The sequence below is a fragment of the Lycium ferocissimum genome, chromosome 5 (genome assembly GCF_029784015.1).
Source record: "Lycium ferocissimum isolate CSIRO_LF1 chromosome 5, AGI_CSIRO_Lferr_CH_V1, whole genome shotgun sequence".
NCBI classification, from domain to species: domain Eukaryota; kingdom Viridiplantae; phylum Streptophyta; class Magnoliopsida; order Solanales; family Solanaceae; genus Lycium; species Lycium ferocissimum.
The window spans coordinates 4,602,661-4,674,749 of record NC_081346.1 but is presented as its reverse complement, the minus strand read 5'-3'; the positions used below and the strand labels follow the sequence as shown (position 1 = coordinate 4,674,749).

At 35.4% G+C, this 72,089-nt stretch overlaps 4 protein-coding genes, 1 long non-coding RNA gene and 1 other non-coding gene across 7 annotated transcripts; 1 reads left to right on the top strand and 5 right to left on the bottom strand.

Moving 5' to 3' along the window:
* Positions 1 to 17,070: 17,070 nt before the first annotated feature.
* LOC132055552 (pre-mRNA-splicing factor SPF27 homolog) lies at positions 17,071 to 22,394 on the bottom strand. The gene is made up of 7 exons (XM_059447433.1): positions 22,153 to 22,394; positions 20,072 to 20,247; positions 19,531 to 19,614; positions 18,507 to 18,576; positions 18,290 to 18,423; positions 18,149 to 18,207; positions 17,071 to 17,452 (listed from the first exon to the last, which is right to left on the bottom strand). The coding sequence occupies exons 1-6, from the start codon at positions 22,384 to 22,386 to the stop codon at positions 18,150 to 18,152; spliced, it is 756 nt and encodes a 251-aa protein (XP_059303416.1). The 5' UTR covers positions 22,387 to 22,394; the 3' UTR covers positions 17,071 to 17,452; position 18,149.
* Positions 22,395 to 28,840: 6,446 nt separating this feature from the next.
* LOC132055551 (peroxisome biogenesis protein 3-2-like) lies at positions 28,841 to 37,623 on the bottom strand. Its single transcript, XM_059447432.1, has 7 exons — positions 37,415 to 37,623; positions 36,417 to 36,578; positions 36,102 to 36,301; positions 35,887 to 36,017; positions 31,633 to 31,760; positions 29,811 to 30,038; positions 28,841 to 29,345 (listed from the first exon to the last, which is right to left on the bottom strand). The coding sequence occupies exons 1-7, from the start codon at positions 37,417 to 37,419 to the stop codon at positions 29,090 to 29,092; spliced, it is 1,110 nt and encodes a 369-aa protein (XP_059303415.1). The 5' UTR covers positions 37,420 to 37,623; the 3' UTR covers positions 28,841 to 29,089.
* Positions 37,624 to 50,966: 13,343 nt separating this feature from the next.
* Positions 50,967 to 53,574, bottom strand: LOC132055550 (small ribosomal subunit protein RACK1). Its single transcript, XM_059447431.1, has 2 exons — positions 52,636 to 53,574; positions 50,967 to 51,285 (listed from the first exon to the last, which is right to left on the bottom strand). Exons 1-2 carry the CDS (start codon positions 53,518 to 53,520, stop codon positions 51,184 to 51,186), a joined length of 987 nt encoding a protein of 328 aa, XP_059303414.1. The 5' UTR covers positions 53,521 to 53,574; the 3' UTR covers positions 50,967 to 51,183.
* On the bottom strand, positions 51,557 to 51,660 carry LOC132058682 (small nucleolar RNA snoR100). Its single transcript, XR_009415399.1, has one exon. It is a non-coding gene; the product is annotated as a small nucleolar RNA snoR100 (small nucleolar RNA).
* A 1,872-nt stretch (positions 53,575 to 55,446) lies between the features above and the next one.
* LOC132055548 (transcription factor MYB3R-2) lies at positions 55,447 to 66,307 on the bottom strand. 2 transcript variants are annotated; one of them, XM_059447430.1, is made up of 10 exons: positions 65,840 to 65,933; positions 65,535 to 65,581; positions 65,100 to 65,440; positions 63,773 to 63,966; positions 62,694 to 62,864; positions 61,414 to 61,728; positions 59,364 to 59,564; positions 59,128 to 59,277; positions 58,758 to 58,958; positions 55,447 to 57,254 (listed from the first exon to the last, which is right to left on the bottom strand). In XM_059447430.1, the coding sequence occupies exons 3-10, from the start codon at positions 65,268 to 65,270 to the stop codon at positions 56,048 to 56,050; spliced, it is 2,610 nt and encodes an 869-aa protein (XP_059303413.1). In that variant the 5' UTR covers positions 65,271 to 65,440; positions 65,535 to 65,581; positions 65,840 to 65,933; the 3' UTR covers positions 55,447 to 56,047. The 2 variants fall into 2 exon arrangements, with proteins under 2 accessions (XP_059303413.1, XP_059303412.1); XM_059447429.1 differs by having other exon boundaries at positions 65,100 to 65,581; positions 65,840 to 66,307.
* LOC132055549 (uncharacterized) lies at positions 59,571 to 60,343 on the top strand. The gene is made up of 2 exons (XR_009414601.1): positions 59,571 to 59,883; positions 60,074 to 60,343. It is a non-coding gene; the product is annotated as an uncharacterized LOC132055549 (long non-coding RNA).
* Positions 66,308 to 72,089: the final 5,782 nt, after the last annotated feature.

Sequence of the window (72,089 nt, the reverse complement as noted above, 5' to 3'; positions counted from 1 at the left end):
GGATTAGCTCTTCCACCTTCTATAGATGATACCTAATCCCATCATTTTAGTACTAAGGGTGGAATAAAATGATCCTGAGTTTTAATTATTATCTATAACCAAACACAAGATAAAATAATCTTACATTTTATTTCGAGATTATTATTCTTATTCTTATCCCATCAATCTAGCGAGCCCTAGATGGTAACTTTCTACTCACTTCCACGCCTATAATGACTCGATCGGTTGTAGCTAGCAGCACTCCCAAGCTAAAGCTTTAAAGTAGAAAAATGTTTTTGAAAAAATAACCTAAACAACAAAAACATCTTCAATAAGAAAATTAGGTTACAACGCAAAACGCATACTACGAATTCTAAACCAACCGTAGAACTAAATGAAAGGACTTTAATTTTCAAACTTGATTCTTTAGTTTGATCTCTTAATACTCTTGATTGTTTGATCCTACTTGCAAATTATCTTCGTGTAAGTGTATATTTTACACGAAAGCGACTAATGCAATATATCATCAGCGTTAGCAGAATTAGGAAACAAGCACAAACCAAATCATATCTTTTAACTTTAGTGAATAAAGAAAGTATGATAAACCACGCAACTTTCCTCAAATAATTCCTGTCACGATTCACCTTTCTTGTAATACAAATCAAATCATATTTTTAACCATATTGAATAAAGAAAACACCATAAAATCACACAACTTTCCTTAAACAATTCATATTACAATTCGACTTCCCTAACAATTAGATTCCTAAATAAACAAGATCTTCCCAGATTTTCATTTATTTTGGTGGCTATTAGCCTATTAGGTCAAAAGTTATTTGATAGAACTATTACACGTAAAAGTGACTCTTAGTCCAACTAAAATTAGATACCAGACTTGCTAACCTTACATATAAGGCTAGGTCCTTCGGTTAGTCACCAATCAAAATACGATTAGTATTAATCATCAAAAACCAAAATTCACACTTGGCATTTGGCAATCTCATGTTATGCATAAAAGGAAAGGAAATGACTGGAACAAGATTTGACACTAATTAACACAGGATTATCACTTATATATATAATTGATATAGAATTGTATTTCTTAGCTTCAATAAGCGTGACAGAGCAAACCATTTAATCATTTATTTTATGTCAATGCATGCGGTATTAATGTTGCAAAATTTGATGATTGCTCAGAGAAACTATAGTTAGCTAGTGGGTCTTTTTTTTGACGTATACTTCCATGTAATCAACAATATAAAGGAAAATAAATACGCGCCAACCCCGCTTCTTCTGTCTTGTTCATAAACTGACAATGACAATTGGAGTAACTTTTTATATTTTTACAATCAAAACAATTAGCGGTTTAAGAAATTTATATGTTTTCAACTGTAGCATCATTAATTATAGGGAAAAGGGTCAAATATACCCCTCTACTTTAGTTTATTAGCTAACTTTGCCCTCCGTTAGCCAAAGTAGTCAAATATACCCCTTCCGTTACAAGTTGCCTAAATATACCCCTCTGGATAAGAAAGTTTCAAAAATATCCTCATTTCTAACATATTCCCACATAAAGTAAGTTCAGCCTACTAATTAAACGGGTGATATTGGGCCGCCACGCATTAACTTATTCTATGTGGTGCCTATGTGGCAATTTAAAAAAATCAATCTAGAAAATTATTTTTTTTAAAACAAATCTGAAAAAATGGCTTTTATTAAAAATCTGAAACTTTTTTGTTTTAATAAAACCCATTTTTTTAAAAATATATTCTTGAAAATTGGATATTTTAGATTTTTTAACTTAATTATATATGTGTGTGTATGAGATATTGATGTCTTCTCTCTCTTAGCTTGACCTGATTCCACCTTGCTAATTACAATAGACAACGTAAATGACACAATTTAAATTCCAGCAATTTGTTGATCGTGCTAATTTTCTACAAATGCTGATGATACTATTAATAATAATAGAAGTTAAGAAGTATGAACAATGCACCTTTTCTACGATGGGCATGGATACTTTCACGGTGATAGAATTATTATTGAAGTTATGGGTTCGATAAAATTCAATTTTGACCTAAATTTTATATTTATGTTGAAAATGTATTTTATTTGAATCCTAAGGTATCTAATAAATTGTGACTATTGCATTATAATTAGGGCTGGAATTGTTACAACGGGATCAAGCCCAAGCAGATCTAACACTAGATTTTGTCCGATTCATCTACCAGTAGAGATGAGGTCACACGCGTAATATGGCACAAAGAAGAAAAAGAGAAGACGCCTTCGTTTTCCTCGGAGTATTTTAATCAGAAAATATAGATTACTAGTAAATTTGTTTATGTCAAGCGAAAATTTAATAGCTTTTGCTTAAATCATGTATATATAAGTAAGAAATAAGAACTTTACTAAATTAATCACTACTAAAAAATGGCAAAAACCAACGGAAAAAAAACCGACGGAAAAATCCGTCGACTTTTCCATAATTTTTTTAAATCTTTTTTTGTAAGAAAACCGACGGACTGCGTAGGTTATTTTGCAAAGATGGGCGAAAAATATAATTATTTTTTATATTATTTTCTAAAATAAACTGACGGACTTCGCCGGTTTTTTTTTTTTTTTTTAATAAAAAACCCGACAAAGTCCGTCCATTTTTAGAGCGAAAAACAATATAAATCAAATCAACGTAAGTATTTGATCAAAGAATATGAGTGGTCTAATGGTAGAGCCCTTCAATGCCACGGGACATACCCGGGTTCGATTTCAAGTTGCTACATTCATTATTTTATTTTAAAAAAAAAAAAAAAAAAAACTGAAGGAGTCCGTCGGTTTTCGAAAAGCGACAGACCATGTGCGTTGATTTTCTCGGTTTTTCATAAAAAACCGACGCATCAAAATCGATTTTGCCGTCGTTTTTTTTATGAATATTTATGAATATTTGACTTTGAAATCAACTATTATTGTAAATTAATTTGAAATCGTTACAGAAACTCATAAATTTCAAATACTGAATCTGCCGCTGGCATAATGAATCATGTTCTTATACAATTTTGCAAATCTTAACTCATGAACTACTTTTAAGTTGAGTCAAACTCAGAGTTGAATTTTCTTTCTTAACAAATAATCATTAGTAATTAATATGAGAACGACAGATAATATGATTTTAAAATATTACGTAGTTGAATTCCTTGCTTTCAAAATGTGCTGACAGGTGAACATTATTATTTGTGTGTGAGGGGATCCTCACGTATGTACTTATTTTATTTATCCATGAATTTAGCATTACTACCATCCAGAAAATAAAGCATCAATCTGTTTAAACGGATATCTATATTTCTTGAAATGTACAAACATAAAATGCTATATTCATACGATGTTTCACCGGGATGCTAGCTGATTTTGTAAATGTTTTGAATTACACAGGTCTACTAAACTAATTGCTCAATTATATACTAATACAGTCAGATTTGAACACGTCTATTCGGCAACAACAAAATTGCTGAAAAATCAATTGAGTGGTTCTAAAACTAAAAGAGACGTGGATGTGATAATTCAACACATGTAAAAATTTGTGACAAAAAACACCTGTAGATTCAACAATGACACATATTTATTCAGTCCATCTGTTAGACTTATTATTCATGCCAAACATGAGAATTGATCAAGTGAGTTCTCCTTTTATTGTTGCCATTTTCATTGATATAGACAAATCAGTAAATTCGTCCTCTTACTCGTGCCTTAGTATAAAGTAAATGACACATGAAGCATTTTAGAAGAACACATTTTTATTTACTTAATTATATTCTCAATACGTTTTTTACATGCGGATCTAATTCTTTTTGCCATGGCTAGACGTGAAAATTCTTTTCGATAGGTGGCGGTGAAACTCGATATAAAGACCTTTGCCTGCTCCAATATCATGTTGAAGTGTGTCACTATGTCTTTTCTTTTAAAACACAAAAAAAAAAAAAAAAATTAGGTATAGACCCCAACCTGTTGATTTTACAGCAAAATTTGAGATTACAAGAGGTGTCTTCCGATCCTCCTTGAGACACATTTAAGATGAAAAGTTCATCGGAGTGACCTATGATAGAGAGTAAAGCATAAGAGAACATTGAAAGATTTACAAAAATCATGGACAGATTTAAGCAAAAGTGTATTGTCCTTTAACATGTCTAATTCTATCCTTTAACATGTCTAATTCTAAGACATGGAAATCCACCTTTATCATTCTTCAAGCGAGCTCTGACTTGAGTTGGCAAAAATACAGCTTGATTGAAAAACATGTTTCTCCCGTTAATTTCTCCCCAGTTGGCCAGCTTGTCAGCAATCATGTTTCCTTCTTTGAAGCAATGATGAAAGTGAAAGTTTCCATTTCTACAAATTAAGTGACCAAATCTGCTGGATAATGTCCCTTACTTGTCAAGAGGTGTGAATTTCTTTCTGATCATTCGAATTATCACGAGAGAGTCTGATTTAAGAATGACATATTAGTAGTTGTTCCAGCTACATGAATGCACCCCTGAAAGTGGCTTTAGCTTCTGCATAATTGTTGGTATTTTGCCCGTAGAATTCAGAATACGTCATGACCATGTTGCCCATATGATCTCTAAGAGTTCCACAAGTGTGTCACTATGTCATATAAAAGCTTAAACTACGAGAGATAAATCTTTTATTTACTTAAGTATTTTTTTCAACAAAAGCTATCTCAAATTTATTACAAAAAATGGATTTCATTATGATATGATTTTATGACTCTTGATCTGGGCACAAATTCTCCACTATGATGATAATCACTAGGTTTTAAATGTAAATTAAAAAGGATAATCTATTGTCCCGCGTGCTCTTGTATCTGTATTGTACTCGACGATTTGCAATTTTTGGCAATTAAACCCGTAAAGGTATTCACTATCGATATTGCCTTCACATAGTTTCCATTCTTATTATATTTGTCAGGACTGATTTCAGCCCATTATGATCTTAATAACATTTTGGTGAAAGTATATATAATTAAATGACCATCATAATTAAGAACTTGACAGAAGATGTGATCTATTCGACCATTTTTATCAAAGTTAAATCAAAAAAAGGTAATACTAATACTTTATTTCACACATTACTGTCATGGAAAATGAGAGGGAAACATGTACCGAGAAAATAATGAGGGAAAGGGATGGCTTTTATTATGGTTTGGTGTTGAAGGGTAAATAGAAAAGAGAGGAAATCTTTTACTACGTGCCTTACACAATTAATATTGGGAAAAATTTTTAAATGACTAACTTAGGAAGGCTTTATTTGTGAGACAAAAACGTGAACTACTTTTGATCTACAAATAATAGGTTCATTTTTTGATAAGTTGGCATTTGAAAATAGATTTAGTTGAAACTTGAAAAAAAAAAAGAGTATTGTTAAAGTTGAAAAATACTAATGAGTATTTGAAAGTTAAGTTGTACTTAAAACATGCATTTCATTTGAAACAAAATTAAGTACATTACACACATATTTTATTTAAGACTACAAGATTCAAAAGTCTTGTTTTTTATTTCTTAAACTTTGATCCTTGTCAAATTAAGACACTTAAATTGGAAAGAAGTAATATTTTTAACAAAGTGTAAGGCTATATCCCTTCGTTCCAAAATAAGTGTCGCCTTAGTAGGTGTTTGGCCATGCAATATAAAATCATGATTTCATATTTTGATTTCAAATCAGGGTTTGTTTATGCAATTTGCACAAAAATTTTATGCAATTTGCACAAATTTTTTAACTAAACTTCATATCATGATTCAAAATCCCAAATTCTCCAAAAATGTATGATTTGGGTTCCAAATCACCATTTCAATTTTTTTAAAATGTAAAACTTGACCCATAAGTTTATATTTTGTAAAACATAAATCATAAATTGGTAGATATATTTACCAACCATGTTTATCAACTATTTATATCAAATATTAAAAGATCTGCAAGTTGATAGTATATTTATAGTAAATTTACTCTTACCAATCATTTACCAACTATCCATACCATGTGGGGGGTTATATTAAAGAGTATTCATGTTCAATTTTATTTTTATTGAACTAAAGTTCGATCAATTGATGTTATATTCTTTATAAAGATCTTCTAGTAGCGTATTAATTTTGTTATGAACTGAGATTTACTCATTTGGTAAGATTGTATAAGAATTGAGAAAGTTTTAATGGTTTTCACAACCGGGGGGGTTTTATGGCTATGAGAAAAAATACAACTTAAGAAATTTAAATTGCATGTCGAAACAAAACTTCAACTTCAAATCATCATGAATTTAAATCACTAATTTCATATCATGTTCAAATGGCACCTTAGAAAAAAAAAAATTACCCCAAAATTAATGTCACCTATAAGAAATTCAGATAAAAATTGACAAGTGTTTTCAATTATACCCTTAACAGTATGGAAGTAGTCCTTTTTAATATTGATCAATTCTAAAAAAAATATCTAATAAATGGAGTAATATTTATTGATTTTTTTCTTTAGTTATCGTGTTCTTGTTAAAGTGTACCACTTAGTTTGAAATGAAGGGAGTAGTATTAGAAAAGTAACTAGTCGTACAATAATATCAAATATCAAATATTAAATCATATATATAAAATTTAAATTTAGAATCTAGTTTGCTTGTGGGTACAAGATGAGGAAGCATACATGAATGATGATTCTTCCCAAACCCTAAAACAGCTTTAACGGTGAGGACAGGGAAACACAGTTGGAAAGGCAATGACACCAAATTTACTTTACTCATTCCATAATGGTGGACAGACACTTAAATGGTACTCTAAATATTATTTTCTGCCCTACTCACCTACTCTTACTATAGATACTGTTCATAGTCAAAGTCACGTCAAAATTACAAACAAAAGAATTTAAAAATATGAGAAAGAAGTACCATCCCCTACGAGTGCTGGACAGTTTAACAGGACAAGAGGGAGCTGCAAATTTGTTGGTTACTTTGGGTGACAAGTGCATGTGATAATGGAGCATTCAAATGCTAAGAGAATCTAATCAATTATAAAATCCAAAGGACTATACATTGCCCGAGACTCTTTTGCAGTGATTATATTGATATGGGTGGAAGCAAGAAGGTAAAATCAGTACAACTTCAATAAGTGTGGTAAAGTGAATAATATTCTTTCTTTTTTTTCTTAATTCAAAATCTTGAATTTAAGCTGTACAAAGGAGTAAAGGTAGCCTTCAGTAATAGGTATGGCATAAATTACCGAAAATTGAATTATAGAATCGCATTGGATTTATTGTTTCGGGCCGAATTTTGAAAGTTCGGTATATTTTTAATTATAGATTATCGAATTACCGAAATCAAATTTTGAAAATACCGAACTGAATTGAGAACGTTCACCCTTGTTTACCATATATTTAAACTACTAGTCCTAGGAAGTCTGTGTTGAACCCGGGCTCAAGATCAAGGTAATAAAGTACTCCCCTAATTAGTTCCAATTTATGTGGCACAATTCAAATTTCGAGAGCGAAACGGTGTAACACTGACAATGACTCGGGCATAAAATCTTTAAGTCTTTTAAAAAATTTACACATTTGAAAAAGTATTATAAATGTCAATACTAGACAATTCAAAATTAAAGGATATATGAAATAATTAATGATTTTTCTTAATCAAATTTTTTCTTTTCCTTTCAAAAACTGCATGTGAGGAAATGATATTTTTTTTCTTTTTTTTTTCTTAATCTAAGTGGAATATTTTCTAGATTTAAGTTATAATAATATTATAACTATGATATAGCCACAAATAAATTAGAATTGGCTAATTTAAATAATTAAATCATGTCTCAGTGCAACGACATATTTAATAATTTTGTTCCTTCTCGTTTTAGAGTATCTTTGTGCATAACTATTTCTATTAGAAGACATCATCACCATGCATAACTTTTCAGGCATTTTCAAAAGACTCAAAGTTTATTATATTTAGTATCATATTGGATGTGGCAACCTAAGTAAAAAAAAAAAAAAAAAGTATGGGCAAAAATAAGATATAGAAAAAAGCCATGATACATACGTCACTTCCAAAAAGTTAGTCTAAGGGATCACGTATTACCAAAAAGTGTTTGAAAATATCTTCAGTTATTGAAAACATATAGCAAATACAAGGACAAATATTTGAAAGACACATACCCAATTTGGTTGGCAAGCTAACCAAATAGTTACAATGTAACTAAGGACCCGTTTGACCATAAGAATTTTTCACTTTTTTTTTTCGGAAAACGTTTTCACTCTATTTGAAAATCAGCGTTTTTGGCCATGAAAATTTTAAATACAACTTCAAGTTGAAATATACCTAAAATTTGAAATATACCTAAAAGCATATTTTTACTTTTTTCACTTTTAGTACATTCAAACAACCAAATATTCTTTGCAAAAACTACAACCAAATAGAACTCCAACTTGAAAATATTTTGTTTTCATGGCCAAATGCCTACTAAGTAATACAAAACTCTTTTGATTGTCTCTTATAATAATATAATAATACATAGGAGTAAAGGTAGCCTTCAGAACTAAGTATGACATAAATCACTGAAAATCGAATTATCAAATCAATTGGATTTATTGCTTCGGACCGAATTTTGAAAGTTCGCTATACTTAATTACCGATTAATGAATTGTCGAAATCAAACTTTGAAAATACCGAACGCTCACTCTTAATAAATGATTTACCATATATATATATGAATAATATTAACGAGTGATTTGGATATCTTGGTTGACATGTTACGTCAAATTCATAATACTAGGGCTTGAGAGTGGAGATCTGTATATCTGAACAAATTATGAAATATGTTTTCCTTCAATATGTAATTACCGAAAACCGTACCAAAGTTTGATTAATGGAGCTAACTGTGCAAACTTTCTAATTACTTTGATATTTAGTGTCTACTTTCACATTAACTATTATCGCCGAAATTGAATTTTAGAAATACCGAACGCCCACCCCTATTTAGAACATGAATTCAACATAATTTAAATAATATATGTATTAATAAATTAATCAAATAGATAATAAGAAGTTAAATTTAAAATCTAATTACTAACACTAGAGGTCAACCTTCTAGAATCAAGAATTATAAGATTTAAATTTTGAATTTATCTCTAAAAATAAAAAGACATTAATAGGGCCAGTTTTTTCTTTAATTGGATTACGAAAATCATACTGTAATAAAAAAAAACTTGAATTTGCCCCAATCCCCAATGCAATTCACACTCTCACCAAACAAGAAAAATGCTTAGCTACCATATCTCCTCCTTCTAGACCACTATATATACTCCCCTTCTCCTTCAACATTTCTCACTTCTCTCTTTCTTTTGTGAGTCTCATATAAAGTTCCTTTTATTCCTTTGGTAGTTCTTTCATCATATATATACTTCAGTATATGTAGATCAATCCAGAACTCTTGGGGGTTTCTGGGTTTCAATTTTTTTTTTTATTATAGTCATTTACTTGCTGAGTTGATTTAACTTTTCTTTATCGATTTTATCAAAATCTTCTTGTTGGTGTTTTTTTTTTTTTTTTTTCCCCTATGGTTTTTTAGATGGAAGTTTTAGACAGTTTTCGGGCAGTTTTAGGACAGGATTAGGGTTAGGACAAATGTATGCTTTACTTTTTTGTCCTTCTTATTATATTTATGTGAGGTAAGATGTTTTTATGTTTAGGGTTTTGAGAGAGGAGCTCCTTGAAGTCCAACAGAGGATCTAACAGGAAAGATTGAGCTGCTGACCTATGGATTCCTCAGCCCTATCTAATTATCTGTTAGATAGATAGGTGTTGTGGGTTGCATATGTCAGGAGCTTCATTGCCCTTTGTTCGATCCCTTTTTGGATTGAAGGGAGCTCTACATTCATCTCCCCTCTTTTAATCTTTTCCAGATTTGTACTTTTAATGTCTTTTTTTTCTTTTATGTACATATATATATCTTCTGATTATTATAGATCTAGCTTCAGATTTAATATCCAGGTCTGTAGATCTTGTTTTCTATTTTTAGATACTTTTTAACATTATTTTCTTGTTTGATATGCAAAATAAACTAAAATCTTGTTTAGTTTTTGACTGTGATGATTTTCAGGTCTGTAGATCTTGTTTCCTATTTCAGGGTTCTGAAGAAATTAGAAGTGAGCTCGTTGGATTTGCTTGTCTGTACAAGTCATTCCAGGCGCAGCTTTTCTATTTGTCCAGATTTGAGAAGCGGAAGAAAACATTTTAGAATCTGAGTTTTTGCAGTTGAGTAAATAGGGAAATAGTTTGTTTTACTTGTAATTAATAGCAAAGTACATTTACATTTGTTGTCAAGTTATACATTTGCTAATTACAGTTGTGATTTTGTAAATTACTTGCTTGTTTTGTTTTGAATAAAAATGAACTTCAACTACCAGGTACAAAATTTTTTTCTTTAGGGTTCAGTCCAGGGTATTGCTCGCTGCCTTGGATATTTCTTTTCTTCATGAGGCAGTGTGTAAATAAAAGCTTTGTCACATTAATTATTATTGGGACCAGTGTTGTCTGGCAAGTGGAGTGCCTTTAATTTCTTGTGGACCTTATCTGGACGATATTTAAGTTTCTTATAACTTCTGAATGCAGTCTTGAAAATTGTAATATTAGGAACGTATGTTGTGTTTTGTGTGTTGGACGGTGTTAGTGGCCTTTCCTGGAATAGCTTCATTTAGTTCAAGCAGTTGTATAAACTTGGATTTATGTTTTTGTAGCAATAATTATTATAAGCGTTATTAACTGTAGCGGCATTTATCATTACATCAGCCAAGTAACTAGGGTTTGAAATGAATGTAGCTTCAGTTTAAAGTTTGAGCTGCTAAGGACCCAATTGGCCATGAGAATATTTCACCTTTCGGGATTTTTTTCCACTTCATTTGAAAATCGGCTTTGGCTGTGAAAATTTCAAATACAAATACAACCAAATATTTTTTGAAAAATCTATATCTAAACACTCCATCTTCATCTCCTACTTTAAAATTTCAAATAAAGTAAAAAATATTTGGTTTTCACGGCCGAACACCAAGACTTTCACAGTAACGTATATCAAGCCGATAATCAGGTTTTCCAAAGGAAAGATTATGTGAACTTGTATCTTTTGCCCTCCTAATTATATGATTGATATGTTTTGCAAGTTATTTTATTGTAGAATTACTAGCAATGAACGGGCAAGTTGTAATTACACGGTGGATGCTTTTTTCAAGTTATTATTTTTAGTAGTAACAAAGCTGAAGGCTGCAAGTATCACCAATGCACACTTTAGATCGATGTAGCTGGTTTTTCTTTTCTCAGAAATTCTATAAGTCATTTTATTGTTGTAAGAAAAAATCGAATTAGCCTAGTTTTTCCTTTTTGTAAAGTGCTCTATCCATTCACATAATCGAACTAACTAGTCTAGCGTTTTCTTTTCTGTGAAGTGCTTTATCCGTTTAATTTGTTGTAAGAAAAAAATATGCAGAAATAATTTACTGACTTTTAAATGTATTCATTGTTACTGATGAATTTAAGCACCTGATATGAGTTCTGGTGAAATTGTAGCAAATATTTTACAAAGTTAAACGGTGACACTTGAATTTCCACCTTGTGAATTGTTGAGAGCTGTAAAACAGGAGATGAGAATTGTGGTGCCTTTTTTTGTTTTTGGAGAAGAAACATGTCTTGGATAATACCCTTAAACGTAGGTTAGGATTAGCGAACTTGCATCTGTAAACAGACACTTTTTTAATTCAAAAACTATTTAAATAAATAAAGTTTATAGTTAACAAAAATTGTTACTAATTATAAGACGACTGAAAAATGTTACTAGTATATTATTTTTGAGCTATGCATTAGGCTTACATAGCTAACAATTTTTAAGAGGAGCTTAGTATGCAAACATCAATCTAAGGTTGTATACATAGCTAGATAAAAACTAAGCTCCCACACGATCCATATAACAAGTTAAAGTAAGAAGTGAAGAACAACTGGTTTATAAGGACCATCGATAATAATTCATAGAGAAATGCTGCTAATTAAATGTCCCTTTTTGATTAATTATATATATTAAACTTTCATCATCTAATTCAAGTCTAATTAAGACAAGCTTCATGTTCACAAAAACTTGCCCTATCAAACAGTAACTACATTACTAACAATTATATGTCTTACTATCCCTCTTTTTTCAAAAAAATAAAAAAATAAAATAGAAATGGTGATCTATATTCTCATATTTTTGTAAGAGGACACAACCCTTTTTCTCTTTCTCATATGAAGAGAGGAATCTCCAAAATCAACAGGAAGTTACTATTACTACTATGTAGAAGCATGGGTTTCCCCATGCTTCGTCGTCAGTCTTCTTTAAAAAAAAAATAAAAAATAAGGTGGGCCTCATACTAAAAATACCAAGAAATATTAAAAAAAAAAAAAAGGATCTCATATTAAAAAAATCAAGCAATATTAAAAAAATAAAATTGGACCCCATATTAAAAAAACAAGTAATGTCAAAAAAAAAAAAAACATGCACCTCATTAAAAAATCACACAATATTCATGTAATTTTCAAAGTATCTCATTAAGTCAATAATGGTGGATTCATTACCACATGCGTATCAATCCATTAGTGGGAAAGAAATGAAATTATTGTACAGCAAAAAATATGGACTCCATATTATTGCTTTTCTTCAAAAGGTTAAGTAGCCAAACCATACAATTTTCTTTCTTCTTTTCTTATATTAGCTTGAGATCTAATCAAGATATTTAACTGTTGTATTTGTTATTCCGCCATGTGATTTATTTGTTATGTTTACTAAATAAATATACTTAAAATAACTATATTTCTAAAATAAGATAGAATTTAATTACTTTTTCATTTTTATTCTTACTCTAATAAATGTGAAAAGAGATTAATGTCATAAAAGAAAAAATAATATTAAATGGAGATCAAATAATTAATAAGGTAAATTAGTCAAATTATAATTCTAATTGACGTTTCCTTAAAAAACCGTGTAAAAGACAACATGACAAGTAAAATGAGCTAAACCAAGAATATTTACCAAAAATTAAAAAATAGAAGTTTTTCGTTTAAATAGAAAATCAAATTTCTACTTTGTTTCGTTTTAAACATGAAAAATTAATTTAATAATTTGAATTAGAATTATCCAAATCAAAATTTGATAAAAAATAATAAGTATTGTTTAGGTCCAATCTACATACATCAACAATAGAATATTTTACACCTTTAAATTAATCGAATTAAAATTCAAAGTATTAATTGATGCTTAAATATTGTTATTGTTTTATCTCAAAGAGAGGAAAATAGTTTTCTTTTAAATAAGTCTTCTCTTTTAAAAAGTATTAATAAATTTTTGTCAACTTTGTATTTGTAGCAAACGCTAATATAATAAAGTTTTAGATACGAAGCACAAACTATAATGTTATATTAATAGTGTTTTGAACATAATATATATATATTATGTTATATGGATAAAAACAGTGCAAACTTATGTATGTTTATTAGCAACATAATATATATATATTATCACTACCCAAACACAACTATATCCATATAGATACACTATAATCTAAAGTGTTGATCCCATGCGCATGAGCATACGCCCTCTAGTAGCAACTATATTGGACCCTCGGTTCATAGTTTCATAGTTCATTATTAGTAATTAATGAATACAAAACACGTCTTTTTCAGTGCTACCTTGTGAGTCTCACCAATTCCAAGGGCATGGGAACCATATATTCTCAATCTCAAGGTTAAAAATCTTAGGCTACTTTTGTCCACATTACTAAATATATTTGTCTCAAAATACTTATCTATTTATAAAATTAAGATAAAATTAATAATTATTTTCTTATTGTTACCTTAGCATTGATTATTTTTTTAGATAACTAATATTGATTAGCATGCAATTTATTGGAGAGATAGGGGTAATGTAGAAAAAATACACTTTTATTTATGATTTCTTCAACGGCGTGTAAAAGAAAAAGTGAACAACTAATATGGGATAGAGGAAGTACTTCAATAAGGATACTTTTGTCCTTTCGCTTCATATGTTTCTCACTATTTTTCTTTTTAATATGGAAGACTTAAAAGAGGCTTTTTTTTTTTTTTTTTTTTTTTTTTTTTTTTTTGTAAATATTTGAGTACCTTACTTGTGCCTAACAGCTGTAATTAGGTTCCTCTGAGGTGCTCCACCAGTTATGTAACTATGTTCATTCTGTAATATACAGGTCCAGGTCATGCATAAGCTTTCACCATAAAGATCACGTTAAGTTAAAAAGAAATAAGACGTTAAAATAGGTATGAAATGTTTCGTGCCTAAACTTTCATGTTTAATTGACCCTAAAATCATGCTTAAACTTTTAGTGAAGTTCCAGTTCCATTTGAAATAGCAAGCGCACTGAGATACCGATGTTCATTTTTATTTTGGACCCATGCTTATAAATTGATATTTATCCTTACAATTTGGAACAAGAGGTTCCTAATTAAACATACAGATTGAGTAGATGGTCTGTGTCTAGTATTAACAATGCAGGTTAGATAATTTGAAAAGGATTTAATATATTCTCTCGTAGTTAAATTTTGTTTACACTATTGATATAGTTTTACCAATTGTAACGGCGTAACATGCCATTCACCATGTTTTTCAAGTGACGAATCCATACTTGTTACAAAAAGTTGCATGTTATTGACTTTTACGTTCGTGACCTGACAGTATAATTGTATAAATTCTTTAGATCATCAGTTCAATAAATTAAAGTCATTTAAAGAATCTGTTAACTAAAGTTATTACGTAATTTCTAATACTAACTTTCTTTCCACTTACGAAATTAAGCTGGCGAGTGTCAATCTGAGTTTAAAGTTTGACGCGTATCTCACCCAGTGTCCCATAAATTCGAGTTAACGTGAATGACCCAGCTATGCTCTTGTATTTTTCACTTGCAATCGGCTATTATAATATAAACATCATTATGTTGTATGTACGTGATTTCTTTCAACATTTGCCAAGAAAATTTTATCTATAAGGACAAGCCTAGTGCTCATACTTCATCGATTGCCCTAAAATAGTATGATTAACCCGTTATAACAGGACTCAAAAGGGTGAAACGCCGAAGAGAAAACAAGGACTAAGATGGTTTGGGTACAATCAATAACCTGGCAATATAGTAATTTTAGCAGCGGTAGTGCAGTAATTTAGTTCATTTTTTTATGTTGTGTTCGTAATGGTCATCTTACGATGTGATCCAATAACGGATCCAAGATTTAAATTTTATGGGTTCAATCCTGCGAATCTTAGCATTAAACTCATTATATTTTTAAAGTTATGGGTTAAATATCTACTTATGTATAACAATTTTAGTAATTTTTGCGTAAATTTATCTTAATTAATAGTTAGGGGTTCAATTAAACCCCCATCTGACAAGCTAGATACGCCTCTTATTATTATTCCAATTGATACAGATGAAAGAATCCTAATTTCCTGCCTATGATGGAGATAGAAGTGAACAATGGCAGTTGTTTGGCTGTATCAATGGACAAGGTGAAACTCAAGACCTTTTTTCCGTTTACATAAGGTGAAACTTAAGACTTTCAATCATCAGAGTCGCTGATTTTAATAATTCTATTCATTAAGTACCAAAATCCATGATCGTTCATTTCTCGCTTCATCCAATAGCTCATACTTGGGGTGATCGTTCTCTTTGGAGAGACGGCATTAATAACTTCATCAAGCTTGGAATTTTACTGGTTGAATTTGAAATTCTAAGACAAGTCACTATATTTCAATTACTAGGCTGAAAATTAGCCACCCGTGCTGCTACTACGTGTCAAATGAGCTAATTGGGAAGAATTTGAACGCGCGCGATGAGCTAGTAAATCGGCGAGTCATTAACCTACTCAAATGTTACTTGAGCTACGTAATTATGAGCTAAGACATTGGACGTAGTCCAATCAACTCAAGTTTCATTTTTTTTTGCTTGTGAAGTTTTACCTTTTCTTTGCGTCAATACTTTCGCATTTGTGGTCTTTAAATTATCATTCGTATTCTTTGATGCTTTAATTTTTGCCGCTTCGCGTTTGCATTTATTTGGGTTTGAGTCGCGTGTATGCTGGGACATTTGCTCTTGGCATAAGTGTCCCTTTTAATATTGTGCTGGTCTTCAATTTTTACCCTTCATAACAGATCTTGGGACCGTAACTTTGTGAAGGAATTTTTATCTTGGGACCGGCTAGGCGTTTTTTTTAAAATTTTATTTTGCGCGTGGGTTCGAAATTTATTTTCAAATATGAGGGGCAAAATTCGAAGAGCAATTCTGCGAATTGCCCCTCAAGTTTTACCAATCTCATTTATTTGGGTCATTTGCACTTTGTCCCTATTTTGTGCTGGTCTTCAATTTTTACCCTTCATAACAGATAACTTTTTCGTGAGGCATAAGTTTATATTTTCATATCATAATACCTCATAATTTATACTCCGTGTCCTTAAAGAACTTATTACCTGACACATAAGTTTGATTATTAAAGACCATCCCAATTGAAGGGCAAAATTAAAGAGCAGCAGAGGGCACGCTGTGCAATTAAATGATTTATTTTCTTATAATATGTTTAATTAGCAAACAAAAGTAACGAAATATTTTTCCTTTATCATGGCTATATATAATGTATTTAAACATTTTTTTTTAAAAAAAGATTTTATATCGGGGCTCAAATCAACCCAACATTCGGGCTGAATTGGGAAGGTCAAAATGAGCCGAGTTAATAAATAAGTAGGTTATTAGCCACCAGAACTTCACGAGACAAATTTTCATGAACTAATTTTACCACCCCTAGTTATATATGGTCAGATAGTGAACTCACTTTGCTTTCAGGCAAAATAACTTTCAAAGCATCTGTCCTCACCAGTATTCTCATATTTGCCATTAAGAGACTGTTAACAACCAGAGAATGTAGTTAGACATACACCCCTGAAATGCTCCCAGCATAGGAGTCTAATTTCATTCTTGTCTACACATCCCGAAAGCATATTGGAGTCCAAAGAAAAGCAATGACGAAGCTTGTAGTAGTAGTAGTAGTAAAGATTCAAGGAACAGAGAGGGCCTTCTTTGTCTCCTTTTTTCTTTTAACAAAAAGGAATACAAGGGGGAAAAAACTACTGTATTAAAATCACATTGACTGGCAAAAATTAGCTATTCATAATATAACTGTTACCATGATAAGAAATGAACACGTCCACATAGAAACTGGGAGCTACAGAAGCAGGGAGTGAGTTTTTCCACATTGGACACATTCCTCGCCAAAATTGGAAAACAATGGCCAACAGAGAATATTTCCAACAAAAAACACGGTCAAACCTTGTCACACCGACCTAAAGCAAGGGCTTAGGATCGTTGACCAACTTCTTCATCTAAGTCAAGCAGCAGCAAATCTTCGTGATTACGTGACCTACACCTACATATTCCCTTCAATATTAGTTCCGACATTTCTCACACATCTTTGAAATCGACAAGAGAAAGCGGGAAAACATTGCCTACACCCTTTATGATTCAACATAAAAATACCCAGCCAAACCCAATCAAATAGAATTGCCTTCCTCCACAAGGTTTTATAAGACCCAGTATGCAATCTGAATTTTGCTAAGGAAACACAATTCCAGGAAATTTGTTTTTCATGTTTGGAAACGGAAGAATAATGACGGGAATTTCTGTTTGGAAAACTAGTTACATATTTTGAGGAAATTAAGAAAATTGAAGATCACATTTTTTCTTTTTGACAAGTGAAAATTGGAGATCACAGTATACTATTATCACTTTTTCTTTCACTTCAGACAATTAGTATTTTAAAGCTTAGAGAGTTGAACATCTCTTTTTCTTCTTCACTCCTTTTCTTTATTTTCCTTTCATCAAACACAATTGGTTCTTAAAAGAAGTGTGTAATTTTTTATTTCTATTCTGCACTGCCTGTATTGTACTTTCCATTCTTTTCAATCCTCTAATTCATTTTGCATTTCCTTCTACCTAATTCATCCTTGCACCTCCCAAACTTTCGTCATTTTATGTTCTTATCTGATTTTCCCCTACATGCTAATATCATTGATAACTAATCCAACCAATGGATAGAAACTAAGCATAATAGCAAAATCAATACCTCATGATTCTGCATACAACATAGTGCCATTCTCAACATTAGCCTCCAAATTCCAGCCCCTGCCATAAAAGAGGTTAATATCTTATAAACTAGCCTATCAAAACTAGAAAACACATAAATGATACACAATACAAAACAGACCTCTCTTCAGCCTCCTTCTTCAGTTGTGCTATGTGATCTTCTGGTTCCGCACATGCAGATTGGATTTCAATATTTTTCAGACAGAGCTCTCTCCATTGCATGGACAATGCATTGAGCTCATATGCGGTAGTTTGCTGTTATGCAATGACGAACAGAACAATAAGAACAATGTAGGCCAGTACAGAAATAGATCAGTAGTAACAGAAGATACGCATACCTGATGATATTTCCTTTCCCTGTTTACTGTTTCTATCATTTCATTCAGTTCAACACCTTGTGATTGCATTCTGCAGCAAATTAGTTTGATATTCAGCCCTGGAAGGGATGCAGCAATACCAGAGAAAAAGGACGAGCTAGAATCATGCTCTCTTTGTAAGAGAGATATTAATACTGTACAGAACTGGTTCCAGATGTGTAAATACAGTGATAAATACTCCTCCCAGCTCCTCCTTACTGGTATAGAGTATCAAAAGACACACAGCTTCTCCCTTTTGAATCACAGATGGACCAGCAGCGGAGAAGGGAAATTGTTTGACCATATCAATTTTTTTTTTTTTTTTTTTTTTTTTTTGAAAAAAGAGCATGTCCCTGCTTGATGCAAAAGTATTTACTCTAGAGACCAAGTCCAAATAGTCACCAATGCCTTCAAAGTCATATTGTCCAAAGCCTGAAAACTTCTTTTATGATGTGCAGTCTAATATCTATTACTCCTTTTGTTCCATTTTTATGGCATCCATTCCTTTTTAGTTTGTTCCAAAAAATTAACACCATTCTGTAGTTGGAAACTCTTTAACTTTAAACTTATCATTTTATATCGACATGTTCTTGTAGCCAAAATGCCATGACATGTTTAGGATAACAAGTTCTAAGGGTATTTTCGTATGTGCCAATATTTTCTTTCTTTGACGCCGTCCAATCACACACCGCCATACAAAATGAACAGAAAGAGCATGTAAAATCTACCAAGAAAGAAGCAGGCAAGCAGCAGTAAATATTTAAGTAAGGATGAAATAGCAGAACAATGACAAGTACGCCCTAGTCCCAAACAAGTTGGGGTCGGCAGCAGTAAATTGTTAAGGACGAGATATCAGAGTACCAACAACAACATACCCAGCGAAATCCCACAATGTGGGGTCTGGGGAGGGTAAAGTGTACGCAAACCATACCCCTATCTCGGAAGATAGGGAGGCTGTTTCCGAAAGACCCTCGGCTAAATATAAAATTTGTAAAAGAAAAAGAACCTGGCTAAAAATGCCTCCAGTCGTTGATTGTACAGCTTCCAAACATCAGGACCATGCTTTGACATTAGATCCAGATTTTCTAGCCTATAAAATATCGAGGCTAACTTTTGGTTACAGAAGCAACAAGCATTACAGTACACAGTAAAAAGGGAGGAAAATTAACCATAATATGTTAAACGTATGATTACTATCAAAGTACTTGATGCCTCACATACAGGTAGGACATTTTGATGCAAAAGGAACTTTCTTGATAAACTACAGCAGAAAAAGGAAAACACTTTGGCAATAAAGTGACAAAATATTCATATTTCTTCTGTTAGGATATGACCTGCTGCTAGTATACAAGTCTCCAGAATCAACTATCATGCGCCATGACTAGATTTTACACACATATATATTAATTATTGGACAAATACTGGTCTTTTGTATAATCCATATAGAAAAAAGAGCTTAAACTGAGAACCATGATTATATACTTTACAAAAGAGGACACTCTCAAATATACTACCTCTAGTTTCATTACTGATTACAAATAGTCTACCTGATCACTTGATGCTGCAGTAAACGCTGAGCTTTTTGAAGCGCTTGCTTCCATGCAGTTTCGTCATTGCGTTTGTTCACAGGCGGAACTTCAAGTCCATATCGTGAAGTATCTATCTGTACCGGAGGCTTTCCAGCTCTCACTCGCTCATATTCCCTCGCAAGCATCGGGTGATTCTAAAACCAATTCATTCATTAAACAAGCAAAACCATGTCCTCATCAAGCAGTTATCAAATCAACAAGAAAAATTCACATTTTTTTTTAATTTATCCTACTTGTCACAAGCATATGTATTTTAGAAATTATCACAAAGCCAAGTTAGTAATGTTTTCTATTTATACGGCTGGAATTCAGATAGAATTGAAGGAAAATGACTGTGACAAGACAAAACAAAATTCTATTTGATTTCCAGTTTTAATAGAATTTTTTAATTGACTAGCTACAGCAATTGCACCTATTTAAGCAACTAAAAGGATTATTGAAATCAGTTCAAATCAACACAATTTAAGACAAAGTAGCAAAGCAATTTTTTTCCTCCAATAAAGCTAATACTTATAGCAACTGATAAGTATTTCAAACGGAGCCCTAGAAATTCGAACTAATTCATTCATTAGACAAGCAAAACCACGGCCTCATCAACCAGTTATCAAACCAACACAATTCAAAACAAAGTAACAATTTTTTTCCTCCAATAAAGCGAATAGTCATAGCAATTGATGAGTATGTCAAATGGAACCCTAGAAATTCACATAAAAAAGTGCTGAAGAGCAGAAGAATTGGCAAGTATATATTGAAAGCATTAGTTGACTCTAAAAACAATTCATTTATTAGACAAGCAAAAAACCAACCATGGCCTCATCAACATCACCAAATCAACACAATTCAAGATAAATCAGCATTTTTTCTCTCCAATAAAACTAATACTTATAGCAATTGATGAATATTTCAAATGGAACCCTAGAAATTCAGGAGAAAAAAAAAAGAGTTGAAGAGCAAAAGAATTAGCAAGTATAGATTGAAAGCACTGGGTGATTCTAATACCAATTCATTTACTCCCTCCGTATCAATTTGTTTCTCTTCCTTTCCTTTTTACTCTGTTTGAGAAAGAATGTCTCTTTCCTTTTTTGACAACTCTTTAATTCCAGCTTTCCACATGACATGTTTAAGACCACAAGATTAAAGGACATGTTGGTAAATTCTACATATCTTTATATACAACCACAAGATTCAAAACTCTTCTTTACTTTCTTAAACTCCGTGCCAAGTCAAAACCATACAAATAAATTGAAACGGAGCAAGTATTAGACAAGTAAAAACCATGGCCTCATGAAGCAGTTATCAAATCAACACAGTTCAAGACAAAGTAGCAATTTTTTTCCTCTAGTAAAGCTAATGTATACAGCAATTGATGAATATTTCAAATGGAACCCTAGAAATTCAGGAAAAAAAAAAAAGAGTTGAAGAGCAAAAGAATTAGCAAGTATAGATTGAAAGCACTGGGTGATTCTAATACCAATTCATTTACTCCCTCCGTATCAATTTGTTTCTCTTCCTTTCCTTTTTACTCTGTTTGAGAAAGAATGTCTCTTTCCTTTTTTGACAACTCTTTAATTCAAATTTTCCACGCATTGATGTTTAAGACCACAAGATTAAAGGACATGGTGGTAAATTCTACATATCTTTATATCGACCACAAATTCAAAACTTTCTTTACTTTCTAAACTCCTGCCAAGTCAAAACCATACAAATAAATCGAAACGGAGCAAGTATTAGACAAGAAAAAACCATGGCCACATGAAGCAGTTATCAAATCAACAAAGTTCAAGACAAAGTAGCAATTTTTTTCCTCCAGTAAAGCTAATGTATACAGCAATTGATGAATATTTCAAATGGAACCCAAGAAATCCACAATAATCATGACCTCATTAAGCAGTTATCAAATCAACACAAGTCAAGACAAAGTAGCAATTTTTTTCCTCCAATAAAGCTAATACTCACAGCAATTGATGAATATTTAAAACGGAACCCTAGAAATTTCAGATAAAAAAAAGTACTGAAGAACTGGAAACTATAAATTTCACCTGGAAGTTGAATTTACGAAGAGGAGGTAAGTTTTTGAGGAAATCAGAAGGTTTTTTGGAGCTACGGCGCATCTCCTCTTCAACCAAACGGTCAACCTCATCTTTAACGTTGGGATGACCGTAGTCTTCATCAATGTACGGTAAAGCATCTATCACTTCAGCACTACTACACACTGCCGGTCGAGATTCCGGTGGCGCTTCTAGCATTAAAACGTCGCCGTCTGTTGTCGCCATTGTTTGCAGTGGAGTACGAGGGAGATAATTATGTTTCATTAAGTTTTCTTTTTATACGGTATAATTCATACTTTTCCCATTTTACCTGCGTAACTAAGGGAAAATAACACTCCATGGCATTTTGAGTAAAATATTTACCCAAAATGGCCATAGTTTTTTCTCTTACATTTTTAAGCCTTCATCCCATTTTTTAAAAAAAGTTATTACCCGAGATAGCCACCCCCTTTCCCCCCATATCAAACTCCAAGATGCTATTTTTTCCTTCCAAATCTCTTTCTAATGTTGTGTTTTTTTAAGGATAAAGTGTGTATAAAACACATACACTATGTTACACTTTTAAAACTGTATAAACACTATATAATACTGCATAACACTGTAGAAGTGTGTATAAACGATAACACTTATACGTTATTATACATTTTTATATAAGGTTTATATATTGTGTACAATAGGTGTATAAAGTTGTATATTGTTGTACAAAGTTGTACATTATTGTATAATGCTGTATATACAAGCTGCGGCCATAATTTGTTGGGTCATAGGTTTGTAATTTAAAAATATGACTACCCAAATGTAATTTTGTGTGCTAAATTGTACATTACTGAAATTTCCCCCGTAACTAATCAGTGTTTCCTCTTTTTTCATTTTAAAAAAGGCGCGTTTGGTTGAATATTTTATTGCGAAATTAGCAACTTTAGGATGAATTATGCACTGCAATTCTGATATTACCACTTCAATGCGGAATAACATAATACATTATCAAATGACCAAGATACCATTTTTAAGGGATACAATTTTCAGAGATCGTCACTTCTTCTTCCATTTGAAACAACTTCAGCGGTCATTCCTATTCCACTTAGACACTTTTTGTACTATTATTAGAGCAAAACCAACACCAAAGGGTACGCGAACCTTATCAGACACATCCAACCGACCCAAAAGCCAATTTTTAATGGGTCAAAACTCCACGAATTTACAAATTAGTGAATTTACAATTAAAATAAGTTGGCATAATTTAATTGAGTTAGGCACAATTTAAATGAAATACACAATTTAATTGATTAATCTACGTGAGATTTATGTTTGGTTTTGCTACGATAACCGGTGCAAAAAGTATCTAAGTGGAATAGGAATGGCCCACCCGAGTTGCTAATGGAACAGCGCCACTATTTGTGAAAGAAATGGACGAAGGGTGTCATTTTAATACTTTAGCGTCTTCTAAAGGATGTTTTTTTTTGGCCAAACTTCTAAAATTAACTTATTTTGAAAAGTATTTTTAGAAAAAGTATTTTTGATGAGAAACAGTTTATGTTTGGCCAATTAACTTAAAAAGCACTTTTGAGCAGCAAAATATTTGACCAAGCTTTTAAACTCGCTTTTAAGTATATTTTTTTTCAAAAGTGCTTTTGGGGAAAAAATATTTTCTTAGCTTTTGAAAAACATCTTCTTCTACTCCCCAAGACTTTATTTTTTTAAATAATTTTTTAAATAAACACTTTTTTAAAATAAAATAAAATAAACACTTTTGGCCTCTCAAAAGCTTGGCCAAACTGGCTAGTAAAACATTTAAGGTTAAAATTGAAAATAAAGGTTTGTACCAACTTATCTAGTGCAAAATCAAGTGCTGATTTATATATATCCTGTATATCCTATTTTTAATCCAATAAACCGAAATAAAAATATATTCTCTAAATAACTTTGTTATTATCTAAGTAATCTATTATAAAATTTAGTCATTCTAATCCCGACATAACTTATACACATGACAAGCTCAACCCTCAAACAAGTGAAGCACTTTGTTTAGGCCGAGCAAATTTTTAGGCCTTAATAGTTATTGTTTATATATAAATTTTAATTTTTTATTTATAATATTAATAGTTAATGAATTTATTTCTCTCTCATCCGTTAGTATAAACTAATTACTTCTTGACAGATTCTACTTTTCCACTACTGAGATAATCTATCACCTCTACCTAATTATTTTTTTCTATTCATTTAATCAATTTATTAGCATATCTAACATATAAGCCAACCTCCTCTGGTTTATAATTGATCTATCTTCATAAGGTTAGGCAATGTCCAATAATTTTGAATTAACTATCAAATTGCTAAAATACGAACATTATTTGTCATTTTGAGCTTGCACTTATTTTGTTTTAATTCTGTTATATGCCTCAAACACATATATGTGTGTTTGAGGCATATAACAGAATTAAAACAAAATAAGCCCCTAAATTTTGAATCCAAACAAAAGTAGCTTTACAATTGATCACAAAAGAAACTAGGACATCACATTTTGCCTCCTCAAATACCACAAATCCCTTTCACAAAGAACTTCCATCAAACAGCCGGAGACTTCTCTTTAGAAGGTTCTTGTGTTCTAATTAAAAACTGCAACATTTTCTGCTTCCACGACTTCAAAACAACATCCTTGAACGTTTCTTCAGGTTTGCAGGTTTAGCAACTTTAGCTTCATTCAGGAATCTTTTCCAATCCGTAGGGTATTCGTAAACAATTATATCCTCTAGGTAAATGACTTCGAATACATACAACTTCTGATTCTACCCTACTCGAGATTTTTTTAATGTCCGTTATATTCTCCGAATATTCTTTTTTCTCTTCCCCAAAATATGTTACTTCAGTTTCAGAAAACAATATGGTTATTAAAACGATCAAGAATTATCATATGAAGACATTGGATAAACTTTAATAGATGGGCAAAAAGTCTTAGTTTTCACCACATATCTCGATTCAAGGTATGGATAAATTTAACGTTTCATCTGCTTAGACGTCAGAAATTAGAGCGTCAATGTCAAGATCCTCTTGAATATGTTGACTGTTTTATCTCTTAAAAGAAGTAAAAACATATCAGATATGTTAGAGCAGAAGGCGTCTTTACTATTTTAATTGATTTTGTAATGATATTGTTCTTTAATATTGTAGGGGATGAGTACTCCTAAGACATAAAATTTAAATGTGGAGTGCCTCCTACCCACTTTTCAGGAGACAAAAAAAGTTACAATATTTTTCATAAAATACTCGTAATTGATCCTACTCACTCATTAGAGATTAGCTCCCAAGATGAAATATTATATGGAGCATAACTTAGCTCCTTAATTCATTTTTTTTTTATATTTAAAGCATGTTAAAGAATATTTTGACATCCTCTAATAAATTTTTCACGCGTAGGAGTATTAAAAATTGACTTATAAATAGAAACTAAACTATCTCCAATTCTCCACAAGAATGATAATTTTAAGTAATTACATTTGTTATAATAATAATAATAATAATAATAATAATAATAATAATAAGGATATAAACTGGGTATGATAATTTTTTATGATTAATTTCATTTGATACCCGCCGCACATCGCGCGTGTACGAAAACTAATTTCAGCTAAAACGAAAATAAAAGAAGTAGGAAGTAAGAACGTTTGATCTACTTATTAATCCTTATAAACAAAATGAGAAACTACATCTAACCTTGAAAAAGTGAGGCATGTCGGGTCATCAACTTCTTCCACTAGAATCATGGCGAGAATTATATAGCCCATTCCATTTAGCTTTAGATCAATTTATTAGTGTGGTTTTTATACAAAATCAAGAGAAGATATGGATATTTAATTGAATCAATGTCTGGAATCGAATTCGTGCACTAAATTTATAGTATTATTTTGTACTATTATAATTTCTTTGTAGTTTTTTTGGTACAATAATATGTTTGAAGTTTTATAGTTATGTAAGTGAATAAAATTGGTGGCCATTGTTATCCTTAAAAGTAGTAAAAGAATGCAATGACAATTTAACAGACTTTGGTTGATGGTAAAGTTACTTGAAACAAAATTAATTGTGTATAAATCACTTCCCCCAAATGAAAGTATTGATAAGCTGAATACGGCTTCTATTCTAGAAGTATCCGATGCAAACCAATATAATTACACCTCTTAGTAGTTATACATTGCTTGTTTAATTAATTATACATGACGAATTTCTTGGCAACAATTCGTCTAAGATTTTTGAATAATAAAACTAAAATAAATTTCACTTACCCTCTGCATTCATTATTCGTCTTAGATTTTGAATAATAAAACTAAACAATAAATTTCACTTTAATAACATTTGTATTGTTTGTTTTGATAAACGGAAAAATAAGTTTATATATATTAATAAAACTCAGAATAAAATAGAACTTAAAAAATAAGTTAGAACTTATAAGTGTCCTGGTGTATTTTACAGAATTAGGGGGTGGTGAGGGGTAGTGGTTGGTGGTTGGGGTGGTGGGGGTTCCCAGGCACACAGCCAATTAAGTCAAATTTTGCTGCTATCTTTTTTTTTACAACACCATACCACATAATTTTAAGAACAACGAAAACAAACATATAGAGAACCATACATTAATGAACCACGGGAAACCACCATCCAAACAGGGGGTTAAGCTTTTGTGATAAACGGAAAAGTGAATAAGATGTTAGAACTTATAAGTGTCCTGGTGTATTTTACAGAATACAAAATTCCCAGGCACACAGCCAATTAAGTCAAATTTTGCTGCTATCTTTTACTCCTTCGGTCTCAAAATATTTGTCATTTTAAAAAATCAAGATAAAATTAAGTAATTTTTTCCCATTTTACCCTTTGCATTGATTACAATACTTAAGAGGGTGTACACCATTGATGGAGTTGGCACGAATTATATAATAAATAATTATTGAGGAGAGATAACATGATGCAATATTTTAAGAGGGTAACTTTGTCAAAATATTACCCTTATTAATGCTTTTTTAAGAACTTGTAAATGAAAAGCACGAAAACTGTCTTGAGACGGAGGGAGTAATATTTTATAGCCTTGTAGGTGAGGACCATGAAGGCACTGACATTCATCGTTAATTGGCATTCGCTTAGTCTTTAATAAGCAAAATGGGTTGCTTTAAAGAAGGCTGCTAGGTATCTAATACCTTGTCCCAAAGCATAAAGATTCGAAATAATCTTAGGAAAGTAAATTCTACATCATTAAGTTCGCCGTCAGTACTGTTCTTGATATAAATACAAGGAGACATTTTATTAATTAAAGAGTACAAAGAGCGTACGCACACTTACTGATATATGAAGTGAAGACACGGAAGGTACCCCTCAAAATCATGCAAGAATTATGAAACATGTGAAAGCACTGCTTCTTACTTTTTTCTCTTAAAAAGTCCGTGTTTAGTCAAACAATACCACATAATTTGAGACAGGAGGAGACTATATATAGAATAGGCTCCTCCGACATGCTACATCACAAAGCAGAGGAGAGAAGGAAACTGTTCTGTCCAAGCCAAGGTGGGTTATTGGGACTGATCTTTGCTGCTGAAATCATTGGCTCATGAGCATGTCATTAGATGAATAAGATCCTGGGACATGTTTTTGCTCCAATGATGCAGGAGCTGAGCTCGGTTTTTCGCCGCCTTTTCTTGGACTGAAGGGTTCCCTTCTCTGTCTCTCTAGCATAGTAAAGAATAAATATCACCATCGACTGATCATGTATGAATAGGGGTGTCTAATGGACATATTGGAACAAACAGTATGTACTTATTGCTTAACATGTTCATTCATTCATCCGATGAATGGTCGATCAATTCATCAGAAGGTGTACTTCTACAAAATGTTGGAAACAACATTTACCAATAATAGGGTCCATCTGGTTGAGGATATCAAGGTATAATATCTTTAGTGAATTTTCACTCTCCTTCCTGTAAATCAAAACTTCACTTTCTTGTTATCTTTACTCTCCAAAACTATTTCACATGTATGCGATACTAAGGCAATTTGCCATATATTCGATCTTCTGGCAATTTGCTATATATGCAATCTTCTTTTTCATTGAAATTTTCCATGAACACTCTCGGTTGCATTAACACTTTCACGTCATCAATAAGCTAATGACTCTTAGCACAGCCAATGAAGTGAGAGGAAAACCACGAGGTCTTTGGTTCGAAATCCCAAGAGGGGCAAAAAACACAAGGTGATTTCTTTTCATATGCCTAAGTCTTGATAGGTAAAGTTACCAATACATGTGTTAGTGAAAGGTAGCAGGTGCCCAACTTGATGAAATAGCCAAGGTGTTCATGCTAGCCCAAGAACCACCATCATCAAAAAATCAAAGGCAGATGACTTTCATTCCACCAGCTTAGCAACCACAAACTTGAGCAGGAAATTCACAAGTTCTTTTTATCCTTTTCTTCTGTATTATTATGTTCATGCTTCATGCCAGCTTCTATACAATGTAGATATCAATCTTTATCCTGTACGCATCAATCATTTGAGTTCCAATATCCTCGAAACTATATAAAATTACTAAATTCCAACAACAGAATGTTTCAAGAACTTTCAAGCATGGAAAGAAAAGCTTAAGTCAATACACATATGAACAATCAAATCACGCAAAAGAATTCAGCTAAGCTAGGAAAAAACAAAGTTGCACCTTTAAAAGCAGCTTTAAACCATTAATTCAGCTGATGAAATAATCAGGCTGCATAATAAATTACTCCATACTTAGCAGCTACTGTGAGTACTCACAAAGAATGTAACTTCACCAGAAAATCTTCAGTTTTTTTATTTTTGACCAAATTTTAACCCTTAAAGAAACTAACAAAAAGCTATATGTAATCTTTTACATCCATGCCTACACTGAAGCTACACAAGAATACAACATCATGTTCGTACACTATGAAGCTGGTGTGCTTGCATATAACAAGGTGAAGAACATTTCTACTTCTGGCATGTTTTGGACAATTTGGATGTATCTGTCCCTATTGGGTTCTTCAAGCAGGATGTGACTCATCTGAGCAAGCCGTGGTAGAAGTTTAGCTAATGGAATGCCTAATTTTAAATTGGTTTCTCCACAGAGGCCCCTTATGTCATCCATCATCACATCCACCGCTGTTTTAAGTGACATGTCCAGAATATTTTTAAATTCAGAGCTGCCAAACAAAAGGATAAGTAATCAACTAACAGATTTGCCAAAGACAAATAATATGAGAAACAAATACTTGAAATTTGTCAATACTGAATGCTGTCACGCATCAATCCAGAGATAAGGAATGAAGACATTTTGCTTTATCTGCTGCATTACGTTCTAATCCTTACAAGGAAACTCATTTTTTTTTCCTTTTTATTCTTTATTCCTTTATTTTGTTTGGGTGGTGGGTCGGGAGTTCAGTCCCTTTGTTACTAGTGCTTAAAGCAGCATGAAAAGATGGAAATATCTCCATTACGTGCTCCAGAGCAACAAAAGATGTCAAAACTCGGGTCTTGAGCATGACACTGAGAAAATATTTCCCTAGCGCCTAAACCTTTATAATTTTTTGTATCAACAATATAGTGATGAACTTGGTACCGAGCTGAACACTGTCTTGCAACACGATGGGTAAAGCAAACAGGAGTACCTTGACAGAACGGCCCGTGCCTCCAGCATAAGTTGTTCAAATTTGGATGCAGGAGAAGGTTCCGTACTGCTACCGCAAGAGGTAGCAGCAGAGTTATATAAATTAGAGAGCTCTGGCATCAAAAAGCCCAGCCACTGATGAGGACTTCCCATGCTCAAGAAGGTGTCCAATATCTGCAGAATGGTATCATGAAGTACAGTTCTGTTGAAGAAATCCTTCAGCTGTTTTCTGCAAACCAAAAGTTCAGAAATTTTTCAAAGACACATTTTGGCAAGAAATAGCTAATTTCAAATACAACTTTTGTAATATTACACAACCATGCAATGCTATGGTTTAAGAAGGGTCTGCCTTTCATCCACTAAAATGTTTAACTCCAGAAGGACAATGTACTTCCCACACATCGTGCCCTTTAAGCATGTGATTTTGTACCAAGTGCACGATTTAGAGACATTTTTTACAAGCTCCCACTAGGAATTGTCCTACATTATCTCCATTCTATCACCTAGGATTGCATGGGTATGGTTTCTTTGTCCCAAGGACTTTATATGCAGGTTAAAGGGGATGATGTGGCACTTCTCGTTGCCCATTGGATTAGGAGGTTGGAAGTGGATAATAACATTTTAATAACTCAAAAAGTCTCCTTACTCAATAGTTACTGCTCTTATGTTTATCGTCTTCCAACTAAATATCCTTTATAGGCAACAATTTTTTTTTATTTTTTATTTTTAAAAAGAGCGGTGAATCAAACTTCTACTGTCTCGCATGGTAAAAATACAAAACGAAACATAATGCAAAAGAATAAACACAAGTAATTTCATCTACCGTTTGCACATAGAGACACAGGAGTAAGCAGAACCTGGTGTACTAATCAGATGCTGACCATTGATCCGTTATCCAGTATGTGGTTCCCAGATCGTAAAATTGAGATTATTTGGATCTTTCATCACTCTCTCTCGAAGTGTTTTTTTTGTGTGTGCACATATTGATTAAAATTTAAAAAAGAACTGGTTTGTAGTTTGACGGAAAGTCTATGCATTTAACAACATGGATTTGATTCTTCAAACTCTCATAAGCATTGTTCTGGAGTTGAGCTTTTTCGTTCCAAAGTTATTTTTCTACCTTTTGACTCTCTTTCGCTTCCCTTTTTTCCACAAACCCCAATACTATCCTCTCTCCCTTGACATTTCTGTTTTTCGCTTTCTCTCTTATCTTATCATCACTGCCAGACTACAATAGTTACACATCAATGCTGCAGCAGTTCAATCTATATCTCCACTTTGATACCCTCAAGGTTATCTCATTCCAGGATCTATTCAGAACTGAACATCACTGCAATATGTTGAGCATTTATTTTTTCCAACCTCTTGCATCATGCACATTTTGATTTTATCCTCACTAGAAACCAAATATCATGATATTAATAAGATCTAGTGCCAAGAGGATTATCCACAAGATAGGAGCCTTAAAGTATGGCTACAAAGTGATGGCAAAAGGAAAAGGTTGTGGATCGAAGAAAGCGTCCTATGGCTACAACATCTTGAGACTTTAATGCGTAAGTTTTCATTATATAGATATCCCTGATTAGCAGTTTCATTGCTACTGAAGATTGAAAATTATCTCTTTTGGCATAAATGGGAAAAAAGAAGAATAAAATTAAGGAACCTAACCATCGATTATAAGTCCATCACTCAGTTCGAAGAACTAAATACCAAATTTATGTGGTTATAAAACTGAAAATAAAAATGGAATCAAACTGAGCAACACACTAAACTCTAGATGCACATTTGAACTTCCAAGTGGTAAAATGAAGTAAGGAGCCTACCCTTTTAGAACCTCAGATGTTGCAGCTTCAAAAGTTGAAATCAAGGTAGGCAGGCCAACATTGGTAAGATAGTCTGCACTGGCTAGAAACTGCTGCTCGTCATCTCTGTCAATTAGATCAGCTTCATCCTTGGAAAAAAAAAAAAAAAAAAACTTCGAATGAGCAAAAGAACTGTTGGCTAAAAGACTAGTATCAGTTTCAGTTCCAATAAGCGAAAAAAGTGTAGGCTAACTACCACCAAGGCACCAACTGGATCAACATTAACATAGAGTAAGCAAAGAATTGCATGAGCACCTAAAAAATAGGCTTTGATAAAACAAGCCACTCTTACTTCCCCTTTTCCATTGTAATAAAGGGTTGAACTTCTTCCATTTTGATTTTTATGGTTGCTCTAGAGCCCGACTGTTCTAATTGTTTTTTAATAACCTACACCAAAGAGGAGTATAGCTTGTGGGAACTAGCAATTTTAGATGTTGACATTTTTTTAGAAGTAACCTTTTTTTTTTAAATCAAGTAAAAGTATTTTCATTCATAGACATTGCCACAACGGCCGTATACAAAGGGTATACCAAAAGATCACGAATCTACAAACTATGATTCTCTACAAACTCCACCCAACCCTCTATACAACTAGGAACTTTCTGTTTACACCAAAAGTAAATAAGAGAGCAGGACTACTCCTCAACTGAGAAAAACTCGACTCTACTCCTTTAAAAGCTCTCCTATTTCTCTCACTCCATACTACCCACATCAACACAAGCGGTACCACATTCCAAGCCCTTCGTTTTCTCCTCCTCTGGCTCTTCCAACTGAGCATCAAATCTTTCACAGTTTTTGGCATTACCCAAAGTCTGTGAAACCACCTAAACATATCCCTCCATAATCTCATGGGAACCCCGCAATGTAGAAGAAGGTGATCCACGTCCTCGCCCGTCTCCTTGCACATGTAACACCAACTGACGCATTATAAGCACATTATAGAATGAAGTTTATCTAGATAAATATGACTGGTAGATAAACATTTGTGTACAGAAGGCTCTCTGCAAAATTTCTACTATCTAGTATCTACTATCAAGGAGGAAACAAAAGAAATCTTGTAGTCTAAAGATGGGAAATCCAGAGGTAATCGACAAGAGTAGCAAAGGGTCCACAAGTAGAGACTCCATTCTCCCTATTTCACACCCTCCTCTGCAAAGCTAGCATCTCCCTCTCCTAAGCTTGCAAAAAATATCATACTATTTCTTATAGGAATGGAACATTCTGTGCTTCGTAATATGATGAAGAAATACTATGTTCATACATTTTCTTAATATTTTACTCTTATGCTTGCTATTTTATCTTCTTCTTGAGATAGTTGTTTCCTTGTTGCTATTAAAGTTATTGTTATAATTGTCTAGTTTTCTCCTCAACTATAAGATATATAAGAGTGTTAGTGCTATCTCAGTACGTGATATCTAATTGACAGGCTTCAGGAATGGTGGAGTCCTGATGCAATCAAATAGGGGTCGACAATGTTCCTCACTTATCCTAAAATTCTTATAGGAATGGAACATTCTGTGCTTCGTAATATGATGAAGAAATACTATGTTCATACTTTTTCTTAATATTTTACTCTTATGCTTGCTATTTTATCTTCTTCTTGAGATAGTTGTTTCCTTGTTGCTATTAAAGTTATTGTTATAATTGTCGCCAGTTTTCTCCTCAACTATAAGATATATAAGAGTGTTAGTGCTATCTCAGTACGTGATATCTAATTGACAGGCTTCAGGAATGGTGGAGTCCTCATGCAATCAAATAAGGGTCGACAATGTTCCTCACTTATCCTAAAATAAAAAAGGCCTCCTTTCTTTTTCCTCTTTGAATAGCTTAACTTGGACACATGTGACTTCTAAAAAAGCAGGGAAAGCAGCAAGCAGAACAGGTCAAAGAGGGAGTTAGAGACGTAGTCCTTCTGAGTATGCCGGAAGGGCGGGCTCTGTTATTCCCACGACTTCGTTGACCAGATAAGAAGTTAGTGTCAATGAGATTCAGTCTGCTGCTTCTATATCAGTTCCCTGCTATTGACAGGTTAGTCTTTTCCATCATCCTTGAAGCTTAAAGCTTGAATCTTTTATGTCAGTTTCTATATCCCTTTCTTGCTTTTGCCATTGGGCATAGCTTAGTTGCTTACAGCTTGAACTCTTTCTGTCAATTTTTTATGTCCTTCCCTTGATTTAACAATTTTCCGCAGCTTCATTGCCTAGAACTGATAGCACCAATATTAAAGTATGGCATCATTGATGACATCCAACTTTCTGGGCTTGACATTTATTCATATATAAGGCTAAGCTCTGGCTCCATCAAAGCTAGTGAGGAGTAAGCCAGCGGGAACTAATCTCTTCTTCTCGGTGAAAGCTAAAGGCTTTAGTGTAACGGAGTGTGGTGTGAGCTCTCTTTACTTTGTAGATGTGCTCTTGGGAAGAGAAGTCATAATTCTTGATGTAGATCGATCAATCCCGTCTTGTTCAAGTGATCGTCCCAGTTGAGCGAGATTGGAGACTGTCTTAATGATTGTTTGTAATAAGCCTGTCATTTAATGTACCTATGTGGCTATGTATGTAGTGTTCATTTTTTAACCTTTACCCCAACCCCTCCCCCTGGCCACTTCATTCTATTTCTTTTGCAATCTTGGTTCCACTTCATTCTATTTCTTTTGCAATCTTGGTTAAGTGCATTAAGATATCTGCAATCACAAGCCTTCCCATTCATGGGATGAAATTGCTTCCTTATACAAATAGGTGCCAGTGGATACCAATGTCGTCTACTCAAAAGAAAAAATACCCCATTCTGCCTTCCTAATGAACAAACAATGAAGATTAAGACGAGGTAACTGACAAGGGTTCCTGCCTTCTTTTGTTATTGGCTAAATACTTGATCGTCCAACTTCTAAGACAATAGTATGGGAGTTCCTTTATCATGATTGCCCAAGGTCAAGTTTCCTCTCTTACTGCCCTGCTTCTCTTCTTGTTGTACCATTCTTTTCCTACTGTCTGCTTACTTTTCTGAGGCATGTAAAATGATGAGAAGTTTAAGGGCATGTCTAGCCTATTGTAATTACAGGTACACGCCTATTTTATGACATTTGGATCAGATGCTCTTCCCAAGAACGAAGAAACAATGGTTAACATTCTAGATGATCTACTTCGAAAGATACCAATTTGGGCCTGTCAGCTGAAACAATTGTTTCTAAGTAGTCAATTTTTTATTTTTATTGTTTTTAAAACCGTGGTGTCTGGGTCAGCTTGCACACACCTCAACTAATTCCACGGCATACCTGCCACCTCCCACTAGTAACAAGTACCAGGTAACTCTGTCCACCAAGGCTAGGACAAAAATGGGAAGAAATCACCTAGTGTTTTTGTCCCTGCTGGATTTGAACCTGAGACCTCATGGTTCTCAACCCACTTCATTGACCACTAAGCCACAACCTTGGTGCGTTTCTAAGTAGTCCATTGAAGAAGCAAATCCATTTCAGCACCCCAAAATGGATGAATTCCTATTGTTTTGGTGTAAAACGCCTTATACGATATTTTTATGATGACACTTATTAGAATAAACTAGCAAGTTGAGCCTTATAACCCTCACTGATTTTCCTGCCAGGTTGACCCAATGTATTCTAGATACCCATCAACCATTGAATGGCATTCTCATTCCGTTTTGCCATCTCATTCAGCTCTCTCTATAAGCAATAACCATTCTAATTTTGTCTAATATACTCATATTAACAAATGTATTTGTATGACATTTATCAAAGGATATGTTGTATGATGATGATATTGTATGGGCTTAAATGAAGAGATGGAGATTCATACAGCCGAAACCAAGTTGTTTGGGACCGAGGCGTAGTTGTTGTTATTGTTGTTTTATCAAAGGATATGTTGGGCCTTACATTCACTCTCATACAATATTGCTGGGCTCAGAACCATTTAATAGAACTTATTTTAACTTTACTATGCATCTTCTTATATTCATTTAAGAAAAGCTCCGGGAGAAACATTATCAACAGGGACAGTGAATTCATCTTATTGACCACCTGACTAATTCATTGTCCTAGACACACAGAATATGCAATATACAACCACGAAGCTGTGGAGAATGATAACCATTAAGAGGCAAGACTTCTAACTTTAAGACATTCTAGATACAACGATCATCGATCAATATAACCGCAAGATAGAATCATAGTCATATCAAGGAAAAAGAAGCAGTTCTTACAAGTTGAATAGAGCTTCCGAGGCCACGCGCAGTATCAATATAAAGATGTCTCCCTAATATGTTGACTTGAACTCTAATATATAAGCTTAGCATTGTGGTCGCCCAAAGAGACAACACCATTCTGGTAAAAGCTGGATGAACACAAAATAGAACATCATAAGCTAACAGCAGTACATAAAATTTAATGCAAAGTATATATGTGCACATGTCCATACTTAAAATTTTGAGTCTGTCCCATAGTTCGAGCTTCTCTGCAGCAGTTAGAGAATTTGGCTGGTCTTTCCCTTTCATCAAACTCTCCGTCAAGTGCGCGAGGTCCAATTGTTCTTCTATTCGACTACTTAAATATCGAATTACATGAGGCAATGTCGTTGAATCAGCTATTGTCTGAATTTTCTCGAAATGTTCCTTGATCCTACGGATGAGACAAATAACTCTAAGCATAATATCGTGCACCAAACATAATGAAAAGGAAAGAATATACCTTCCTTTTAAGGAAAATAAACGATTAAAAAAGAGAAAATCTTAACTGGGATCTAATGAGTTCCTCATTTCTCCTCTCATCCGCGAGTTCCCTCTCAAGATCAGAGAGTCGACGCTTGTGTCCGTCATACAGCTTGTACAAAAGGTACCCACTTCCAAGTACTCCAAATGTAACATATACCTTCCTTTTGTGCCTTCTCCAGAATTCCCTGACCCAATAAAAGCAGGGTCAAAAAGGCAAAACCCTGAAACACTAAGGGTTTGTTTGCTATGGAAGAAAATATTTTCTCAAAAATGTTCCTATGTGTGGTTGGTCAAAATGTTTTGGGAAACATCTTCTCTAGGAATACAAATTCCTTAAAAATGAGAAAAATGACTTCCCTAATGGAAGTAAGGAAAACAAGTGCCATAAGTGACTTCCAAGTTCATCGTCTCCTCCCAACTCCCCTCCCCGAACCGTCACTCCCCAACCCATTCCACCCCCTTTATGTTTTGCTAGATTACATATAAATGCTCTTGGGATAATTTTTTTTTTTTGCTTAATTACCAAACACTTCCTTGTGCCGAGGGGCTACTGGAAACAGCCTCTCTACCTCCCAAGGTAGGGTAAGGTCTGTGTACACAGACACTATGTATGTTGTTGTTGTTGTTGGTTTACCAAACACTAGAAAATAAGTAAAAAAGTCCACTTATTTTCCAAGAAAACATTTTCCTTCATACCAAACACACCCTAATACAACAGTTGCCTCTTCTAATCAATTGCCTACCCCTACAAACTCTCAACTCTTACATCTCATCTTGAACACCCAATTTGCAATAACAATACATTTCTTAAAAGCATCAGTTAAATGGACAAAAAGAAGAGGAAAAAAAAAAAAAAAGGAATCTTGAACTGCCACTAAGCATAATATATAGAATAAAACATAAATTAAGTATCACTGCACGTATAATTTCATACCCAAATTCATTTTTACTAGTAAAAAAGTTACATCATACCAAGAGAGTAAATGAAATTAGAGAAAGGGAGGGATAGAATTATACAAACCACATCCAAACAAAGTAGTAGTTGCTTAGGTTATCCCTTTGTTTATTTCACCGGTCGCCGGCCTTGATTTTGGCCGGAATTTATAATCTACGGTTTCTGGTTACAGTCCAAGAATGGGGTTGGAGTAGTGAGCTACTTCCGACTCTGAACCTTGGAATTGCCAAAAGAGTAGATGTGTTTGTTTATTTTAGAAAGATTCAAGAATATGATTGATATTAATTAATGGACTAGTACTATTATTTTATTCCACGAATTATAAAAATTACGTAGACTGTCCCTTAAGCTTCTGTAGATTCGACTTACCCCCGCGGAGGGGATGCGGGCACGTTAGCCAATAAGGCAATAACCATGAAAAAACTTTGGTTTCAAATTTTTTCAGTAGGCGTTTTGGACATGCATTTCATCTTATGATTTCAAATTATGGTTTGAAATTTCAAATCATCCAAAAAGGCATGATTTGGAGTTTAAACCACCAAACTTGATTCATAAATTTATATTTTGTAAAAAAAAGACCCATAAGTTGATAAATATTTTTAACAATTACTTCCACTAACTATTTACCCACCTTTATTTATGTCTACCATGTTAGAAGAATATATTAAAGAGTAGTTACGTTACTATTTATGTTAAATTTTCTTTTTTATTGAACTAGAGTTTGATCAATTGTATTTTTTAGAAAAACCTTTTAGTAGCATATTAATTTTGTTATGAATTATAACTTGCTCATTTGGTAAGATCGTATAAGAATTGAGAATATTTTGATAGTTTTTATGACTTGTGGGGTTTTTATGTCTATAAGAAAAAAATACAACTTAAGAAATTGAAATGCGTATCCAAACATGATTTTAAATCACATTTCATCCGTGGTTTAAACTATCTAAATGGCTAAGTAACATAACACTTAACAACATCATACCTATACCTATTGGAGTCATGAGGGTAGAGTGTTAAGTAACATAACACTCACCGAGCAAATATATTTTTACGTTATTAATGCAATTTAATTTATTATAGTAGGTTGATTACTATTTTAATCGGATAATTAATTAATTCTTATCATGAAATTTATTTGTAATTATCTTATTAATGACATAATTGTTTAAATATTCTTTACCATAGAATTTAAACTCATTTGGAAAATCTCATGTCAATAATTTTAAGGAGACAATAATTAGCATCGTACATCGCTAATAGTCAAAATACCCCCCAACGTTTGACCAAAATGCCAACTACACACCCTAACTGCGTTGGTCCTATTACCCCCCGGACACATTTTTTCGGTATTAAAATCGCCCCTTTTTGATAATTGCAATATATAACCCCAATTATTAACGATCTTGTCACAGTACGCCCACATGCCACATCTTTAATTTTCTCTCATTTTTTATTAATTTCCCCCCTTCCTCCATCCATCTACTCTTCTTCAAAAAAAAAAAAAAATCTCTCAATTTTCCATACTCCATTTTCAGTATGAGGATCCAAAAACTCATACCCAATTCTCCTTCATCTTCATCAACATCATCATCATCTTCATTAGGAGTTGGAAAAAAAAAATCACATCAACTTCCTCAAATTTGATCAAAAAAAAAAACCAAATGTGAAAGGAAGGTTCCTAACACCAAGTAGAACAAAGTTCATCCATTAATTTGATCAAACAATCAAGAATTTAAAGAAACCCACTTGGTGTTCTTCATAGCTTTCTCCAAATTCCTAGTAATGGAGTTTAATTTTCTCCCCAAATCAACTCAAAGAATTAGTGCTTAAACAACTCCAACCAAGCAACAAATAGCAACTCCAAACAAGCAACTTTCAATCAGATTTTCTTTAACAAGATTAGATTTTCAACTTTTTTTTCTCCGATTTTCGTTTTTTTTTTTTTTTTAATTTGATTTGGGAAAAAAACCCAAATGTGAAATGAAGCTTCCTAACACCAAGTAGAACAAAGTTTATCCATTAATTTGATCAAACAATCAAGAATTTAAAGAAACCCGCTTGGTGTTCTTCATAGCTTTCTCCAAATTCATAGCAATGGAGTTTAATTTTCTCCCCCAAATCAATTCAAAGAATTAGTGCTTAAACAACTCCAACCAAGCAACAAGTAGCAACTCCAAACAAGCAACTTTCAATCGATTTTCCTTAATAAGATTAGATTTTTAACTTTTTTTTCTTGATTTTTCGTTTTTTTTTTCTTGATTTTTTTTTTTTTTTTAATTTGATTTGGGAAAACAAAGATTATAAGAATAATCACTATCCTAACTCTAAATTTATAATGGGTATTATTTGGCAAAAAGAATGGAGATGGGTATTAAATAGGGTGAAGAAGAAGATGAAGTAGCCAAAAATGGAGGAATTTAAATTTATCTATGTGGCATCTATGTGGCATCTACGTGGCAGTCCATTTGGCGCTCCAAATGTAGCATCCCCTTTGGGAGGGTGCTACCTTCGAATCAAAGCTAATTTTACACTTACGACCTTTAGAGGAAGCTTATGCCAAAGGATACTCACGAATAGGTTTAACAGCGGAAAAAAAAAAGGGCCACGCGAAAAAGGGGAAAAAGTGCGGCATTCTTCTTTTTCATTACGCCTTCAAAAATTTCTTAGATAAAATGTAACCTCGGGGTATCATTTTAAAGTGGTAATTCCTTCTCAAATATTCAACTTATTTAAGAAACTTCGTTTTGAAATTTCGCTTCCAAATCCAAGACCATTGCGAGGCTCATAAGATACATAAAACTCAAACTAGTGATTATCGCAAAACTATTGTCTTTCTTTGTACATAATTTCAAGACAAAATATAGACCCAGTACATGGCATGACTTACGTTAAAAGCACACCCTAAAATGGCAAAACAAGTCACCAAGTTCATGTTGCAAAGATATGGTCTTGTTTTCCACAAGCCTTCAAAATTTCATACATAAGTGTCACACGTGTATCATGTACAAGTCCCCAAAATTTTACAAGAACCAGACGCAAATGCAAATGTGATCTTCACAAGGGCTCCCAAAAATCTACTCCAATCGGCCATCTTCACATCTCATCTTGCACCTTACCTACGATAGAAAACAACTATCGCTAAGCATAAAGCTTAGTGGTGTATGTACTTTGGGCTTGGAGCCATTAGATTCTCCAATTCCCTTATTCGTCGTAGGTAGCTCAATAAGATAACAATAAACCAAGCAAACAAGTGTATCAAAGTATCAAATACCAACCTTGAAGAGTTTCAAAATATCGATGCTAATATTCGTAGGCTTAAGTATCAAGAAAGCTTATAATTGAATTCAAGAGTAGTTGTCAAATAACCAATTTCGCCCAATGTGTACGTCATGCCATCCCACCAAGCACAATCAAAATCAAGATGGGCCGTAGCCCCAAATCAAGAAGGACCGAAGCCCATATCAAGAAGGGTCGTCGCCCAATAGTCGAAGAGAATCGAGAGCCGTATTGAAAGTGGCCTTCCACTCGTACTTGAGAATGGACGAAAATCCATCGTCAAGACGAAATGTAAATCCAAAGTCAAGATGGCCGAGATCCGAATTGAGGGGCATGCCAATATCGATGACAAAGTCACCGTAACAAGAAGGACAAAGTCCCAACAAGGGTGCAAAATGATCAAGCAATTCGTACAAGTGGGCGATTTAGCGGAAGTTTTGCAATGCTTGAAACAATAATCATACAGTGACATAAGATGAAAAGTAAGGAAACAACCCACCAAGGTACTTTAAAAATTCCAGAAAACAAAGGTATTTTAAGTTTGAGTTTATACACAAACCTTGGCGTTTTACCATACGACAAGTTCTACCATAACCCGAAGAGCTCACATCGCCTACGCCATAGACCAACCAGAGTCCACTTCGTCAAACAATTCCCCTTAGATTGTACAAGAGTATATATACCTTAAATATACAACCAAATGTCTACTTAAGTTCAAGAGTCTTGGCACATCAAAACTAAACATGAAATCAGTGAAAATCAGCCTAAGCGTCAAAACGAATTCCGACAGTTCTACTGTTTCTTGTCGCTCGGTTTCGAAGGGGTAAATGGCAAGAATAGACTTTGTGGCCTTAATTAAAGTTGTACATATATGTCTTAGGGTCTCAGGTAATTTCGAATCACCCCCATAGCAATTTTGTACAAAAAGATATGCTCAAAATACTAACAGCAGTGCATGTAGGAAGTCCAAAACAGAAAACTGGACAGCACCTCCCCTGTACTTCTTCGCCCCTTTTCGGGTGGATACAGGCAAAACTGGGTTTTAGACCCTGAATGAAAGTTCTAGGTCTATGAATTAGCTTTCTAAAACATCCAGAATCACTCAAAACGGAGGGTCTACACAAAGAGTTATGCTAAAAATACTAACAGCAGTCCAATTCAAAAACGGGTTTGTGACTTACCTTAATCGCGTGGAGTTGTTTGGGGCTCAACCAAGGAAATTCTTGAGGATTGATTTGGTGGATGAATGTTAGGATTGGAGGGAAGTTTTTGGTCTTCTTTTTCTAGAAAGGAACCGAAAATTATAGAGGTGGGGGAAATAAGAGACAAAGGGGTATTTATCTTACTTGATGAGAAGGAAAAAAAGTTAGTAAAATAATTGTATCTTCCATGAGAAGATTGAAGGAAAATAATAAAATAAACTAGAGTAAATTAAAAAGGTTGCCCACCTTTATAAATATTTAATCCATATGATAAATTTAATAAGATAATCATAATAGGAGTAGTTTAAATAACTACACCATAACACTTCAAACAAGTTTCAAACATCGTCAAGTTATATTCGGGAAGTGTGAAGTAAAACATACCCTTATTATCAAATAATGGTCAATCAAAAATTCAAAAGCTAGTTTTAAAAGAATTGGGGTGTCACAACTCTCCCCCCCCCTTAAGAAATTTCGCCCCCGAAATTTACCTTATACTATCCTCAAAACAATCATGCATGATATTGAATTCGCATATCCTCCTCTCGCTCCCGAGTAGCATCTTTGCCGAATGATTTCTCCAAAGAACTTTTACTAATGGAACTTTCATGTTTCTAAGCTCTTTTGTCTCACGCGCTAAGATTTGTATAGGTTCCTCTTCATATGTCAAGTCGAGGTGACCTCAATGGATTCCATAGAACAACATGAGATGGATCGAGCGATATCTTCGAAGCATAGAAACATGGAAGACATTATGGATTCTATCTAACTCCGGTGGAAGAGCTAATCTATATGCAATCGGGCCAACTCTCTCGGAAGCACTTCGTATGGTCCAATAAATCGAGGACTAAGTTTTCCTTTTTGGCCAAATCTCATAATCTTCTTCCATGGAGAAACCTTTAAAAATACTTTATCTCCCACTTGATACTCAATTTCACGCCTTTTAAGATCGATAAGACTTTTGTACGTACAAAACCTTTTAGACGATCCTTGATGACTTTTACCTTATCCTCGGTTTGTTGCACAATCTCGGGACCAGCAATTCCCGTTCACCAACTTCACCCAACAAAGGGAGTTCTACACTTTCTCCCATATAGGGCTTCGTAGGGAGGCATGCCAATACTTGATTGATAGCTATTATTGTAAGCGAACTCTATCAAAGCTAGGTGTTTGTCACTACCCTCAAATTCCATAATGCAAGCTCGAAGCATATCTTCCAAGATTTGAATCACCTAATTACTTTTGAGGATGGAAGGAAGTTAAGTTCAACCTTGTGCCCAAACTTCGCAACCTAGTCCCGAATATATAAACCTTGGGTCTCGGTGGATACAATAGAAACGGGGACACCGTATCAATCTCATTACGTACTTTTCAAGCGGGTAGTCCATTCGATGGCCAAAAATGGGCACTTTTGGTTAACCTATCAACTATAACCCAAATTGCATCATGATTTCTTTGAGTGCGTGGAAGCCCGAAAAACAAAGTCCATAGTTATTCTTTCCCATTTCCACAAGGGTCGACAAGTTGCAATTGGGACTTGATGCTCAGCCTTTATCCGTTGACAAACTAAGCATTTAGAAATAAATTCCGCAATGTCCTTCTTCATACCATTCCACCGCAGCAATATGAAGTATGTCTTTCATTTAAAATTTCTTTTCTCGTGGTCATCTTTAGGGACACATAACTTTGTTTTGATAAAGTAGAACACCATCCTCCCTTAATTTAAAATCGGGCTGCTTTCTCCGTGAACTTTGATCAATTTCTGAAACGCATCCACCTTCGTGTTTCTTTCACAAGTTTCAAAATCGGCTTGACTTGCAAACTAGCGACGATCAATTAAATGCAAGACAAGCCTTCGTGGCTCTTAATTCAAGAAACAAAGGCAAATGACTTAAAGACAAACTAGCAAGGGCCTTGCGACTTAGCATCTGCCACCATTGGCTTTACATGGATGATAGTCAATCAAATGGAGTCATAGTCTTTAATGAGTTCAAGCCATCTACGTTGTCTCAAATTCAACTCTTTTCGTGTACCCAAGTACTTCTTTTGATCGAGAATATGTGACACTTTTCGCCATATAAGTGATGCCTCCAAATTTTCAAAGCAAACACTATGGCAAAAGCTGAGTCATGGGTATAGTTCGATTAAATTTTGATTTTCGAGAGGCATACGCAACCACTTTCCCCTTCTGCATCGGACACAACCCAAACCATGATGAGAGGCATCGCTATATATCACATACTCTTCCTTCCCGCATCAATTGGTAGAGTAAGTATAGGAGCTTGTGTCAATAAGGATTTGAAAAGCGGCATTTGTCATCCCATGTACATCCTTCCTCAAAAAGTTTAGTCAAAGGAGAGGCTATAATGGAAAAGCTTTGACAAACCTTCTATAGTATCCCGCTAAACCCAAGAAACTCCTTACTTCGAGTTGGACTTTTAGGTGGTTTCCATTCAACAATAGCCTCGAATCTTACTAGGATCCACCTTCACACCCTGTTTGACACAATATGTCCTAGAAAAGCCACTTCACTAAGCCAAAATTCACATTTGGAAAGCTTAGCATAAAGCTTTTTCTCTTGCAAAATTTGCAAAACCATTCGGAGATTGATCTTCACTATTCTTGGAATATATTAAAATATCATCATAAAAACCACCACAAATTGATCAAGATAGGGCTTAAACACGCGGTTCATCGGATCCATGAATGCTCGCAGAGCATTCGTCAACCCGAATGACATTACCAAAAATTCATAATGGCCATATCGAGTCTAAAGGCAGTTTAGGGACATCTTGTTCCCTTACCCGCGGTTAGTAATACCCGGACCTCAAGTCAATTTTTGAGAACAAACTAGCACCCTTTAACCGGTCAAATAGGTCATCAATCCTAGGCGGTGATATCTATTCTTAATTGTCACCTTGTTTAGTTGCGGTAATCAATACAAAGCCTAAGAGTTCCATCTTTCTTTTCACAAATAGAACGAGAGCTCCCCGGGGAGAAACACTCGGGCGAATAAAACACTTCTCAAGAAGTTCTTGCAATTGATTTTTCAACTCCTTGAATTTCCGCTTGAGCCATTCGATAAGGCGTTATAGAAATAGGAGTAGTTCGGGGAAGAACCTCATAGAATTCAACCTCCTCTCCGGGGCAATCCAGAAGATTTTCGGGAAAGACATTAGGAAATTCACACACCAATCGGTATATCTTTAAGGCTTGGACTTTCCAAGTGGGTATCAAATATATGAAGCAAGGTAAGCTTCACAACCTTGTCTAATCATCTTCCTTGCCACAACCGCGGAGATAATATTAGATGTCAATGATCTTTCACCTCGAATAGTGATGTGTGAAAGCGAAGAGCTTTGAGCGGTCACCGTAATTACAATCAACTACCGTAAATAAAGCCAATCCATACCGATAATGACGTCATAGTCTTGGAAGGCATTTCAATCAAATCGGCGGGGAAGACTAGATTTTGAATCACGAGGACAACCTCGATAGATCCGATCACAAACAACTTGTTGACCCAAAGGACTTTGGACAAACACACCACAATCGAGTTTCTGATTTCACATTTTCGGGAAAAGCCAATGATGAGCAAACATAGGAATGTGTAGAACCGGGATCAAATAATGTAACAACACGTAGCCGAATAAGTGAAATTTACCAACAACCACGTCTACTCCATCTGGTCTTCCCTCTGCCTCGTAAATAAGCTCGTGCTGTAGCTCTTGACCCACTAGCTCGATTGGCTCCACTTTGTTGCTTGTGTGTTTCTAGATCTTGCACCTCTATTCCAGGGAGTGGTAATAGGTTTTTTGAACCGAGTGGCGAAAGAGGTGGGATTAGGATGAGGACAATCCTTCACTCTATGATTAAAGCTCCACAATTAAAAACAAGCACCAGGCTCTCCCAAAAAAGTGATTCTTCCCGCATTGTGCACAAGTGGGTATAGGAGTCACTTGGCCATGGCAGAGTCAAAAGACTTATCTTTGGGTTGACTTATGAGCGATACTAGCTTTGGAATTATCAAACCTTCCCTTTAGATGGACCTCCCCGAATGCCGTCGGCTTTTCGAGCTTGTTTTCATTTCTACTAGCTTGCTCCTTGTCGATCCTTTCCCAAGTAAGTAATTTACAAAAGTTTTCATGTTGTAGGACCGCCACCGATTTTCTAATGGAATTATTCAAAAGTCCTCGAATCGCTCGCACTTATCCTTTTCGTTATTAATAATACCACCAAGATAACGAGAAAGCCTCGAGAAACTTAATATTCGTTAATGTATACTCCCTTGCTCTAAATTTAAGAATTCCTTCTTCTTTGCATCATGATAAGCGGTGGAACATACTTCATATGAAACTCTTTCACAAAATCATTCCAAGTAAGAACGGAGGTTTTGCCTTGGCATTCGCACACTTACCCACCAACTTAGGCATCTTTTTGTAATAGTGAAATGAAGATACTTAAATTTGGCGATCGAACACTCTAATTGCTCAAACACTCTTTCAATGTCGCTTCCAACCATCCGTAGGATCATGCCTTCAAACTCAACTCCACCCATTTTTCTCATTTTCTCGAAGTTCACTTCATCGTCGGGCATTCTTGGCCATGTGACGAAAGAAATCGGCCATTTGTTGAAAAGGAGGATCAATAGCAGAGCACTATGACTCGTTAGGGTGTGGCCCACTCTTTGTACCGATTATCTCCCGCTTCGCATCCACTTGCACTCAGGAGGATTAGAATCGGCAATGTTCTCCAACCCTTCTGTAGATGAGGTTGGACATTAGAGTTGTTTAAACTCTCACGAGCGGCTTACAAAGTCTATTTGAAGTAGAAGATGCCACGACTTGATTCCTTCATAAGGGAAGATCACATTGCATTAGGGACATGTACATGATGCATATGCGCTATGGACAAAAACACGTGACAAAAATGAACAAGATATCAACAAATCATAACAAAAGTCCTAGAATCACAAACCTAGGCTCTGATACCAAAACTTGTAGCATCCCCCTTTGGGAGGGTGCTACCTTCGAATCAAAGCTAATTTTACACTTACGACCTTTAGAGGAAGCTTATGCCAAAGGATACTCACGAATAGGTTTAACAGCGGAAAAAAAAAGGGCCACGCGAAAAAGGGGAAAAAGTGCGGCATTCTTCTTTTTTTCATTACGCCCTTCAAAAATTTCTTAGATAAAATGTAACCTCAGGGTATCATTTTAAAGTGGTAATTCCCTTCTCAAATATTCAACTTATTTAAGAAACTTCATTTTGAAATTTCGCTTCCAAATCCAAGACCATTGCAGGCTCATAAGATACATAAAACTCAAACTAGTGATTATCGCAAAACTATTGTCTTTCTTTGTACATAATTTCAAGACAAAATATAGACCCAGTACATGGCATGACTTACGTTAAAAGCACACCCTAAAATGGCAAAACAAGTCACCAAGTTCATGTTGCAAGCATATGGTCTTGTTTTCCACAAGCCTTCAAAATTTCATACATAAGTGTCACACGTGTATCATGTACAAGTCCCCAAAATTTTACAAGAAGATCTTCAAAAAAAATCTACTCCAATCGGCCATCTTCACATCTCATCTTGCACCTTACCTACGATAAAAACAACTATCGCTAAGCATAAAGCTTAAACTTTTGGGCTTGGGAGCCATTAGATTCTCCAATTCCCCCTTATTCGTCGTAGTAGCTCAATAAGATAACAATAAACCAAGCAAACAAGTGTATCAAAGTATCAAATACCAACCTTGAAGAGTTTCAAAATATCGATGCTAATATTCGTAGGCTTAAGTATCAAGAAAGCTTATAATTGAATTCAAGTAGTTGTCAAATAACCAATTTCGCCCAACGTGTACGTCATGCCATCCCACCAAGCACAATCAAAATCAAGATGGGCGTAGCCCCGAATCAAGAAGGACCAAGCCCATATCAAGAAGGGTCGTCACCCAATAGTCAAGAGAATCAAGAGCCATGTTGAAAAAAGAATGGACGAAAATCCATCGTCAAGACGAAATGTAAATCCAAAGTCAAGATGGCCGAGATCCGAATTGAGGGCATGCCAATATCGATGACAAAGTCACCGTAACAAGAAGGACAAAGTCTAACAAGGGTGCAAAATGATCAAGCAATTCGTACGATGTGGGCGATTTAGCGGAAGTTTTGCAATGCTTGAAACAATAATCATACGGACATAAGATGAAAAGTAAGGAAACAACCCACCAAGGTACTTTAAAAATTCCAGAAAACAAAGGTATTTTAAGTTTGAGTTTATACACAAACCTTGGCGTTTTACCATACGACAAGTTCTACCATAACCCGAAGAGCTCACATCGCCTACGCCATAGACCAACCAGAGTCCACTTCGTCAAACAATTCTCCTTAGCTTGTACAAGAGTATATATACCTTAAATATACAACCAAATGTCTACTTAAGTTCAAGAGTCTTGGCACATCAAAACTAAACATGAAATCGGAAAATCAGCCTAAACTTCGTCAAAACAGGTACATTCCTACTTGCTCTTATCTTGTACGCTCGATTTCGAAGGGGTAAATGGCAAGAATAGACTTTGTGGCCTTAATTAAAGTTGTACATATATGTCTTAGGGTCTCGGTAATTTCGAATCACCCCCATAGCAATTTTGTACAAAAAGATATGCTCAAAATACTAACAGCAGAGGAAGTCCAAAACGAAAACTGGACAGCACCTCCCCCGTACTTCTTCGCCCTTTTCGGGTGGATACAAAACTGGGTTTTAGACCCTGAATGAAAGTTCTAGGTCTATGAATTAGCTTTCTAAAACATCCAGAATCACTCAAAACGGAGGTCTACACAAAGAGTTATGCTAAAAATACTAACGACGTCAATTCAAAAACGGGTTTGTGACTTACCTTAATCGCGTGGAGTTGTTTGGGGCTCAACCAAGGAAATTCTTGAGGATTGATTTGGTGGATGAATGTTAGGATTGGAGGGAAGTTTTTTGGTCTTCTTTTTCTAGAAAGGAACCGAAATTATAGAGGTGGGGGAAATAAGAGACAAAGGGGTATTTATCTTACTTGATGAGAAGGAAAAAAGTTAGTAAAATAATTGTATCTTCCATGAGAAGATTGAAGGAAAATAATAAAATAAACTAGAGTAAATTAAAAAGGTTGCCCTTTATAAATATTTAATCCATATGATAAATTTAATAAGATAATCATAATAGGAGTAGTTTAAATAACTACACCATAACAACTTCAAACAAGTTTCAAACATCGTCAAGTTCATATTCGGGAAGTGTGAAGTAAAACATACCCTTATTATCAAATAATGGTCAATCAAAAATTCAAAAGATAGTTTTAAAAGAATTGGGGTGTCACACCAAAACACGTCGATCTTTGTTTTTTAAAGGTTATAACGCGCGGCCGAGCGGTGCGCGCTCTTGTCCACATCGAAAAAAAAAGGGGCATTTTAATACCGAAAAAATTTGTCCGGGGGGTAATAGGACCAACGCAAAAGTTAGGTGTGTAGTTGGCATTTTGGTCAAACGTTGGGGGGTATTTTGACTATTATCTCTATTTCTCACTTAAACTCAAGTATTCCTTGATTTATCATTATACCTTGACCTTACAAAATAGACCTTTAATAAGTCTAGTTCTCCAGTTTTTCATTCTTAATTCCAATCACTTCTATTTGGAATTCAGTGAACTAATTACTTTTTCTTTTTAATTTCTATGTCTAAAGCTAGTTATATAACTCACGTACTTTTGCAAAAAATACCAAAAGATTCTCTTTTTCGCAGGGTTGGATCATATCTATTATTTTTTTCGAACAAGAAGAGGGGTATCTGAACTTCCATACCTTCATTCAAGCGAGGACAAAGGGATAAGAAAAACGCTGCACATGGGAAGCATCTCATTTTCTTTTACCGAACCAAAAAGAAAAAGTGGGAGTATTTGATCTTTCATCTCTTTTATTGTACTATCAATTTTCTGGGGAAAAGAGTAGGAAAAGATTCATATGTACTCCTGCAATACATGAAATTAGTCGGTCACACCCTCCTTTAAGACAACTACAGCATACCGAGTGAACACCCTCCTTTTAAGACAACTACAACATACCGAGTGTAATCCCACAAGTGGGGTTTGAGGAGGATAGAATGTAAGCAGATCTTACAAGTTGTTTCCGATAGACCCTTCATCTTTAAGTTTAATTAAAATCTAAGTTTCCCTTCTCTTTTATTCCAATCACTAACTACACCAAGGATGTTCATTGCTGCCTAGGCTGAATGCTAACCGCCAGTTCATCTATTCTTCTGGTGAGATAGCAAAGCCTCACTTGTGTATAACATAAAGTTCATAGAATAGACTGAGAACGTTTTAATTTCGGCAGCAACATTTTTTTTATCTGCGAGATCTTGTGGTTTGTACATATCATTTATGTTACCATAGGCAGTCTTCTTTAGAAATATTTACTTTTGAAGCAGTGACTACCATTACCCGCATACCTCTATACATCTGATCCGCCTGCAATGTAGTAACATTTTGGACTCCCTAAATTCCGTGCGCAAGAATGGAACAATGTGTATTCATGTTTACAATGAGACCTAAATTCATTATGTATGGGATAAAGCGCATTTATTATGAAGATGATGTGAAGACGCGTAAAAAGATAGAAAACTGTCACCTCATAAGAGGTGCATCAATTGATTAATGCTCTATTGAAGTTTCCCTCCAGAGAGGGAGGTTAACTTGCGTATTGGTACATCGCAGTATGCTCACCAATTGATGGTGGATAATGAAAGACCACATAACTGCAAATTTCTCAACTTCACCAAATTTCTATCGCATTTGTTTGGGAGTTCAGGGACATCAAATGTAGGGTACATAACTCAAAAAGATAAGCAGGAGCTCAACTTACTTAAAACGGATTTAGGAAGCCGAATGAACAAACTTGCTTAAAACAACCTCAATATAAGCCTAACCTGAAAGATGAAAGACATCCTAACACCTAGGAAATATGGATTAAACAACTTTATTAACTAATTATCCTAGGAGAAAGACAGGAGAGTATCAATACTTTCACAAGTATTTCAGCAACAGCCGTAGGACCATGAATATGAATTCAAAAAACCGAGAATGAAATCAAGATCAGAAGAAAGCCTTGAGGAATAACATACATGCAAACCAACTTCATGTGTAGCAACATAATGCTTGTAACAAAATACTAAATAGAATTCCAAAAATGGAACAGCAAAACTCTCAAAACCATGAGAAACAAGGAGAATCCAAATACTCGTCGTCAAACATTTTAAGAGAAATCTAAATGTCTTTAAATAACTATGGCCTTCTTGCCTAGATGCAACTCCTAATAACGCCCAATACCCCAGACCCTAATCAAACCGTCTGTGTATCCACTGAAAAGGGTGCTTCCATCAGCACTCCAGCTCAAACTCGTACAGTATATGATCTGCCAAATGAGATTCAACAATATTAGCTGTGCAAATTGATAACAGGACTAGCAGCTGAAGGCATCACCGTATCACTATAAAAGTTCGTAACTGCACTTACAGAAAGTTTGTACAGACATGTAATGTAAATACTCCAAATTGCAGAACATGTAATTGTTTTACAATATACTAAAACAACCAACCAACAAGCAGTGGAGTAAAAAGCTATACAAAACCTAAAAGAATTCAAACTACATTTAATTTTTTTATCAAGGCATAATAGATTAATTATGATGTGAGTCTAAACCAGGCCCCCAAATCATGGAGCAATCAGAGGGAGCAGACATGTCGACTCTAATTCAATTTCTGTGCACATAACCATGCTTCCTTCATTCTCGAATCATCCAGAGCATCGGCTTATTGTGCACAGATTTATTTCAAATTCACAAAAAGCAAAACAAGATATGAAGAAAATGACCCAAAACAAACACAGTAAATAAAAGATAAAGAGGATTATAGCTTGAAATAATTGCTCTAATAGTGTTGAGAGATGAGGAGATTATTCCAAACTACATTCATACACCCAGCAAATGAAAAACTGCAGATATAATCAAGACCTCATAACTTTAATCATTAAAAGCATCAACATGAAAGGGAACATGTCCAAGGTTGAGCACTTCCTAATGAAGAAGTAAAGCAACACGGCTCACTGCCATGGCATCATCAACCTCAGGTAACCATTACCGTAAGAAGCCCATGAAGAGCTGATGTGTTTATTACAACCAAAAGAAGCGTTAGCCTAATCCATAGTTGCAAAATACTCTTATCTTGATTTAAGCAGACTGCTTCATCCTATTTAAATGTCCAAGCTTGCACATTTCCCAACCCAAATCATTACAAGCATCATCACAGAAGGGCATAGTCTCGGAGAATTGTCCAAGGTTGCCCGTTTCCTAACCAATTAAAGCAATATGGCAACAAGAATCTCAATATCATGGCATCTTCTCAAGGAATTGTTACGAGCAAACAGACCATGAACAGCTGACAAATTTCGCCTACCAATAGAAGCATTAACCTAATCCAAAGTTGCAAAATACTCTATTTTATTTCAAGCAGACTGCTTCATCCTACTTAATTACCTAATTTTAGCTGTTGGTCTACACGCCTACGTTGCCAGGCCTACGTTGCCAGGACCCGACCAATTCGGGGAGTTGGGACAAAGTTAATACATTATACATGCCTATCATCATACACTACAGATAACGATAAATTTCCACAACACAGGCGTTAAAAAAAATGATCTTATTATTAATAATAATAATAATAATAACCTAATCAAACAATAACAAAAACAGAAACCGTAATGATACCTTGTCCTTGTTCTTGCCAGAAGCAGCTCCTTGGGGATACATCTCACTCTCTTGCTTAAGATCAACTTTCAAATCCACAACAATACTCTTACTCTCCAAATCCCAAATCTTAATACTCGACTCGGTCGCAGCACAAAGCCAATACCTATTAGGACTAAAACAAAGAGTATGAATAATACTCCCAGCATCAAGCGAATAAAGCTTCTTCCCTTCAGCCAAATCCCATAGCAAAATAACCCCATCTTTCCCTCCACTAGCACACAACGAACCATCTGGCGATACCGCAACAGTGTTCACATAACCCGCATGTCCAGCCAATGTAGATCTCAACTTACAGTTAGTCAAATTCCATATCTTCACAGTTCTATCCCAAGAACCAGACACAATCGTTGGTTGTAACGTATTAGGACTAAATCTCACACATGAAACCCAATCAGAATGTGAATCACCATCAGTAATAGTATACTTACATTCCCCTAAAGTGTTCCATAGCTTAATTGATTTGTCACGTGAAGCCGACACGATTTGACGGTTATCGACGGAAAATGCGACAGACAAAACATCCTTAGTATGTCCGACAAAACGGCGTGCGGTGGTCCCGGCTTGTAGGTCCCACAAACGGAGTTCACCGTCCCACGAACCGGAAAGTGCGAACATGCCGTCGGATGAAAGTACGACGTCTTGTACGAAGTGGCCGTGTCCGGTTAAACGGCGACGTGGCACACCGTAAGTGGGTCCGTCTTTGGTTAAGGACCAAACGATGATGGATTTGTCACGTGAAGAAGTGACGATCATGTCGGAGTTGTCGATTGGGGTAGCGATTGCTGTGACCCAATCGGTGTGGGCTCTCATTGTGCCACGGAGGACTAGGGATTCTGAAGACATTTTTGGGCAGTGAAGAGAAAGGAGAGGCAAGTGATGAGAAGAAGAGTATGGCAGTGAAGAGAAACCCTAAACGATGAAATGTGAATTTATAGTGTGGATGAAAATTTAGGGTTTTGGGGTTACTGGTCCATTAGGCAAATGGATCGTGTTACTTTGGGCCTGCTTGGCCCATTTCAGGGATATTGCGCAATCTTTTTCGGGAAGAGGACATATATGGCCGGTCGGATGAAACTAATTCCACACGGTGGCCAAAGTTTTTCTAAACTCAAATTATACTCACTAAACTAATCTTATTCATTAGACAAAACTTAAATAAGATAATTTTCAAATAAAAGCCCAAATACAAAAATGTTTGAGGCGATTTTTATATATAATATGTGTCATTTCTGTATAAAATATGTATTAGTACCTATTTGTAATGTATAGAAACTGTATAAAATATGAATCACTAAGGTATGTATTATTTTTATATATAATATGTATCATTTGTGTATATAATGTATTAATATGACAGGTCTGACCGCTATATAGAATAGAAAATTGTATCATTTTTGTATATAATATGTATCATTTTTGTATAGAAAGTGTATATATAATTCAAAGCGTGTGTATATAAATTTTCAATCTTGTATAGAAAGTGTACCATACATACAAAAAATGTATTATAGAAACCGTATCATTGTGGTATATAATATGTATCACTATTGCATAGGTAAAAAAAAAATATATCATATCATTATTACATAATAAATGTATAATTAACGTATAATAAATGTATGATTAATTCCAGCATATATATATATATATAAACTATATAATTCTTGTATATAAAGTGTATACATAATTCCTATATATGTTGTAGCAGCCCTTTAGTGGCGACTTAGTCGCCACAAAAAGTCCTTTTTTTTTTTTTTTTTAAGAGCTTGAGCTATTGAGCCGGCCAGCCTTGGCATTAATTTGAGCCGACCAGACACCTAGTGAAGTTAAGCCCAAACAGTGGTTAAATGTGGGATTAGTTTAACTGAGTGGACACACAGTGTACTTTTCCCATCTTTTTTTTTTTTTTTTTTGCGCTGATTGGCCTTCATTTGGGGTAGTCTTTAATTTTTTTTTTGCGCTGATTGGCCTTCATTTGCGGTATTCATGTGCAAATTTTGCCTAAAGGGCAAAAGTTAAAGACTACCATTTTGAGGGACAAAAATTAAAGACCATCCCCAGCGAAGGCCACTCTTGCAAATTGCCCTTGGGCAGTTAGCTTCACCATCTGTTGGGTCATATTGCACTTTTGTTCCTATTTTGTGCTCTGGTATTTAATTTTTGGCCCTCATAACAAATACTAACTTTTTCGCTTAATCTCCCACAAGTTATGCCCCGCTAAATATAAGTTTAATTTTGAAGGGGAAAAAGTAAAAACCAGCCAATTTGAAGAGCAATTCGTGCAATTTCATCATTTATGTTTCATTTGTGAGCTTTAGCTGTTAAAAACGTTCGTAGATAAATACCAAGATAAATATACAAATTATATTTTAGGAATGAAAATAGACGTAGTATAAACAGGTGTCATTTCTCTTAAATTTCCTTAAATGTATGCTTGAATTTCTACGCTTGAAATAACTTGAAATACATGTTAACAGTATCCTCAATCATTAAGTATTTCAAGTTGACAGTTCTAGATGTACATTTAAAGCTAATTACGTCCAGTACAAATAGAGGTCTAGTGTGTTATTTCTGCCTGGTCAAGTTGACTGACACAATGTTGCGCAACAGATTCACACTTTTTTTCTTTTGAAATTCATGTAGCTAGAGAATACTTTTAATAGAAAAAAAAAAAAAAAATTAGCGTCCACGACCCAAAAGTTGAAACTTCATATATTGTTAAACAATAATTTAATGAACACATGACTACATTAAAATTAGTACTCAAAATAGTGCAACCAAACCACGGATACCCATTAAGATCATAGCAAAAAGATACATAAGTCATGCTTAATTATAATTAATACTGCCATGCTATAGATCACAACTAAAGTTTGATATGTTGAGAGAGGTGACTTTGCTACCTGATTACAGCTTAGCGGATAAATGCTAGTCTATGTATTATACAAAAAAAAAAAATCATCAGAGTGCAAGGAGGATCAAAATTGTACAACAAAATGGACACGGGACAGAAGTGCCCATTCAGTACCCCAAACCACATCTTCGGAGCTCTCCATTAGTATTAGAAAGAATGGCTTTTGAATTTGAAAAAAGCAAAGAAAAAACATTTGAGCAATTTAACACTCATGCGGTCAAGCAGGAAGTAATCGAGAAAAATTTCCCAACCGCCTATACAAGTCAATCTCATTAGTTTCCATCGAACAGCCTGAATGTTTGTCTGCAGTGTAGATATATGCATCCAAAACCAGCCAAGATGAAGATAGCGTCAGTGGGTCACGCCGTTGAGCTTGCCTTGGAGGACAATAAGCAGCCTTCGGACTACCTCCTTTTTCTATCTTGTGCTCTTGAAGGGGAGCCAATATTTATAAACTTAACATCGCCGCCTTTTCTGTCTGCCCATAAAAAGAGACAGAGGCATGTCATCCCCTGCTTCAGCCCCCGATATCTGATTGGAACTGGTGCATTCTTGGGTCGTCTTCTCCACACCATCATGACCACCAGATATACAAGATCTGCTAGATTCATCTTCTGTCATAGCCTTATTTTGACCTTTGTCCGGATGCACCTTGGCAACCTTAGTAGAAGACAATGAACATCTCTTTGCACGCGATTTACGGATAAAAGAAGCAAGGATCATGCAGTCATCTGCTGTGTCCGGCAGTTTATCTATGCAAGACCTGACATTATTCTTCAATTCATTGCACTTATTAAGCTTGTGACAGCCAGAAGCTCCAGTATTCGCATCTTCCAGTGTGCGAGGTATTGTAGAAGCTTCCAACTGTCTTGCATTTTCATCAGTGCACAACCCTGTTGCAGAAGCATTTTCCCCAACATGGTTCTCACCAACATCAAGGTCAGCTGTCTCTTTATCCAAGTGTGAACGAGCCAATGGAGGACCTTGAGGGATAATACAGGGATCATTATATTCACTTGTGGAATGACGTTTATCCATAGTATTCTTGACCTTCCTGCGGATGTGAACAAGTAACTCAGTCTCTTCAACAACCGTCATTGACGAAGACTGATTTGGTAAAGATGATGAATTTTCTTGAGAGGGAATAGTTCTACTCTTTTTCTTCACTACCGAACTGGTTCTCCTCCTCCTCTTGCGGATATTGCCATCTGCAATAGCAGAATCAACCTTACTGGAAGGAGAAGCCTCCGGAACCTTATCATTTGGTGTAAAAGATTTTGCAGAATTTTCTTGAGAGGCAGTAGTTCTATTCTTTTTCTTCACTACCGAACTGGTTCTCCTCCTCCTCTTGCGGATATTGCCATCTGCAATAGTAGACTCAACCTTCCTGGAAGCAGAAGCCTCCTGAACCTTGTCATTTGGTGTAAAAGATTTTGCCTTACTGGAAGTAGACGGTCTTTTCTTCTTTCTGGCATTATGATAACCTTGTTCAAATGCCTCTTCATCATCCGAAATCCTCCCAATCTCCTGGTCTCTAGAAGATAATGAACTGCAGTTTAGAAGATCAGAAGACTCTGGGACTTCACTCCCCTCCGATTGTCGCCTCTCCATTTCACATATTGCATCAGACCTAGGTGCTGTACCATCCCTTGCTGCTCTGGGCCTAGAAAGAGAAACTAAGACAATCAGTAAACAACCAAGCAGCTGAAAACACATCTGTTCCATCCAAAGTTGTGTACTCATGACCAGACAAAACTCTCACTACTGAGTTATAGTAGCAGTTTGTGAAAGAACCCGAGCATCTAACCTAAAACCTTAACTCTGAGTGGAGCGATCCAGGACCCCATGAAAACCTTACATAACCAAGGAGGGACAATGATTATTCTCTAACACCTTCCCACACATGTAAACCGGTTCTTGGGGAGTGAACCTAATGTAGGGGTAGATATTAGGCTCAACAGGCTGAAGATTGGGCCAGAAGCGGAGAGGAGAGTAGCATCAACATGCAACAAAGTGGGTTTGGAGCAGAGTTTGTGGCTTAATGGGCTGCATTGAGAGAAGTCCAGAGCAGCTCCATGGACTAAACTGAGAGAAAGACGACGAGAGCAATAAAACGTGAGGAATGCGACTGCGCAAACAGACACACCAAAGTTTGGCTTTGATATTATGTGAAAGAATCAGTGCATCCAACCAAAACCCTAACGCTATGGGTGGAGTGGCTCAGGACATTAACAATCGTTTTAGAAGTAGCGCTATTACTCGCCTGATGATCCAAAGCAAGGTCGACATCCATCCCACTTTTAAAAACATTAATTAGCGACCCACCAACCAAGGGAAAATTGTGTGGTAGCAGCCAGTTCAGGGGAGTGAAACTAAGACACTTTTTTTTTTTTTTTTAACTTTTTAAGTAAGAACCTGTCCTTGGACAAGTGGATTCTCTAATACGGTTCATTCAAGAATTACTCCCTGCGGTCCACAACAAGCAATTCTCAGAAAACAATGGATACACTTTTTGTTTCTTCCAAATGTATTGTTGTTTAATAAATTATATGAACAAATTTCTAAAAAGCCTCTAAAAATTTCTTTACATTTTCTAAGAGTAGATTAGGGTAATTTAGTCAAATAACCCTCTTACTACTTAATATTACTAAGTGGTTTTCTTAATGGGTGTGCCAAAATCTTAAAAATCACTTATTGTGGACTAGAGGGAGTAATATATAATTTGATAAGCAAGATTATAAGCATTTTAGCAGATCCAAAAAGGACAAATGGGTACACCAAATAAGTTGCAATAACATCTATTGTCATGTAGGATAATCTGTCCCAAACGGCCATCTAAAATAAAACTTTTCATTACCTAAAATCCCCCTGCTTTCCGCTGCCCCCAAGAAAAAAAATATTTTTTTGGGGCAGACGGGGGAGCAACAGCTATAGCACGCACAAACTACTTTCGGATTGAGATATAGTTGCTTGATTAATTGATATGGGAGCTATCAAAGTAAAAAGACAAAATAAGGCATCAGCCAGCCAGCCACTTCCAGAAGAAAATTCATCCCAAAGAAACATAGTTTCAGCAATTTCTCCGCTTTGAATAAAGGTTAACAGTGAATAAATAATCACAACACGTGTAGCCAAAATATATGGAGCACGGTTATTGAATGCATACCGTAGCTTCTTCTTTTTATTCGCAGAAGTAGTCTCAAATCCAGCTCTATAATTGAGTTTATGTGTCGGAACTATGTCATTGGGTCTAATGGAAGGCCTTTCCTCCTCTCTGTCAACGAAGTTGGAAATAAAAGCTTCTCTTCGTATCTTTTTAGCTTCTTGCAGCATAGGAACTTCATTTGGAAATAGCGCCTTCCATCTCCTGTACTTTAGCACAATTGAATAAGAAACAAATCTGGGTAACACCTAGCACATATTCTAATATCATGCACAATTAATGAGAATCAATATTGACCTCACACGCCCTACAGGGCAAAAAAACAAAAAACACAAAAGCTAGCTTGCCCAAACAAAGTACAACACATCCATACCTCCGACACTGGTTATCAGTACGTGGATGAACACATGCAGCTACCTTGGACCAGGAATATCCATGTTCATCTATGGCTGATTTTAACTTCAAATCCTCCTCTTTTGTCCACGGATCCAATTTCAAAGAAGGATCTAAGCTATTGAACCATCTGAATCAACATCAACAAAAAACACAATAAGAATGATAACAACTTTCTCCACCCTAATCATCCCAAGTCAGAAAGATAATAAACACCTTTCTCTGCATTGTACATGAGTCCGCCCAGGTACATATGGAGCTACCTTCTTCCAAATAGGAGTTCGCCAAGGCACAGATTGACCTAAATTCTTCCAAGATTTAGGATGAAAAAGCATCACAGCAACTTTCAATCGCTTGTCTTCATCAGCACTCCATTTCCCGCACCTTTTCCTTGCTGGATGAAGAGTTTTAATCCACCTGGGGATTTCAAATAGACTAACAGCTTAATTCAGAGATACATCAGGGAGAAGTAACCGGAAATAGCTTAGAAAAACTTTGAATAGAAGATAAATGTGAAAAGCAAACTCAAACATCAATAGCATTTGGGATTCAGAAGCCTCAGATTTAACTATGTGTTTCCTCCTCTCCAGATCCTTTGGATGAGATACAGTACAACATAAGTATAAATATAACAAACTTTAGTCCCGTCCAATAAAACCTTACATAAAAGTAGCTACACTACATAGAGCCTGTTTGGATGGGATTATAACTTATGGCTTATAAGCATAAGCCATAAGTTTTTTTTTTGATTAAGCACCGGGTGTCCGAGTCTCTTTGAACTAATCCCGAGTGACTTTTCCCGCAAGTGCACCACGGGTAATTCGAGGTTTCCCCGATCCGATGGCCCTCGAAATTGTTTGCACCCGGCGGGTTTCGAACTTGAGACCTTGAAAACCCCAAGGCTCGAAGTGCCCAAAACCCGTAAGTTGGAATCCTAACTGATGACTTTTGGCTTATATTTGCTATTTTGGCTTAAAAATAAGTGCTTAAAAGCACTTTTTTATCTGTACCCAAGCACTACTAAGGCGTCATTTGTTTTCATTAAGATTAAGACGTCTGAATCTGAATGCAAATCTAAATAATTAAGATGTTGTCTCTAGATCTGAACACTAAATTATTAAGACTATTTGTTTTTCAAGATCTAAACGTTCATAACATAATTTTTTAAACACAATAAATATACAATTTAAATTTTTTTTTTTTTAAAAAATATTAGAAAATAAATACAAGTTTAATAAAATAAAAATATTATTTGACAAAAAAATGAAACATTTATGTTCGCTAGTAATGGTGGAGATGCTTTGTAGTCGTGGTGGGTGGGGTAAGTGCGCGGGGGTGGGGGTGGTTGGTGGGGGTGGGAGGGTTGTGTGGGGAGGGGGGTGTTTTGAGTGGTGGTGGTGGTGTGGCAGATCTGGGTTTAGGGTGGGGGTGAGTGGTGGTGTTGTGGCGGGTCTGGGGTTAGGGTGGGGAGTGAGTGGTTGAGGGGAAGGTAGGTGGGTGGTTGGGGGTTGGGTGGTGGTGGGTAGGTGGGGGTGGGTATGTGGGGTTGGGATGGTGTTGGTGGTGGGTGGTGAGTGGGGGGGAGGGTAGTGGGCGTGGGGAAGTGGAGGGTTGGGTGGGTGGTGGGAAGGGTGTGGGGTGGAGCTGGGATTAAAATTATCGATACAAAATACCTCTTAATGATATTCAGACTTTGTTTAAGATCTTAATGATTAAAATCTATTCAGACCAAATAAGTGGTTAGATCTTAATGTAAACAAATGCACTTATGGCTTAAGGTCTGAAGTCTGAACCATTAAGATTCAGACCTCCATTAAGTGCAAACAAATGAGGCCTAAGTGCTTAAAAGCTATTTTGGCTTAAAAGCACCTAACAGGCTCATAGTCTCCGAAGGAATTGTTGAAAATCATTGATGAAATAGCGGAAGGCAAATTTAGTTATATAGTCCAGAAGGAGTTACTATTGATCATTGATAAAATAGCAGAAGGCAAAACAGTGCAAGTTTAACTTGATATGGCTCACTTGCAAAGGCCAAAGAGAAGCAAAAACTCTATAGATCCTACTCTAGAATCTAGATACTGGACCCACACAAAAGATGGCCAATCACAAACACTAACTTCAAAGTTCTAACAAAAGTAGTGCTGAATACCGAGTTTTGAAGAAATTATCACTTAAGACCACAGAAGTAATCAATGTGATTCTTTAATACATTACGAGAAGCATTAAAGTACCTTGGAAAAAAAAATGATATGAGGAGATGACTGACCTATTGGAGCACTGAGTACCTGTCCGGCCTTCAATGACAGAAGCAACAATCTGCCAGTTACTCTCACCAAAAGTCTCCACAGCAGCAGAGAGTCTAATATCTTCCTCCTCTGTCCATTCCCGCCTAATGATTGAAGCATTCAAACTCCTCTGATAATGTGATAAGCACTGAAATGGAGTCCTACATACTCCTACTGATGTAGAGATATCAATCCAGTTACTCATTCCATTCTGCTGGATAGCATGCAATAGGTTTTTTTCCTCTAATGGATCCCATTCCTCATGTTTAATTAAGGGGTCTTCCCAGTTCAACCACCTGAAGGGAGTTAAGAGAGAGGGTACATGACCATTACTCTCAATTAATGATAAAAAGGAAAATCAAATTCAAAGCCTCTTTAACACAAAACTAATGATAAAGAAGCACCACTGAGAAAGTAATTTGGTATCCCCATTAAAAGCCTCAATCTTAGGACTTGCAGCAGCCAAAACTTTGTCTCTGGAATGGGGAGACCACACAGGATCATTTAAGGTACTTAAGATCTGACTGTATTATGGGATTTGTAGAAGTGCAGTACAAATGTTACATTTAGGTATATATGGTTTTTTGTGTTCATTTATATTGCCAATAAGATTCATGGCATATCAAAAATGATATGCATATGCATTATATGCAATCATTAGATTTCCAAAAGGTAATAAATAAACCAAATATCTTACTGTTTCCGGATCAGGAGACTACATAGGATTGTTTTAGGGCAGTAAATATCTGACTGTAATATTAAATTTCAAGATCATTAGGAGTACAATAATAATGTTAAATTAAACAGTACATGTCCATTCATGTTTATTTATATTTTCATAAAAACTTGTGGCATATCCCTAAATGTTTAGCAAACTTCTTATTCTCATAAAACTAGCTAGCCTAGCACTATCTTACTTGTGATCCAATACAATCCTTGATCCTACCACTTTTAGGCTCTATTAAACCTGGACTTGGAGGATAAGCCATTAGGCATGCAATGCTGACAGCTTGGCTAGTCATGATCCAGCAAATGTTCTCCATAACTTATTATGGGACAAAAGGACATGATTTCCAGTATTCATATTATAATCAATAGGCACAGCAAAAATCAAAATTTTGATAATTTTTCATATACATGCGTGCATAGAAATGGACAAAAACCCAGAAACAATAACCTAATTCAAGTATGAAGCGCCATTTATACTATGGAAAGAAGGTATGTCATTATTTTGTAAGGGGAAAAGGCATTTTAAATCTACCTTGATTGACATTCAGCGCCAGAACGACCAGGAAGATACATGGAAGCTACTTGATCCCAATTGACCCTGGGTAGAAATATCCTCATGGTCTCAGGGGTAATCACGAGGTCTCTAATTGAGGCAATAAGGCCATCAAGATCACCAGATTCTCTAGAACATCCATTCTCATCACTGCAAAAGAGGTTGATAAGACCAAATCATCCCAAAAGAGCTAATTGGTAGCAAACATGGAGCATTTTCCAAACACAAGGTAAATGAAATCATTCAGTTAAGCTTATCATGTTTGTCTCATCACAGCAACCATTTGACTCATCATATTCCGCATCTCAAGTTTCTTTTTAGAAGTTTTTCCACTTGTTAGGGTATTGTTCATTTCTCCCGAGACGTTCTGGTTACAAGATATTACTAAGAGTACTTCAATATTTTGGATAGCACAAGTTGATAAAACCAGTCATAACCAAATGCCTTCACGTTCCGACATCCAAACTTCAACTTCAGATCCAATTAAATAAAAGCAAGAAGATGAAACCGAAGGCAATAAACTGAGAGAAACCACATCTAAAGGTATAGAATTAAGGTGGGGGAGAAGTGGAAGACATAACTGAGAAGGAATTAGGGCCTCCCCGTCAATGAATATTCTTCAAACCAAACTGAATACCATTTTTATTTCACTAAGAATGAGAATTCCCAATCACTATAAGTATATTTGATATCCGTACAGGAAGCTCAGTTGGTAGCGCAATCAGAAAACAGCACGCGCACATACACACACACAGAGAGAGATGGAGATGAAGGGCTCAAAGTTGCAGAACAACACTCTTAAGGCTGAGAAGAAGGGAGTGAAAGTCTAATCCTACAAATAGACACTTCCATTATACCATCACCTTCACACTAATTTATTAGAACATCATTTGCACAAGGTTTATATGAAAGTTGACCAGTGTTAGAACACCTGTGTTGTTGCTTGTTTCGTCCGTGTTAGAGAACATAGATATGTGTATACAAGTGTTGTATGAGAAGGAATGTTATCAGAAAGAAGTTTTGTGTCAATAACATAGCAACTACAAGGAGATATGTACCTTAGTTGATTGACCGAGCGTTGAAGCAACATCTCTTGAAATTGTTGTTTAACTCCTTTCGCAAGATTCTCTCTATCTTCCTTGGACCACTCCTTACGACTCAATGAGACAGCAAAATGTGTCAATGCCTCCCTAAAGCTAGCAACATGAGAATTCTCAGCAGGTCCATAATGTATTCCAGATAACTTTTTTCCCTGGAGATGTGAAAACGAACTTAGGACCAGAAGGTTATATAAAGCAGTATTCCTTTTTTTTTTTTTTTTTTCCCCATAGGTACAACTTGCATCAACAAATGTATGCCTTGCTTTTCCCTATAACTACAACTTGCGTCCCATATAATAACATCTACAGTAAAGCTACACATGTCCATTGATGAAATATTTGGCACCATGTCAATAGCAAAGAGAATTTGGACAAAGTCTATTCAAATATGCATGTTCAATTTAGGGCTGAAGAGGCTAAATGTCCCTTTCTTGTGATTTTTCATCAGTCTACCACCATTTTGAGATATGTTCAGGATCAGTGAAGGGGAAGTTGGAGAGAGCCTTGGCAAAATGAAAATGATGCTCTACTGTGTCAACAGTCATCAGTTAGAGACATGGAAACAGACTCTACGCAAAACAAACAACATTGCAATTGTAAACGCACCACCCCCCCTCAAAAACAAAAAAAGTGGGTAGACAAGAGACAAGGTTAGCTTAAGAAGTAAATCACAGTGCATTTAAATTTCCATTTTTTTTCTTTGAAGACATTGCAAGAAAAAACCATTGGCACTTTCTCTGATGACGTGAAGATGCCATCAGCGACATAAATTACCTAGAACTTGAAACAATAAGGTTAACAAATGTTGAAATATCCTGAACATATCAACGTCCCACTTTTACATGCCATGGTATTAAAGTTGATACTTCTTATCCATTTATGCAACAAAATTTCCAGTTGGCACACAAACTTTTTTATATTGGAAAAGAAAATTCTCATAGTTGTACACTAAACATACACTACACAAAAACTTACAGGTTTCGAGAATACAAATACTACTTCTTCTGTTATTTTATATTCAAGTTCTCCCAAGCAAACGTAATCTTTTGGCAACAAATTCAGAACCGCATACAGTTTTGTTTTTATCTGGCGGTCTGGCCCAAAAGAATGAGCAAGGTAAGGAAAAAATGAAATGAGATGAAAGACAGGAAAAATGAATCCTGCATCTCAAGTGCTCATGTGTTCCTTATCCTAAATTATTCCATTCAGGAAGCAATATGAGATGGAATTCAACAAAGTAATAAATAATAAAGCTTGCAGTTAATTGGCAATTTACAACGCTGACCTTTGCACTGGGCCTTTGCTTTGGCAAAGAAATTAACTGGACACGAGCATCTCTTTTCTGTGACAAGGCCCGCCCCATTCTCTTTTTGGAAGCGAGCTGAAAACCCTTAAGGATCTTGACCCGCTCCGTTAATTTTTTCAACTCTTCCAATCTTGCTTCAACTTGCACCATCTTACTCCGAATAATTTTCTGACAAGACCTATTCTTCTTTATGGCATCAACAAATGCCTGTGCTGATTTCGGGAAGGAAACAGAATTAACTGACACAGCTGTGGTTTCAGCACTAGAATCATGCCACTCAATGTCATTAGTGCATCCTTCAGGAATCTGTATGGTTTCATCTACACAAGCGGGAAATCCTTCCTCAGCATTAGTTCTCTCAACAAAAAAATCATTGGAAGTTTCCTTTTCCGAGGTTATGTTAGTGACACCCACCTGCTCAAATTTATCTAAAGCACTCTCCTTTCTTCCCTTCTCAGTATCTGTATAAATTATAATAGTAACCAAAAAAACACTTAGTCGCAAATAAGATATCCATAAAAAGATAAAATATCCTTGATACCCAAACAAACGAATAAATAACTGTTTCCCGTAATGTAGAAACTAATCATGACCAAAATCAATAGAATGAACGATTTAAACCCTATTTTCGGTTCAGAATAAACACTAGCAATGAGTATAGCTAAAATTCTACACAAACGAATAAGCAGATAATCAAAATCAAAACGGAAATAGTATACCATCATCATAAGCCTCAAAGCGACGCTGAATAACACGTAGGATTTCAAAATCATCGTTATCATCGCCATCTGAAGGAAAAGAACACAACGGTTTCAATGTTAACGGCTCTCGAAGCTCCGTTGATAGCGCAAATCGCTCTTGTATACTACGAACCAACTCAATATCATCGTCATCATCATCCGTACCAGATGGCGTTACATCATCCACACCGTCCACGTGGCCATCGGCGATATCCTTGCCGGCGAAAAGGCAAGCTTTTTTTAGGGCTTCCATGTCTTCTTGGAAAGCGTCATCGGAATCGTTACCGGAGATATCTTCATCATCGGAGTTGGAGAGCATTGGGGAATTTGGGGATTTAGGTAATCCGAGGTTCTTGGAATGTGATGTTAGGGCTTTTAAATTGAATGTTACAGTTGAATTGAATAAATGTTGATGGCGGTAACAACTAATGTTTTGGAAGAGTGGTAAGATTTGGGCTCAATAACAGAGAGCCCATAAATAGGGAGGAAATTGTACGGTTTCCCTTCAAATGGGCTGCTCTTCAATTTTTGGGCCGAAGTGCACAAATATCTGGTTTAACCTTTATCCGGTGTTAAACATTTTTGCAAGTTTACTCGCTTCTGGCACAATTTCATACAGTCGCGTCTGAGTTTGATAACTTCAAACATGTGTGGCCTTGTGAATGTCAAACATCAGACATTTTCGCCTGAGTCATATATGACTGAAGTGCATGTAACATTCTGCTAAAGTTTCAATGTTGAGGACCATTGGGAATTAAGGATTCAGTTAATCCAGGGTTTTTGGAATGTGTTGCTGGGGCTTTAAAACTTAAACAAGAGTAAAAATAGAGTGTTCAGTTGAATGAATAACAGCGAGCGATAACAAGTAATGCTTGGAAAATTGAAGACTCCGTAAGTGTGAAAATTTGGGCTCAATGACAGAGAGCCAGTAAAAAGGCTTTAAATAGGAGCTATTCGAATGAACTGGGCGTGAGGGTGGGCCTACAATCTTGAAACCTCAGCTCAGTAATCTTATATGAAGTGGGCTTCGAGCAACTTAAGCAGTCTGTTAATTGGGTCGTAGACGCGTAGTTAATGATTTGAAATAAGGGAGAATGACCTATATATACATAAGAATAGGATATATTTACAAAATATGATGAAATTTTTCAGTTTACAAAATATACCAATAGATTTCTTGCAAAACATGTACGAAAATTTTTTGCTCAAAATTTTGAGTATGGAATGTGTATATCTCGCTCAAAGCTTAAAATTTTCGCTCAGAGTTTTGTGTATGAAATTTGTATATCTCGCACAAGGCTTAGAAATTTCGCTCAAATTTTTGTGTATGAAATATGTATATCTTGAGCTTAGAACTTTCGTTCAAATTTTTGTATTTGAAAACCATATGAAAAAAGGTATGAAATATGTATATAACTGCATAAAATTTGTATAAAGTTTAATACAATTACAACAGCATTGTATACAGCTTTCATACAATATTAATACAAATTTAATACAAATGTCTCTTCTTGTTAAATGTACAGAGAATTAACACTAGCTAAATTTGCGCCTCTATTTCTCTGATTTGTTGAGTATTGCGTCTCTGATATGGTAGATCTACTGCAATTGTGTGCAATGAATACAATAGCAGTGGGAAGAATTACTACCCATGGTGGCCTAGCAAGAACAAGATAACAACAGATTTCAAATCAATTTCATTTAGTGATCCTCCATGTTTGAAGCCCAATATGCAGGGAGCCAACACTGTGCCAAGGTTCGTAAAAACAACAATCGTGCCATGTCGAGTTCAATTTCAGAAGAGAACACCGCAATCACCGTTCTTAAATCAGCAAATCTAATGGAGAATTTCAGTGGTTCCGAATTCTCCCTGCTACTCCATCGTTGTTTCTCCTCTCGGTTGCCCCCTCCGCTAGCTGCCGCACTTCCGCCATCAACCTCCTCCGTCGTCTCCATGTTTCAGACACTACTTCCCGCTTCGTTGTCAACCTCCTTCACTCAAAAAAAGGGGGAAGATCGCGAGAGATGTTCCGCCTCCATATTTTTTTTCCAGATCTGTTGCGTGAACAGAAGGGGAGGGAAGAGTGAGCTTTTAATTGTTTCATATCCATTATATGTTGTAACTTTATTGGTATGTTTTGTAAATAAGGAAAAGTATCCTTATGTTTTATAATATAGAGTCTTAAGTAGTATTATTAGGTCATTTTTCCCTTGAAATAATTACTTAGCATTGGTACTTCTAAGAGGTAATTATTGATAATAATTATCTTTTTAATTTATTTATATTTAGTAACTACAGTAATGTCACGACCCAACCCCGTAGGCCGTGACTAGTGCCCGAGCTGGACACTCGTATACACCTGTTATCTATAGCCATATACTACTAGCATGAACGAACTGATATGAGTATAAAGACAAGACGTATGCATATCAAAGCTACCTATCTTCTCAAGAGTTACAACCTTTAACAAAGCATTATCGCACAAAAGCCTAAGAAGGCGTCGTATATATATATAGGGGAACGTCCCAACAAAACATAAGCCGAGAAGGCTACCTTCATACACACCGCCATAATAAACATATATCTACGCAAGCCGGCAAGGCTGCCACTACAAATGGGAACGCCCCAAACACAAGTCATGTCCACACAACAAAACATCAACTACACACGTACCCACACATGTGACCACGTACCCCAAGAGTGACAATGACATCATATGACGGACGAGGCCCGCCGTGCCCCGAACAACAACATATATACATATCAAAAGGCTATACCGCGAAACTATGCTCCGGAACAAAGGAGCACTCGGAAATAGGCGAGTAGATATCCTAGGTCAAGCGGATCTCCGAAACGAGCGTCCGCACTGCGGCATGAAACGCAGCCCCCGAAGAAAGGGGGTCAGTACGGAATATGTACTGAGTATATAAAGCATGAAACATGGTAAATAGAATCATATCTGAAACAAGGTGAACAGGATTTAATGCACAAACAGAGTTTCATAAAAAACTTGCCTTTGAACATATTTCATCTGTATCGTCCTCATATCAATATCAATATAGTGTGTTATAATCAAAACTGCATAATCATTCTGTATATAACATATATAACGTGTCCCGGCCCTTTAGTAATATATACTCGGTATTTATAATCATAACATCATAAACATAAACATATTCGTGTCCCGGCCCTTTAGTAAGGGACTCGGTAATAAGGAATATATGCCCTCCTGGCCTCCATCTCCAAATCATCATATCATCATCATCATCATATATATATATAACGTGTCCCGGCCCTCTAGTGAGGGACTCGGTGAATAGCATAATAGTTGTGCGCACGAGAACGTACCCTGGCCCGGACTCAACAAGGATATAGCGGTAAGCACGAGCGAATAATAAGCAACCACATAAAAGTAAAACATCTTTGAGACTCAATGAATAGTAAACTAAATCGGTTCTCGGACACCGTGACACTAATCACATTAAATTCTTTCCAATTACCACCATAAACTACATTAAGGAACGTTTCAAGATTCATGTACATGTATCATCCTAGCATGTTACATTTGATAAAAACCCAACATACCTATGCAATTCCTTTTAAGAAAAAGAACTCCTATACGTTACATACAAGTCAATCATGTAAAAGATAGCGAGATCATAACTCGACCATTCCAACATTTTCAACGTTAAGGATGAATAACAATCACATGTCATACTAGGAGTTAGAGAGTGGAGTTACCCCGAGGCTCGGATTATATCTTACTTACGTCTAGAACATGCCAAAAAGAAGGAAGGAGTAGGCTTTACGTACCTTTAGCGTTTAGTCGTATAATAACTTGTACTTGCTTCCCAATAACACTTATCCTATATCAAGATATCAAAAGCTACAATTAGTCTACAAAGGATTTTAATACGCATTCTGACGCTCACAATCCCTTTCAAACATTTAGACGACGTTTCGTTCACATTCAAACCAACTAATGCCACAAGCTAACATTACTAATCATTCTTTCTTATATCATTCCAAACTTGTTTAACATGACTTAGGGAACTTGGGTAGTCCATACATCCTTCAAAACTGTTTCATACACACGGCTAAACAACACACATAACGTTTTCATTCTCGCTTAGCAATTTTCCAGTTTTAACTTGCAACAACGACAACACGTTTAATGACATCACTTACATGGTCTTTGGAACTGTTTTAGCATCATCTTCATTCTTACCACAGCCCACAATTCATTTCAGTTTTTAGCTTGAATCATTGCACTTTACTTTCACTAAACGTTTGCAATAAGAATCAACATTCAACACACACAGATTAACTTCTAGTACCAAAACAAATGATCGTTTTGGACTGCCTATACCCTTAAACATAATTCATTTATTTAACACCTCAATTTACATATTCAGCATGCTACAATACACCACAATGTCCATAACAACAACAATCCAAATGTATCACATAAAACAGTCCATTAGCTCCCTAAACCAGCCCCTACACGGCCTCAACATAATCACATACAAAATTCCATAATTTCCATTCCTTTCATACACTCTACAACATTCCAACCATCCTCAATAAATGTACAAGAAATTAAAGCATGGCTTCATATAATCTCATCATACACGGCTCACTTCAACTTCAACAACAACAACAACAATCCAATACCAACATGCAAAATTGTATACATTCAATTCATCATAAAACACATGAAAATGATCAACTCTTACCTTGGATACTTGACCCTTCAACTTGTCCTCAATTTGCACCTTGACTTCTAACACTTGTTTTTGCTATCTCAATGGATGCTCCACGTTATAATACACCTCCTAAGAATTTGAATTGCTTGAGAAACTTAGTTTTTTTTTTTCAATTGGAGCAGCTCATTCTCGGCAAATATGGCCGAGACTCTCCCTCTCTATCTCTTAATTTCTTTTGGCTTGTGAAGATGAAATGACTTAGTAGTTGAAGTGTGAATCAGCATTTTAGTATATATATGCAGTTCATGGGTTGGACATGTGTCCCACCCAAGCCTTTAGCCAATAAGAATTGGCCAATTCACAAAGGGGCCCACACGACCACTTAGGCTTCACTAATGGTGTAATTAAGTTCTTAATCTCACTTAGTCATCCAATCTTGGTCAATTAATCCTTATTCTCCAATATTGTTCTTATACCAAACGAAATCCATAGGCTATTTGGTGCATAGAAACGAAATCGGAGGTGAAAACCCCACCGGAACCCTAAAACCGCTTTGTCTTTAACTTGTCGCACTTAGCTTCATAATGTCCCTATGTAAAGATACGGGACATAACATTCTTCCCCCTTTAGGACATTCGTCCTCGAATGTTGTTCTAACCCCACCGGTCTTATAAGAATCGGGAAAAGGGTTCTTTTATCAATAGCACATAGATTGATCGATCATTTACATATTTAAGCAAGGAGTTTAGATTACCTGCAAACGTAGTAAACAATTGGGGATATTTCTTCTTCATCTCCTCTTCAGCTTCCCAGGTCATCTCTTCCCTGTTATTGTTCCGCCACAATACTTTAACCGAAACCACATCTTTGGTTCGCAATCTCCGATCCGACGGTCAAGTATAGCTATCGGATGCTCTTCATAGGACAACTTTTTTGTTACCGAACATCATCTCAGGAAATACCCTAGACGGATCGCCTATACACTTCCGAAAGCATGGACACATGGAACACCGGATGCAATCGGCCCTAAATTAGCCGGTAGATCTAATTCGTAAGCAACTTTGCCTACCTTTCGGATAACCTGATAAGGTCCAATGTATCTCGGACTCAACTTTCCCTTCTTACCAAACCTCATAACACCCTTCATGGGTGACACCTTCAAGAATACCCAATCGCCAACCTGGAATTCTAGGTGTCGACGTCGATTATCTGCATATGACTTCTGTCGACTCTGGGCTGCCAGTAATCTCTCCTGAATAAGTTTCACCTTATCGACAGCCTGCTGAATCATATCTGGGCCTATCAACTTAGTCTCACCCACGTCAAACCAGCCTATAGGTGATCTGCACTTCCTGCCATATAGAGCCTCATATGGTGCCATCTGGATACTAGTATGGTAGCTGCACATATACGCAAACTCGATAAGCGCCAAGTGATCATCCCAACTTCCTCGAAATCAATGACACGTGCCCGTAACATATCTTGTAGTGTCCGGATAGTACGCTCGGCCGTCCGTCGATCC

What these genes read in the sequence shown, in the direction of transcription:
- LOC132055551 (XM_059447432.1), bottom strand. An exon ending in GGACAGACTCAAAATTTTAA is followed by an intron (nt 36,018 to 36,101) that starts GTATGGACATGT and finishes GTGTTCATCCAG; the next exon opens with CTTTTACCAGAATGGTGTTG. An exon ending in ACATCTGAGGTTCTAAAAGG is followed by an intron (nt 30,039 to 31,632) that starts GTAGGCTCCTTA and finishes TTTGGTTTGCAG; the next exon opens with AAAACAGCTGAAGGATTTCT.
- LOC132055548 (XM_059447429.1), bottom strand. Translation starts at nt 66,179, where the DNA reads ATGCTCTCCAACTCCGATGATGAAGATATCTCCGGTAACGATTCCGAT. An exon ending in GGTACTCAGTGCTCCAATAG is followed by an intron (nt 59,565 to 61,413) that starts GTCAGTCATCTC and finishes TGAAATCCCCAG; the next exon opens with GTGGATTAAAACTCTTCATC. An exon ending in CATGTACAATGCAGAGAAAG is followed by an intron (nt 59,278 to 59,363) that starts GTGTTTATTATC and finishes ATGTTGATTCAG; the next exon opens with ATGGTTCAATAGCTTAGATC.
- LOC132055552 (XM_059447433.1), bottom strand. Translation starts at nt 22,386, where the DNA reads ATGGCGACAACAGACGGCGACGTTTTAATGCTAGAAGCGCCACCGGAA. An exon ending in CTGGAGGCATTTTTAGCCAG is followed by an intron (nt 18,577 to 19,530) that starts GTTCTTTTTCTT and finishes AATTTGCTGCAG; the next exon opens with AATGCAATCACAAGGTGTTG. An exon ending in GGGAAAGGAAATATCATCAG is followed by an intron (nt 18,424 to 18,506) that starts GTATGCGTATCT and finishes ATTGCATAACAG; the next exon opens with CAAACTACCGCATATGAGCT.
- LOC132055550 (XM_059447431.1), bottom strand. Translation starts at nt 53,520, where the DNA reads ATGTCTTCAGAATCCCTAGTCCTCCGTGGCACAATGAGAGCCCACACC. An exon ending in CTGGCAAGAACAAGGACAAG is followed by an intron (nt 51,286 to 52,635) that starts GTATCATTACGG and finishes CTCATTTGGCAG; the next exon opens with ATCATATACTGTACGAGTTT.